General features: G+C 39.9%; 2 protein-coding genes and 1 non-coding gene across 3 annotated transcripts in view; 2 read left to right on the top strand and 1 right to left on the bottom strand.

The window, feature by feature from the left end:
* Positions 1 to 16786: 16786 nt before the first annotated feature.
* Positions 16787 to 41763, top strand: STON1 (stonin 1). The gene is made up of 4 exons (XM_015587645.2): positions 16787 to 16891; positions 28867 to 30828; positions 37635 to 37837; positions 40281 to 41763. The coding sequence occupies exons 2-4, from the start codon at positions 28914 to 28916 to the stop codon at positions 40353 to 40355; spliced, it is 2193 nt and encodes a 730-aa protein (XP_015443131.1). The 5' UTR covers positions 16787 to 16891; positions 28867 to 28913; the 3' UTR covers positions 40356 to 41763.
* A 17171-nt stretch (positions 41764 to 58934) lies between these two features.
* GTF2A1L (general transcription factor IIA subunit 1 like) overlaps positions 58935 to 66184 on the top strand; it is a 35157-nt gene continuing 27907 nt past the window's right edge. Inside the window, exons 1-3 of the mRNA XM_015587494.1 lie at positions 58935 to 58955; positions 61346 to 61447; positions 61666 to 61789. Coding sequence (XP_015442980.1) covers positions 58935 to 58955; positions 61346 to 61447; positions 61666 to 61789 — 247 coding nt within the window. The remainder of the gene's footprint in view (positions 58956 to 61345; positions 61448 to 61665; positions 61790 to 66184) is intronic.
* Positions 65552 to 65670, bottom strand: LOC112478097. The gene has a single exon (XR_003045703.1). It is a non-coding gene; the product is annotated as a 5S ribosomal RNA (ribosomal RNA).

Genomic DNA, 66184 nt, shown 5'->3' with positions numbered 1-66184 from the left:
CGCGTTGTGCCCCGTCTGCCCCACGCCGCCCTCGCTGCCCCGAAGCTGCTCTGGGCCCGCGGGGTGTCCCCGACGGGGTTCCTCTCCGCACCTCAGCTCTGGGGCTCCTGCGACCTGGGTCCTGGGTCTTGTCCTAAAGAGTAGGAAAACTCGAAGAGCAAGAAAAAGAATCTAGACTCAGTTCCGGGGCGGGGGGTGGGGGCACGTACAAACCCAAACGCGGTCCGGCCTCCCTAACCTGGGTTACAAGCTTCCCACCTTCAGCCTTTCTCAGGGGCTCTGGACCTTCCCACCTCCCCAACTCCCACCTTCCTTCTTCGTGGTTCCTGTTATTCGTGCTGCTGCCTCCCCACCCCCCTTTCTGTGGAAGTCTCGTGTCCCCCAGGCTCCGGCTACAGCTGGTGTCAACGGGTGTCCGCTGTAGCCCCAGAAGGCGATGCACCAGTGCAAGGGGCCTCGGCCACAGCGACCTCCACACTTGCCCAAACATTTCCTGCAGGAATGACGGTCCCTGGGATTTGGTGTTGGGTTCCTGGACCCACAAACTGTACCTCGTGGGTCCAAGAGGAAATTAAATACTGTATATTCCTTCTTAGGATTTTACTATTTCCGTTGGTTGGGGATCTTTTTTGAAACCTGTCCAGCCTCTGCTTTCTTCCAATAATGATACTTCGTGTAATTAGCCTTTTCAATTCTGGGAGGGAAAAAAGAACCCAAGAAAAAATAATAAAGAAAAAGAAGATAAAAAGAATGCTTGCTAAAAATACTGTGCAGAACCTGATCTTTGGAAAGTAAAGACTTCATTCCACTCATAACCATTTTTGTGGGAGCTGCGAGCTGGGGAAAGCTTGTTCTCAGACTACCCCAACACAGACCATTATGGCCTCCCCCAGGCTAGAAGTTTTAATTTTCCTAACAGAAACCGCAGTGTTTGTTGGCATTCCTCAGCCTGGCATACTCCCTCTGCATTTTTCTCCCCTCCTGCTAGCTCTCCATCTCTCTCCCAACTCCCCCACTCCCACTTCCTCATAAACAGGAGTTGGTGAAAACAAGGCAATGGAAGAGGCTTTATAAGGGAGCAGGATCAAAAAGAAAAGACTGCCTCACTTAACTTTACTCCTGAGGCTGTCGCTTCAACTTGACTCTGATTGGGTGGAAGAATGTTTAGTTCATTTGTGTGGTTTTATGTCTGTTCTCATTATGGTGGAATCAATGTTTCCATGACTGGCCTAGTTCTCTGGGTGCTTAGAGCTTGTTGAATCTCAGATGGGTCTGGACAGATCAAGTCTGGAATCTGCAGGGTTTATAATAATAATAATAATAATAACAACATTATTATTATTATTGTTATTATTATTATTATTATTATTATTATGGATTTATCTGTGTTGGTATTGCAAGCCTCTGCCCACCCACACAGAAATGGAGCTATAGGCAGTAGCCTGAGCTGGGGTTTGCTTCCGCATGACCTAGGAAGAAAAAGCTTTTCTAAGGAGTGAGCTGTGTGAGCGGGATCATAGGGGGCTGTTGAAATTTTATTGTTTTTAGGGAGAACACACTTCTCAAGAACTTCAGCTATTCCGATTTCTGTACCAAAAAAAAAAAAAAAAAACCGTGGTTGTAACATGTATTAGATCAGGTTCTGAACAACCATCAAAACAGGTCAACTTATTGAACTATTTGGAAATAAAGATTTTTTAAAAAAATGAATTTCATTGAAAATAAAGTTATTTTAAAAGAATGTAATTCATTTTTCTCTGCTGATTCAGTTTGACAGTTCCCCATGTGTATAAATTAGTAAAGTTTTACTGTGGTCTCAAAATGTCACTGATAAGGAAGTGCTGGGACTTCCATTCAAAAAGAAATCACTTAAGTTTTGAACTTGTTTGGCCCTGTTGCTTAGAAAACAATACACTCAGATAAAAATCTTCAGTTTCTTCCTCTTCCCGAGAATTTTTAATAGTGTATTTAATTCCCCAGAAGTCAGCCTTACGCTTTTTGGAGAGAAATCACCTTCTGCCTTGTTTAGCTTGTGCACCACCTTATAGAATCTTGTTAAACTGGGGAGTTTGCCATCAGTCACAAGGATTTGCTCTGCAGCCCCAGATAGGCAGCTGTGTATGTTGGGGATATAATAAGGGCTAGCAGTGTTTCTCTTACCTAAGGAACAGGTGTTCTGGATGGTGAGACTAAAGGTTGCATCCCCAGTGAGCCAATGAAAAGCAGCCAATTTTCTGGATGTGTCAAGATGAGTTGTAAATACATGAAGTGTGGGGCCTGCAGAGAGGAAGGAGGGCAGGGGTCATTAAGAAGTAAACCCAAAGGAAAAGGATGTGGCCTTTTAAAATCATGTTATACAAGAATACTGAATTACAAAGAACATGCTTAGGGTATGATGTTAAATGTTAATAAAGCAAGTTATGAAATAGAAAACACTGCAATCTCACTCTTTGAAAGTACATCCAAAAATATTGGAATTATATGCATCCAAATGGATGGTGGCATTATAGGTGCTTTTGATTTTATTTGTGCTTGCCTGTATGTCTCAACTTTTTTACAATAGTAATAGCTAAGATTTATTGAGTATAAAGCGTATACATATGGTATTTCATTTTAAAAGTCGGGTAGATACTATTATTCTCATAATAGAGGAATCAGAGGGGTAACTTGCCAAGGTTGCATAGCCACTATGTGCTAAAATCAAATCTTGAGTTTGGGTCAGAGGCCACAGTCTATGCATCTCAATTCCACTGTCTACCATCTCCCTGCACATGCATTGTTATTATTTTAATTATAAGAAAAATAGAAAAGGAAGGGAAAGTATGTTGTGCTTTAGTAAGAATCGATATTTTGATTAATTGTAAAATGTCTCTGCCTCCCATCTCTCCTGTCTCCCTCTGTCATTTCTCTTTGGAAGTCCTTGGAATTTCTCCAGACTTAGCCAGAGGCATCTCACCTTCCCTTGGGAGCCAGCTGTACCCACAAAAAATATCCAGAATTCTTCTGAGGCTTCCCAGCCAGGTTGGAATTCCAGGAACCCACGGGATTCTGGAGCAGTCCTGGAAGAAGGCAAGATTTTAAAGTAGATTAGGCAAATTTTATCTTCTTGTTCTGCCAACATGGGCTTACCTTGTTCTTGGCATTGTCAGGGGAATGCGATGGGTGCAAGGAGCCAGGGAAAGCTCCCAGGCTCCCATTTACTTATGTGTTACATGGAATGTCAGAGTAGGAAGGTCAAGGATTTACCATGGAACAGGAAGGAGAAAGAGGAAAGCTTATTGCTTCTCAATGCTTATTACTGTGAAAACACAATAATAAACTTTTTTAGAAGCCTGACTCTGTGGGTGATCCCATGCATTGGCAATGGTAAGATGAACTGCTTTAGTGGAAGCAGAAATATTCAACGTGATTCTAGGGGGGCTCTGGGGAAAAAATGTGCACATCTTGTACCACCATGTACTCACGCAGGCAACCAGGCCTCCAGAGGTCACCTTATCCATTGTCTCCTGGAAATGTGTGTAAAGATCTCAGAAGGATGGGCTTTTCTAAAACATCCAGTTATTCAGGTAACGTGCTTTAAGAAGGAGACTTTAGCTCACCTATTCTTCAAGGAAGAAACTGCTAAAAGGCTGATGCTTCTAAATCACCTTGTTGAAAAAAAATTTAAGAGTGAAGGACTTCTTTCTCGAATTATCATATTTGGACCAATGTCCAGATTCTGTAGCCACTTACCCATGTGAGAATTATCTTTCTGGTTTCAGTGCCAAGAAAAGTTCTGGTGAGCAACTTGTTTATTTGGTCTTGTGGATGCTGTGAATCCTTTGGTTGATGTTTCCCATTTCTTATTTGGCCAAAAGGAAGCACAGAGCCAACTAAGTGGCCCACTTCTAGCATAAGTATTGGAGTTTGTGGCCTCTGTTTTTCAATTACTAATATTATTATACACCTTATATTTCCTACCTACACTTTTGCTTGAGTCTCAATTTTCTCACCTACTTTACGTTGTTTTATTTTATTCATTCAGTGCATTTTGGAGGCTACTATTTCTGACACGCCACTCCTTCCTTCTGAGTTCATTTTTCTTCATGTCAACAAAAAGGTCTTTGGTAAACTTTAAAGTGTTTGTATTCCTGAAAATGCCTTTAATTTGCTCTTACAAGTGAGAGTTTGGCCGATTGTAGAATTCTGGAGTCATGGTTATTTCCCTTCAGTACTTGGAAGATGCTATACCATTACATTCCTGCATCTGTTGCTACCTAAGAGTGCCAGGTAACTTTGGGCAAATTATCTAATGTCTCTCAGTCTCCTCATCTCTACAAGAGATAGTAGTATCCACTTCAAGGCTATTTGTGAGGAGATAATGTATGCAAAATGTTAGAATAGTGCCTGCCATTTAAGGAAACACAATAATTGTTAACTATTATATTTTTTCAGAATTTTTTGGCTTTCTTGGATTTTATTAGTCATCTAAATGTTAGTCTGGTTGCACACACACACACACAATCCTGTTGGGGTTTTTATTAAAATTGTGTTCAATTTATATTCCAAGAGAACTGACACCTTTACAATATTGGGTCTTCTTTTATTCAAGTGAATGATTTGCTGTATTTTTTTTTCCTGTAGGTTTGGTTGATATTTTAATTATTTTTTCTTATTACATTTTCATATTGATTATTTGCTGACCCATAGAGATATTCCTGATTTTGAATTTTGTTCTTGTATCTAGCATCCCAGTTGAATTCTCTTATTAGAGCTAAGAATCTGTATATAGATATTCTTGAATTTTCTAGATAGACAATTATAAAACAATAATTTGTCTTTTCTATTCCTTCTAGCTCATATCTTTTTCTTGTATCATTGCATGGGGTAAATTGTCCAGTATAGTGTTTAATAGTAACAGTGATAGCAGGCATCCTTGTCTTCTTACTGTTTTTAATGAGTACTCTGAAAGTTTCTCCATTAAGCATGAAGTTTGCTTAAGGTTTTGGTGTATATTCTTTATTAAATTAAGGACTTTCTCTGTATTAAGATTTTTTAACAAATTAAAAATTTTATCATGACCGAGTGTTGATTTTATGTAATGCCTTACTGTTTTTATGTGAATTATATGAGATGAGCATACGTTTTTCTTGCTTAATATAATGTGATAAATAATATGAGTATATTTAATTTTGTTGAGACATACTTGTGTACATATATACAGATAGACACACACACAGATATGTTCTTTTATTCTATGGGATATAATTTGCTAGTACTTTATTTAGGATTTTTGCAAATGCTCATAAGTGAAACAACTGGTCTATAATTTTCTCTTTAAAAAATATTGTTCTTATATTGTTTGATGTCAAGTTTATATTAGCCCCATAAAAGAAGTTGAGTAGCTTTTCCTCTTTCATGTATATTTTTCTTAAACAGTATCTGTTCCTTAAAAGTTTGGTACAATTTATTGTAAAATCATCTGAACCGTTTATAAAGAGTACGTGTGTCGGGTTTTTGACAATTCAATTTCATTAATGTTTATGGATGAATTTGGGTTTCTGTTCCTTTTTGATTCCGTTTTGATGATTGTTTAGCTGCTCCATTTCATGTGTTCTCAGATTTTTTAGCATATAGTTATTCATAATTTTCTTTTATGGTTTTTAATAATATTGTCTGTATATGTTTCCTTTTTATTCTTAATATTATTTATTTGTGCCATCTCTCATTTTCTTAATATAGAGGTCTACTTAGCTTTTTAGTATAAACGACTTCTTTCTTATGTATACTTTTTGGCTTTTATCTTTTTTCTCTTATTTACTTTATTCTTTTCATTTCTAGCTACTTGAATTGACTCCTAGCTTATTTATTTTTTTGCTTTTCAATAAATGCACTTTAAGGCTATAAAGTTACCTCTAAGTAACTGCTTTAGCTACATCATACAAGTTTTGATGTGTTCTTTCATTACCACTTAGCTCTAAACATTTTGTGCTTCTGTTATTTCCTTTTCAACCCATGGATTTATTTAATTTACATCTTCAACTTTTTAAAAAACTTTTTTTTTATTTTGTTTAAATTATTCTTGATTTCTAATTTAGTTGTATTTTGAAAAGGGCATGCATGGTCTGTATAACAATTCTTTGTTAGGACTGCCTTTGTGTCCTATTACATAAATAATTTTCCAAATATTGCTTTAAAAGAAAAATATATTTACTGCATGATGGATGCAGAATTCTTTTTTTTAATTTTATTTTTCAATTAGAGTTGACAGTCAATATTATTTTATTATTTTCAGGTATACGGCATAGCAGTTAGACAATTATATAATTTATGAAGCAATCCCCAATTAGTTGAGTACCCACCTGGCACTATACATTGTTATTACAATATTATTGACTATATTCCCCATTCTGTACCTTTAATGGCTATAGAATTCTATATCAATCTAATGGGTCAAACTAATTAACTTTTTAAAATTTCTCCTCTCATTCCTGATTTTTTGGCCTGCGTTCTGAGTTCCCTTCAGTTTCTCAGAAAGGAATATTAAAATCTCCCACTGCGATTGTAGATGTGTCAGTTTCTCCTTGTAATCCATCAGTGTTAGTGCAAGTTTATGATTCTTATTTCTTTTGGGTGGATTTATTACATATGCATGTACTATCCTCTTTTATGTCTATTAAAGCTTTTGGCCTAAATTCTATTTTGTGTGATATTAATATTGCTATACATGCTTCATCTTGGTTACTATTTTCCTTGGATGTCTTTGTATATCCTTCTTTCTTCTCTGTATAATTTTACTTTAAATGTGAATCTTAGAAACAGTGCATAGCTTCATTTTCTTTATTATTATAACATGAAAATCTGTCCCTTTAAATAATCAAGTTTAAACTTTTACGTTCTTTGCAATTATGTATATTTGGCCTCTTTCTGCCATCTTAAGTTCTTATATTTCCTATTTACCATTTTTGTTGCTTCTTTTATTCCTTTTTTCATAGTTTTGTTGCTTCTTTTATTCCTTTTTTCATAGTTTTAGATTGATCAAGTTTTATATATTTCTGTTTTTCTGCCAACTGTTTTGAAAGACATAAATTCTGTTGTATTTTTTAAATAGTTAATTTCTTGGCAAACAGTTTCTGTATGACCTGAAAGTATATTTTTAAACCTTGTTCTTGCGTTGTTTAAGGTCGTTTTCTGTTCTTTGCTCGAGCAGATGATAAGCTTTCTTGTGGTTTCCTCAGATTGGCCAGTGATGTTTCTCTCGACCTGTTTCAGGAATGAAGCGGCCCTTTATGACCTCCACTTTTATGTAAGTGCTTCACTAACAGCTTCTGGCATAAGGTGGCCATTACCTGGACTCCCCTCATTGCATGAATGTCATTAAAATCTCAGCCCCCAGCCCTTCAGGCTTCTACCTGGTCTGGATTGTTCCAAGAGCCCTTTGGCTTCAGTTCCTACTCATCAATCTAACTTTGATTTCCCTCTTTACTTCTGGTATCTGGACATTTCTATGTTATCTATGCTTTATATAATATTTTTATTGTTATATTTTCAGTGTTTTCAAGTGTTTGGATTAGAAGGGGGAGTAATTTCTTGTGGCAACTCAATCCACCATATTGACTGAAGTTTTTAACTATTAATTTTAAAGTTTATTTTATTTCATTATATGTAAAATAGAATACAAGTGAGCAAATGCATATGCATTAGCCCCTGGCTGTGAAATGCGCTGCTGCTGAGTAAATGCCACAGAGAAGAGGCCCTGAAAGTTCTGTATGCTAACACCACTGTCACAGAGGACTCTGCACTCATGGAGTGGTGTCTTGTTCACTATGGGGCCACATGTTCTCGGTTCAGAAGAGATCTGAATTTCCCAAACACTGCTCCAGTCCCCAAATGCTGTCCTTTAGATTCTCAGTGACAAACCAGTATCCTAACTTACACCCATGTGGAAAAGAAAAGCCTCTGTAGACAGGTTCCTGTTCCCTTTGTTCAGGGAGATGATGTTCTCTTTTCCCTGGCATGTGTGTTTACTTGAGTCTCTAACAGTGCAGAAGGGTTTACATTGAACAATTGATTCTTCCCTTGTGACCGACAGCATCTCTGGAAATGTTGATTGATATCAGCAAAGCCTGTTAACAATTTATAAAGAAATCTACACATAGATCTTTCCCATATCCTTCCATAAACCTTATTCTTTTAAGGAAACCAAGCCTGCAATCATCCTTGGCCTTCTCCACTGGCCCTCATATCAGCCCTTTGTGGTAATGGAAAAACAGTGGACTTTGGAGTCAGGCAGATCTGGATTTGAATCCAGGCTTTACCACTAACTAGTACTGTGGTTGCTATAACAAAGTACCACAGACTGGGTAGATTTCTCACAGTTCCAAAGACTGGAAGTCTAAGATGAGGGTGCTGGCATGGTTCTGGTGAGGACCCTCTTATGGATTGCAATGACCATCTTCTCTGTGTGTGCTTATATGGTGGTGGTCGGCGGGGGAGCGGGTGGCGAGGTAGCTCTCTGTGGCCTTTTCTTATAAGGGCACTAATCCCATTCATGAAAGCTCCACCCTCATGACCTAATCACCTTGGGGGTTAGGATTTCAACATGAATTTTTGGGGACACAGACATTCAGACCATAGTAATGGCCTTGGGCAAGTTACTTCACATCTCTGAGGCTGTTTCCTTTCCTATAATGGTAATAATAAAACCTACCCTTAAAAATTGTTCTGAAGATTAAATGAGATAACAGGAAATGATATAGGCCAAGTGCTTGGCATATGTAATGCTCACAAATGTTAGTCACCTGTCATCCCCTGCCGTGTTTCTTTCAAACTAAGATTGTACTTCAGAAGGTCTAATCAGAGACCTCTAGGAAGAGGCCATGGGTACACCTTCTAACATCTTATGTTTTCTTGGTAGTTGATTTAAATTTCTCTTGGATGGATTTCTTTAAAGCTTTTATGTGCTTTATACCTATAGCACTTCTCAGTAGCCCTTCCAGCCTACTGATAAACCATTCTATAGCATTACTCTGTAGTTATTTGAGAACCATTCTCCTCATAACCAGAAACATCTTTTTGCTTTATTTGTTGGTACTCATTACTTTAAGAAGATGAAAACCCTTTATTTCACTATTGAAACTAATATTTTAAATGCAAAGACTCCAGAGAGCAAATATAAGGAGTAAACAACAGATAGAACTATTTCTGGGGACTAGGTTACACCAGAAGGGATCACGAAGGCCCTGTGTGATTGGGGGGTAGGTGGGGGTAGGGAACTGACAAAGAGGCAGCCACAGTGGGCCGAAGAACTGAAGGTATTTCTTAAGGATTTCCCAAGACCTAAAATCTGCCTATTTTACAACAATCATTTATCTGGGCTCTGTAGATTCTGTACTTGGCCCAGAGCTTTTTGCAAGTGACTTATCTGCTATGACTGTTCTTAAGTGGAAGAAAAGAGCATCATGAAAATAAATCATAATTGGAATTATGGATGTGCCTCCATATAAATATCTCTGGCTCGGAGAACAAAAATAACTTTTCCATTGCAGAGCTAAGCCAAGAGTTTTGTGGAAGCAGCACTGAGAATCTAATTTAAAACAGCCACAGCCCAAAAATTCAGAGACAGGGCTGACACATTGGCCTCTGTTCATTCCTTTGAACATTTTTTTTCCTAGCTCACGGTAACTCATATTCAAGGCCAATTTGGAAGGCCTAGAAGATGGTAATTGATGCAACAAACATTGCTCTTGTTGGCCTCAGTTTAGCATTAATACAAACATAGAGAAATGTTTTAATCTTATGTCTTTACAACCAAAAACCTCCCCTAATGCAGCTCCAGGCCTGTCGCTCGTTTGTGGCTTGAAGCAGAACCTCATACATTTCGTGAAAATTGCTGGTTCTTTTGCTAGCTGTGGATTCAGTGGAAGGTGCTAGTTGGGGTCATTCTAAGTAGCACATAGCAGTTGGGTGCTCCTGGTTTTCAGGAAAGTTATCTTGGTAAAAAAATCAGGCTTTCCTGGGAACTGGGTGATAGTGTCAGAATCCTTCAGTTCTAAGAAGGCTCAAACTTGCCTACATGAACATTTTTCCTCCTCAAGGAAGGAAATTGTGATTGTAGGCTTCTGACCTTATGCTCTATCATTCTTCTTTCGACTGACTATAAACTCCCAGTGAGAATGGCTCTGTAGCACACGTGATGGGGTTTACCCATCTTTAAACAGCCCCTGCTTGTCAGGATCTGCCTCATCCCCACCCACACATTCCCTTCTCCCACCAGATGTTCCGACTTAACTGCTCACACATGCCCTTCTACACGCACACACAGGCTTTGGCCAGTCGTGGGTGGGAACCCTGCTGCAAACACCACCGCCTTTGGCCTTTCCCGGATTCTCACAAGGGCACTGCTTGAGCTATCCCAGCTGCACTCTGTCTCCGGAGGTGGAGATGGCGGCGTGATGGCGATGGAGATGCACAGGATCTCACCACCTGAGAAAGGTGTTGGCTCTTTTATTGTTTGCCTAGTCTGTCTGTGCTCACCCTCTTGTGGGGTACTGGTTCCTTTAACTCGTCCCCTCCTGGAACTTTTGTTTGTCTTGTTTCTGACTCATTGCCTTGCTTGGGCTTATTCGTGCTTCTGGGACCCTATTCTTACTTTGTTTCGGGCTTGTCTACCCCCATCCCCTTTCGGTATATGTGGCTCATGCACATAGCCACCACTTACTGAGTGTCTGCTGTGTTTGAGGCTCCTACACATCACCATTGGTTATGATGCTCTGGCTGATACCACTTTTCTAGTGCCATCAAGTCACTGTGGAGAATGACGAATAGTTCTGCAAAGCTTTGGGGAAATTGCCCCATGTTAGGAGAGATGCACATGAAAAACAATCTCTTCTCTTTTTATATTTCAGACTTTAAAACAAAGTGTGTGGGGCAGGAACCATCAGGTTCAGCCTTGGTTTCTTTCCTGTGTTCCTGGCATAGCTTCCTTCTGGTTTCCCTGCCTGTGGCCTCACCACCTTCCAGTTCACCCTCCACTGTCAGAGCTTTCTTTCTAAAGTTCTTATCTGATCCTGTTTATTCTCTCTCTGAATTCTTTTACAGAATCCTATTGCCTTTACAATAAAATCAAATTCTTAGCATGATACAGAAGGGCTTCTGTACGTACTGTACTCACCTGTCTGCCTCTTTTGCTGTGTCGCCCATGTTAACTCCTGGCTCTTGCCACACCCATCTTCCTGCAGAATCAGGCTCTCTCCTGTCTCTCTGTCTTTGCACACACACCTCTCTCTATTCTGTTCTGCCCGATCGATTCCTATCAGCCTTCAAGATTCAATTCAGTTCAGAAGCCTATGCTTCCTGAAGTCTTTTCAGACCACCAGAACCAGCAGCTTTATTTCTCCTACCGCAGTAGTGGACACCGCCACTGCCACTGCCACCTGTCTTAATTATCTGGCTTAATTAAGTACCATAAAATCCTGCATTTGGCTTTATCACATTAACATAACATTTGAGAACTGTCCGTGCTGGACAGAAAATGCCCCGGGGTGATGAACTCTGCCTGTTTTCCACTTGCACCAGCGTGTAGCATAGTGTTAAAGGTACTAAGTTACCATTGTTGAGTGACTGTGTGCATGCTGAAAGAAATGATTCACGGGTTGTGTGTTCACACACACACACCAAGATGTAGATCCTTATAGGAAGCTTACTTTAAATCTTAGCGTATTTACAAAGCACATAGTAGGTGCTTAGTGAATGTCTATTGAGTCAAAGAAAGAATAAAATGCACATACATACAAACTCTAAAAAATTTACTCCAAAATGTCCTAAGAAGAGAGCTACAATGTGGCCTCGCTTCCACTTAACTACAGTAGAATGTGGGCTGGAAAAATCAAAGATAGTGTTCATGTTCATTTTCTTGGCTCTGTTTCCTGAGTGAATCATTTTATTTCTTTGGACCTCGGTTTCCTCATCTGTCAAATGAGATGTTAGAAATATATTTAATGTCTATCGAACATTTTAGATTCAGTCTTTAGTAGAAGGCCCGAAGTCAAACGACCAGCTGATTTCCAGCTGTCGTTAGTGGCATGAATTTGAGATTCATTTTTTGCCTTCATCATGGAGCATATTTATGACAAGCCCTCCAGCACTGGGCAGAACAGCAAAGCTGAGACCAAGAGATGGACCAGAGTTTGCTCAAACTGCGGCAGAAGGCCAAAACCTAGTTGGAAAGCAAAAGCAGGCTGGGTGGCATGGGCAAGGTGAGCCCATGCTGTGAGCCAGGTAGTCAGTGTCCCACGGCAGTCTGAGGTCAAAGCTGGAAGGGAGCTGGACAGTGTGCTTTCAGGGGTATGCTGAGAAGTGACCTCTCAGGAGAGTCTTTGGGAAGACCCAGTGCACGTCATCAAGACCAGCTTCTGTTGTCTGAAGGATGGGTAGGTGAAGAGGTGTTTAAACTTAGTCTGCATCCCCCTGTAATACAGATGGAAGCCAGGAGGAAGTTAATTTGTGGTTAATAGGAGGGAGAAGAGTTTAATTCTGTCCAAATGATAATGAGATGAAGTTGCTTATAAAGTACTGAGGTCTCCACTCCTGGAAGTGTTTATGCACAGCTGATAATTCCTCACCAGAGATTGATCAGGGCTCACTTGTGCAGGTTGCACTAAATGTTTAAAGTTTTTTTCTGCTTCTAGGAGAGCCTTTGCTTCTCATGTCCTCCCCAAATCCTATTTAGGTTAATGCTTTCAGATTTCATAGCCCTTCCTTTTGTGATGTGATCTCAGCACACCCTACTGTCCTGGGGATCAGCCTTTTGGAACTTTTTAGTCTTTAAATGCCCCCCTTAAAGCGAAGAACCCTGGATTAGACCTCATGGGCCAGGATGTGGCGTGACCAGGGCCTCTCTAGGGATGTTAAACACTTTTTATAGGTAGTGGATCTATTAATTACTCATTTATCATCTCAATATGAATTGCTCTATAAAAGCAAAGAACAGTGTGTCTCGGCTTCCTCTGGTATGTGCTCATGCCGCCTCAGGTGATGGATAGACTTCATTTTCTTGGCTAGAGTTGAATTTCAGATCTCTTTGTGGTAAATCTAATCTAGACAGTGACTCTGAGGCTTGGGGAACACTTTCTGTACTTGGGGGACAGTTTCATGGCATTCCGTCCTTGTCTTCTCAAGAGCCTCACGTTTCACCCCAAATGCTTTCTCGCTCTTTTTTTTCCCGCTTTTATTTTTCTTGTTCATCTCTTCTCAACTCTCCATGCCCACTGAATAATACAACACTTCTACTTGTTTTTTCTCTTCAGTGTTTTTCTCTTCAAATTCTTTGCCTTCCTGGTATCCGGGTGAATAGGAATGTGGGCGGCTTGTCAGCTCATTGTGCATATGAAGAAAAATGGCCAGAAAGGTTAAGTGATGCACTTAATATACTGGCAGAGCAAAGGACTCCGGAACCCAGTTTTCTGACTCTCCCCACCACCCCCTGTCCCTTGTCCTGGAGATCACACCACGTTTACTTGTAGCACTGGAGTCACAAAGAACAGTAAGCTTTTCTCTGTATGTGTGGCCATTGTACCAAAATAATTCACCAAGGGCCAATCCCAGGCCTCTAGAGAGTCATAGTCTCAGCCCACACTGAAGTAAACTAACAAGAGTGACGAGAGCAAAAGAATTTATAAAGTGCTTCCTATTTTTCGAAGAAACTTTTGAATCTATCTCTTTATACGGTGCTCCCCAGAGCCCTTTGAGGTGGAACAGCCCATGTGAGCCTAATTTTGCAGGCGAAGGTCACAGGTGGGGTCCAGATCTGAGTTGGTGGGGAGGAGGCCCTATGCAAAAAAGCTAGCACTTGGTCTACAATCTTCCTTGTGGGTCATGCTTCAGGAAAACCAGGAAAAAGGAATGAGTTATTTCCATCTGATGTCAAAGGCAAGACCCAGGATTCTAGATTTAGCAGTTTGCTCAAGAAATAGTCTCTTGCCATGTTTGAAGGTGGGAGCTGGGCCCGGGGCTGGGGCAGGGACAGTGGGGGCCGGCTCCCGAGGTTGGGAGAGTATAAGGCCAGATGGGAGAGAAGTGTACAGGCTTGGTGAGTTGGTTGTTAAGACATGGGCATGCTGAGCTTGGCCTCCTAGAGAGAGAAGTGGCCTTCTAAGTTCTGGTAGGTACACAAGCTAGGGATTCAGAAATGTGGAGGGGGACCTGCTATCCCCAAATGTGAGTCTTATTATAATCTTGGGTTATTCGGCCATTTATTCAGCAAATATCAACAAACGCCTACTGACCATAAATAAATCTCTAACTTATTTATAGTTTTTGTTATGAAGACCTCATATGTGTGTGTATATATCTCTATATCATCTCACATATATTTATTCTTACTAATGTACATAACCAGTGGAAATACAGGGTATTTTCCTCCATTTATGGATTAAGAAACTGAGGCCTACAGAGGGTAATGGGTTTGCTCAAAGTGCCATAGTTACTTCGAAGCTGAGCCAAGTACAAAATCCATGTTTTCTGAGTTCTTTTTACTGGTGCTTCTAACTGCTTTCCACATGACAAGCGGTTCCTGCTTTGAAGAGAAATAGAGGAAAACACCTTTCGAGTTGTTACTCAAGGTTTCACTTTATCTTTAGAGACTGGAAAACCTAAATACAGAGTTGAAACACAACTTGAGCCCTTTTTGCTAAGCGCCCAAGTGGGCATTTGTATGGTTGGCAGTCACTCTTTAAGTCAGCCAGGAGCAAGCCCTCTTCTTAGATTTGGAATTAATGTCTGTGCTCTTGTGCATCCTGACCTGTGCCGGGCACCCTAGTTATGTGATGGGCTGGGTTTCCTTGGTAAAGGGGTTATGGATGAGAGAGCTGGGGTCATAATGCAGCCAACTTGGGGCCTCCGGCAATGAAGGAAGGTTGCTGTCCCAAAGCTCCCAGGGTTCAAATATGTGACTCAGCTCACAGCTCAAGTCCCCTTTATTATGCCCCATGGCCTATATTAATTATGGCCAATGGCTGAGCCCCTGTAAGTCCTGCCCCTGTCCCTGTAATGGGCACCTGAGACTCTGCCACCCTGAGCCCTGAACGTTGGGCCCAACAAGCTGAGCAAGGCTGATCCTGGAGAGGCCTCATCCTGTTGGCTCAGCCTGATGCTCGGCATATCCTTCTTAATCAGGCCTCCTCATTTCCAGATGAAGCCCCTGCTGAGCTGCCTAGGTCAGGGTAGGTGCTTGATGGAGATCCTGGGCTCGGCTGTGATTTTTCCCTGCCAGAATGCCCTGCTGCTGCCGCCTCCCCCTTTCTAGGCAGAAGCAGCTGCTCCCTTATGCTTTTCTTGGCACAGTTCTTGCCCTACAGGGTGCCTATAAGAAGCTCTGGGATGAGTCAGAACCTGGCTTCAGCGTCAGGTATATTTTTCACCTATTCATCAAACATTTTTTGGGCCTGTTGGCTTGTGCCAGGGCAGGGCACCCAGGCATGAACAAGATCCTGCCAGTCCCTGCTGTGGGGCTGCTCCCTGCCTAGAATGGAGGCCCCAGGAGACACCTATCATGCTGTGACAGTGCTGTTGGAACTCCAACCTAGATTCCTGGCCAGTCACCTACTGTGGGAGTTCGTGCCCTGGTGCTCTGCATTTCTGCCACTCACCGGGTCCCGGTGTCTGCTCTGGGAGCCTTGCTCTGCATTGCCACTGCCCCAATTATCTATTGCTATGGAACAACCACTCCAAACATAGAGGTTTTCACTGATGGGCGAACAGGTAAACAGAATGTGATGTATACGCGCAGTGGAATATTTTTCAGTCTTAAAACGGAAGGATATTCTGGCACATGCTTCAACATGGGTGATCCTTGGTGACAGTATGCTAAGGGAAGTAGGCCAATCATATAAAGGACAAATATTGAATGATTCCACTTACATGAAGTACTTAGAGTAGTCAGATTCATAGAAACAGAGTAGAGTGGTGATTTCGGGGGGCTGAGGGAAGGGGGCGTTAGGGGAGTTAGGGTTTAATGGATACCGAGTTGCAGTGTGGGAAGATGAAAGAATTCTGGAGATGGATGGTGGGGAGGGTTGCACAGCAATGTGAATGTACTTAATGCCGCAAAACCGTACACTTAAAAATGGTTAAAAGGGTAAATTTTATCTTTATATTTTACCCCACAAAAAATGCGGAGGCTTAAAACCACAATTTAATATTATCTTTATTGATTTTGTGGGTTGACTGGTCAGCTGGGTGGTTCTTGATTAGGGTCTCTCATCTAATTTTAATCACATGGTGACTGGAGCTGGAATCACTGAAAGCTCAAGTGGCCCACGTCTGAGGTGGTGCCTAAGTGTGGCTCCTCCACGTGGCTTCTCTGTCCAGAAGAGAAGTTGGACAGAGAAGCTATAGCCTGGTTTTTTATGTTGTGGCTCAGAGTTCTGACAAGCAGGAAATGACAACTTCTAGGTCAGTTCAGGCCTATACCTAAAACTGTCACAGTGTTACTTCTGCCACTACATATTGATCAGAGCAGTGACAGGCCCTCCCAGATTCAAGGTGAGGGGAAATCAAGCCCCGCTTCAGTGAGGGACGAGGAGTACAAGGTGACATTTCAGAAGAGCTTGAGATGAGGGTTATTGTGCAGCCATCTTTTAAAGCCGCCTCACCTGAAGCATCGTCGCAGGCATCCTCACAAGTTTAGGTAGGAAAAGGTCTTCAGGGAGGCACATGACTCTTTGCAAGGAGAATTCGTCTTCATAGATTGTTAGTTTGAAGGGACCTTGGAAACCACTTACCAGCAGTGACTTGTTTTAACTTACAGAGCCAGAGAGAAGCAGAACTGGAACAAAATCTCAAACGCTGGCTTCCTGGCTCCCAGGCTGGGCAAACAGCTGTGGGACCTCACCCAGAGGGACCTTTGTGTGCTGTGAGTAGTAATCCGAAGGTCTGGTGGAGGAGTGGGTGTGTGAGAGAGCAGAGCCTTGGGCGGTGTCCCGTGGGAGACTTGCCGGCATCTTAGCGGCCACGTGAGCCCCTTGTGGTGCTGGGCTGGATATGTCAGGAGCTCGTCGTGGGTCTCTCTGGGCAGGGCTATGCAGAGGCACCTGGGGTCTTCCGTGAGGAGGCTGGGAATTTTACTCATTTAAATGGGGACTCAGAGTCAGGATGGTGGAGGTCATAGGGCTCAGTTGCCTCAGGTTGAGACTTAGAGATCCGTAAGTTTAAATATAAGCTAATGCCCATTGCTGAGAATGTCAGTTGGCACATCTATTCATTTGCATCCACTTAAAGAATGTTTGTAATCAGACTTTGCTCTAAGTGTAAAATTCTTCACTAAAGCCTTTATTGGCCTCTGAAATGCAATAAAATTCACAAATATTTTGCACACACTCCCTGTAGATTAAGAGACACAAATGTTATTTTTTGGTGTGATAATCAACATTTCAAATTAAGAGCCCAAGTAAATGTTGGTCTTCTAAATTTGGTTTGTAAATAGGACCTCAGTAAATGATTTTTAAAATCTTTCTCTATTTTTGGAATTGCTCAAGTTGTTATGTATTTATACTTATATACATTCATGGAATTCCCGGGAGTGGCCAGGAACAAAGCAAACATGTGTTTTTCTCTGTAAGGCAGTGGTTCCTACCTCTGTATTCACAATGGTGTGGACATTTCCAGATGAGCTTGGTGGTCAGCAACAGCCTAGGACTGGCCACAGATAAACCAAAATGCATTTGATTTGGGGTACACACACAGCCCTGATCACTTCTGAGGTTGTCTCTGTGGCTTGCAGCCCAGTTTGGGCAGCCAAGGAAGAGACCTGCCATAGTGATGATCCACGTGTGCAGAACTGGACTTTGTGTCTGCTTAGAGTGGCTGGAATGGAAGCCAGGTGGGAAAAATCCCCTTATGCTGGTGTTAACTGGCACATGACCCAGTGCAGAGAAACGTGAGCAAACGGTGTGATCACTGATGCCAGATCCGCTGCCTCCGTCTCCGCCCAAGCAGAAGCCCCCTCCCCATGTCCCTCTCTGCCCATGAGCCAGGATTGTCCTCTCCAAACCTCCCAGTGCACTTCAGCACAGGAGACGAGCACAATTTGTCATTTGTTGTTTACTCTGGTCTTTTCTACCAGGTTTTAAGGACCTTCAGAGCAGGAATCTATGGTAACAACAGCCTCTATGATCTCCCCCCGTATTTGCTGTTTTACAGATGTTACTTTATTTAGTATGCACAAGAGCCCTGTCTCGGTTTGCTCAGGCCTCCATGACAAAATACCACAGGCTGGGCAACTCACGCAACAGAAATGTGTTTCTCACAGGTTTGGAAGCTAGAAGTCCAAGATCAAGGCATTGGCAGGTTTGGTTTCTTCTGAGGCCTCTTTCCTTGGCTTGCAGATGGTTGCCCTCACATAGCATTTTCTGTGTGTTCACCTGCCTGGTGTCGGTGTGTCCTAACCTCTTATAGAGACACCAGTCACACCGTCTCAGGGCCGCATTTTAACTTAAATATCTCTTCTGAGGCCCTACTGAGGTGCTGGGGGTTACGACTGAATTGGGGGGAATACATTTTAGCCCACAACAAACCCTAAAAGTTGACTACTAGTATACTGTTTCATACCAAAGAAACTGAGGTTCATAGAATTAAAGTAACTTTGCCCCATGTCTCAGCTAGTCAGTGGCAGGGCTGGGATTTACACACAGGTCTAACTTCTGAACTCTCTTTCTCCACCACATGACCAGTGAATCAAGTCTTACTCATCCCTGTGGTCTGCATGGTACCTTCACCTAGGTCCCAGCACTTAGAAGATACTGTAACTATTTGCTGAAGGAATGAGCAGGGGGTGTGTGACACAGGAATGGGTACGAGAATATTTGGAAGACCTTCCCCAAAGCCCAGCATCCAACCACGAAGATCCTAGGAGACTCTCCGGCAGATGATGGTCCTTAACTTCTCGTACGGGCCATTCCAGTCTCCTTGCAGCACCATGAGTGTGCAGGAAGCAATCACATTTTAAAGCCTTAAATATTCTTTCTGGGCCATTTAACCATCGCATCCTTTCAAAACTCTAAAAGCAATTACATGGTAATTAAGATAAATTACTTGACCAATTTTCATAACAAAGTGGCCAATTTTGGTTCCACCCCCCCACCCCCACCCCAAATATTTAAGGTCAGAGAGAGATCCTCTTTATAGTTCTTTAAACTTCCAGGACTTGCTGCTTATTCTTCAGGAGGGCCTGTGGGCCTGCAGGGAAGAGAGGATGGAGGATTTGCATGTTTGAAATGTGTGATCTGAGCCAAGCCCCTGTACCCACCTCATTTTCATGATTTCCTGTGAAAATTTAGAATCAAAATCCAGGAGCTGCCATCTAACAACCACAGGGCCCTGTACCCCAGCCTAGCCCTGGGGGCCCCTGAGAAGATAATGACCTTCCTCATTTCCGTGAGCGCCTTGCTCTTCCCACTGGAGAACCCACGGGAATATAAATCCCAGAAGGCAGCCCTGAAAGCAGGTCTTGTTGGCAGGCCCTTGCCTGCACGAAGGCTCCCTCGTCTGCCTCCTTTTCCCAGCCACGGGTGGGCTGGATTTTTCAGAGAATAAGAAGGCTTGCAGCCCTTTCATGCTCCTGAGACAAAGTAGATACGGTATGAAGGGCAGGCTGTTACTAGGGCTGCCAGAAATCAGTCCACCCAGGAAACAGCAGAGCCCCAGAGAGAGCAGAAACCTAGGGACCAGGGGCTGGGGGTGGGGTGGCCAAGACATGGACAGCTGAGCCCAGCCTCTGTCCACAAGCTCCAGCATCCATGCTTCCTTTGCTTCCAGACTGGCAGCCTGCCCTCACCCCCACCTGCTGCCGAAGTTGCCCCCAACACTGTCACTGTTGACGAAATTACCAAACCCAGAGGTCATCTGTCTGTCTTGTCCCCACCCTCCACAGCTCTGAGAATGACCCCCAGCTCTACATCTGTAGCCCCTGGTTTTCTCTACATACCGTCTTGTATTCCTAGCCCCTTGCTAGAGGTATCTCAGACCTGACCGACCTGTGGTCGACCTGCTCCTCTTCCTGCCTCTGTCTCTGCTTTTCTAAGTGCCAGACTTTCCCTTTTCCCATATTTTCTAGATCACATTTGGTGGCCAAGTCCTGTCAAGTCTTCTTTTAAAATATTCCTTTATCTGTGCTCTCTCCTGTTCTGATTCCCATCCCGGTAGTCTGTGACGTAGCGGAAAGAGCATGAGATTTGGGCCTGAGACAGGGTTCAGAACTGATAGTTAGTACCTTTTTCTGGTTGTGCCATCTCAGGCAAGTTGCTGAACGTAAGTCTCCAATTTATTGTCTACAAAGTAGACACACACAGAAGGGTGGACACTGCTCACCACACTCAGCTCACTGACCTCAGTGTAGAGCAGGATTTTTCAACCGTGGCACTTGTGCTATTTAGGGCTGAATAATTCTTTGTTGTGGGAGCTGTCTTGTGCATTGTAGGATGTTTAGTAGCATTCCTGGCCTCCACCTACTAAATGCTAATAGTATTCCCTAAAGACAACTAAAAATGTCTTCAGACATTGCCAGAGGTCCCCCGGGGAGTGAGTCATTCCCATTGTGATATAGAGCGATGCCGAATCTGGATTGTGGATGACAAGTGTGGTCCCAGGTTTTCAGGTTTTCACCTTACATGTCAGTCACATGTAGAAAGGGACTATGTCACTTTTGAGCTGTCTTTTTCTCTGATTACATTTGACATCTCCAGGTGCTGTGCTGACTTGCTTGATTAAGTAATGTCTTTCATTTCACACCTTGGTTCAGCACACATCAGGCTTGCACCTTGATTTTCTCTTGCTGAAGAACAAGAGAACTGTTCAGGATTGGACAGGCACCCCAGGACTCTTGGCAGCATCCCCTGCAGGTCTGGCCCAACCTGCTTCTTGAGCCCTCCAAATTGTAGAATGATCAATGCAGATTCAAGAACCCTTCCCTTTAAGCGCTATGCTACCATTTTTCGAGTGCCTACAATATAGCATCTTACTTATTAATTTAGTATTAATGTATTTGGTCTTTAGGAAGTAGGTCTTATTTATTTTCACTTTATACATGAGGAAATTGAGTCCAAAAGATGTTAAGCAACATGGCTCAGGGCCAATAAGTGCAGGAACTGAGATGAGAGGCCAGGTGACTTTGGCATGAAAGTCTGCACAGTAGACATCTGTAATGTTCTATCTCTGTGGGTTGATTGCTGTGAAAAAGAGGATGAACACCCATGAGGGAGGGCTTCCTCTTAATCATGGCTCCAAAGCTCCCCATCCTGCCACCTCCAGCTCCTAAGGATGGACACCAGACCTTGAGGCCAGGCAGATGGCCAGTTGAGACCATGAGTCCCAGCTGTGTCCAGTACAAATAGGGCCCCGATTAAGGTAGTTTGCTTTCTTCATAACCTGGGCAAGACTTGGCTGTGGAGTGTACAGGGTGCTCACTTTTCTTTAAAAGAGCAACCCAAGGGTTCGGCACCACTCATTCAAGTCGCACACAAGAGGCTGACCCTGGTCCCATAGTCCTACAGAGTTCCCTCCTTGACCCTCTGTAGCGGGGAACTGAGGAGGGTCCCAGAGGCCTGTGAAGGGTCAATGACCTGGTGCTGGACGTGGGGAGGTTGGGGAGAGACCAGGCAGAACGAGCACTGGGCATCCTGCAGCATTCCAGAGCCCCATCCCGTGAGCGGGTCTGAGCCGCCTGATGGTCTCCCTGCTCTGGCCAGGAGGGGCTGGGACCAGGGGTGGGAGGCTTTAGTGCTGATAGTCAGAGGGGCAGTGAAGGGAGCTGCCAGATGCCACCCTCAGTGCCCAGAGGATGCCTTGGGGAGCAAAGCCTTTGCATGCCGAAGTCAAAGGCAAGAGCTCGTGGCCTGTCTGGAAGCCCTGGTCCTCTGTCAGGGAAAGCGAAGGGGGCACGTCCTCCTGTGATGATGCTGGTATCCTGGGGGAGGGAATCTGTGGCTGCTGCTCGTCCTGAGAGTGAAGCCGAGACTCTACTAAACCAAAGAAACTGGTCCTCATGGTCAGAACAGAGAAGCTGGCAACAGGACAAAAAGGCCAAGCTATCCAGAGTTCAAAGTGGACTGTATGTTGCCTAGCCCCAAGAACTTTATCTTAGAATAGCATGTTCCAGAATGTTCTGAAGCACACACTCCACCTGGGTCTTTTCCATGAAGAAAGCTGCATGTGTTTGACCATGGGCCTTTTTCCCCACACTGTTTGTTAACTTCTCTCCACTTTGGGGGATGCTGTCTTTAAGCAGGAGCCTTGAGCAGGGCTCAGCCACAAGGATAGGACTGTGATAGGAACAGATCACATCTAGAAGGCAGGGTAGTGGCATGCGTGATCATGAGCCAGGCCAAAGGGAGACAGTTTTAGAAAAGGATGTATAGCAAGTTGACCTGATGAAAAGTAAACTCCAGAATCTGGGCTCTAATTTCTTTCTGACTAGGGAAAGGAAAGCTAGAATGGGAGAGGGGAAACGGGAGAGAGAGAAAGAGAAAAGAACACTGTATAGACTATGTATTATGGGGCAATTTACAAATGAGGCAAATATCACCATTTTACAGATGAAAAAATTGAGGCTCAGAGACCTCCATTTAGCAAATTTCCATAGCATCTATGACAGTGACGTGACATGGTATTGGATACTCCATAAAAATGTCCTGGTGAGAAGAATAAAATTTGGAAATCAGAATGCCCGCCTAGCCTTAAATCTTTTCTTTCTTCATGTAGAGATCATCTGGGACTAGCCTGTCTGAGTTGGTATCTGTTCATATTACACTCTAAATTTAGGAAATGAGCAGATTATCAAGGTTAAAATAATAGCTGGGACCCAAATTCATCCTGGAAAAGTAGAGGTTAAATGCCACAGGGGAAGAGTGGGTTTGGGGAGCTAAGTTGGAACCAGCACAGACAATAATGGAAGGCTTGGATAGGTTTTGCTGTGCTTTAATGTTTTACAAATGGTATTTCCTGTCACATAGCTGAACTAAATACCACACATGTTTGTGATTAAATATGGTGGGCTGCAGAGCATGTGTGCAAATAATACATGCAGTACATGCAGTGGGCACTTCTGTAACCCACGGCGAGTGTGTGCTCTACAAGTGTTTTCACTTTACTTAGGGTTTCGTGTTGTCTTATGATTCCTTTCTGTTCCAAACTTTTAGTTTCCCCTTAAAGGGAAACATTCTACATGAATAATATTTTCAACACTTTTATAGCAAACCTTTAAAAAAAATTCTTCCTGGATACATTTTGCACACTGGCCTGCCCTTGACTTTGCCTTTGTTTCCAAAGTGTACGACCCAGAAGAGCAAGGAAGGTACTTAGATTTCAGTCGTCTAACTATATAGAACAAGAAGGAGGCTTTGCAAATGCAACTCCCATCTAGTTTCAATGTGGCAGTTGAAGAGTCCAGCCCTGGGGTGAGTTGGAGAATTCCTTACTTGGGTGACAGCCAATGAAACCACATAGATACTGACATGAAGACATTCTTTCTCTAGATTATGCAGCATTGTTACAGAGCATAAAGTCAAAGGCATAAAAGACTAAATTCAGCCCTGTGCAAAGGCGAGGGTGTCCCTGAGGGTCCAGATGTGTTTATGAGGCTTGAGTAGGAGTCAGCTCGACAACAACGATAGCTCGGGAGGGGCTGATACCCGGAGGCTACTGCTTAGTGTCTGTGATGCTTCCCTGAGTTCTCTCTGCTAAATGTCCCTTCAGCATCAGTCCTTCCCCAGTGTCTGGCAGGTACAGAGAAGCCAGACCCTGCAGATCATCCTAGAGGGAGTTGATCTCCACAGAAAACACTCTGAGGTAGGGACAGTCTTCAGTTGCAGATAACTTGGAATGCTGATTCAACAACCAAGTGCATCCTATTGGATTTTGACAATCTGCAGGTAAAAGTAGAAGTTCATATTTATATTTTATTTGAATAGTTTCTGGAGAAAAGCAAAGGAAAACCAAAGAACAGCAGGAGTAGACCTTTAAGAATAGAGGCAGGTAGGGGATGGCATGGGAGGAGGGATGATGCAGGGAGTTATACAACGTTTGGGGAATTAGACAGTCTACCAAGATAGCCACTAGAAGAGCAGGTGGCACCTATATGCGTTTATTGGGCAGCAAGTCTGAAAGATTGTTCATCCCTGAGGGTGGGCTGGCCAGTTGATGCAGTTGAGAAGGGCCAGAAGTAGGGCAGGCCGAGTGATGAAAGCCATTCTCAGAATTGACCCAAATTGATACTGAGCTGCTGTTGTTCTTGAGCATTCATGGGGAACACTGTCTCAGAGCTTGCCTTTCCCACAGCCTGTGGTGTCCAGCGGCAGATACATGTGGTGAGCTTTGTGGAGAAATAGGCTTCTCTCAGGTGAGAACCAAATCCTTCTAGTCTAGAGTGTTTCTGGCTGCAGGAAGGGGTGGCTCCTACTCTGGAGCTCTCTCCTTAGTAAAGGGCTGAGTGGTGGAAAGTACTTAAAAGTGGCAGTTAAGATATGGACATCAGCCAGTCATCGGATCTCTTGGGACCCTCTGGGGTGGTGGGTGGCATTGAGCGTGGACTTTGGGATCAGGCAGATCTGGTCACAGTTCAGGTATGCCTCTTACTGGCTGGGTGACTTTAGACAGTAGCTTAACCTCTCTGAGCCTATTTTCCTCTTCTACAAAATGTGTTATTATTTGATGGAGTTGTGAGGATTAAATGAGATCATGCACATATAGCCCTTAGCTTGCCATGAGCACATAGTAAATACTTGATAAATGTTGGTGTGGTTAGTTGAACAGAATACTTCCAGTTTATGCCTAACCCTAAAATTCAGTGGTTCTTTGAACTGGGGAAGGTAATAGCCTAGAGATTTATTTTATGGAAAACTGAATAGACCATTTAAAATTATTCAGTTGAAAATTTACTTTTGTCAGACATTTGGAGCAATGTGGAAGATGCCCTATTGAATGAGACATGATCCCTCCCTGAGAAAGCCTCACTCTGACTCTCAAAGAATATATGATTTTTTCCTACAATAACTTGAAAGTTTTGTTCCCAAATTCTTTTTGGTGAGACCACTTTTCCATGCCAGTGCTTCTTATGCATAAGGCTTACAGCAAGTAATTTGCAATATTTTTAGTATTTAAGACGTGACTATTTGTGAAAGATTTTCTTTTTAAAACAATTTAGAATAAATTTATTGTAATCTCTGTAATACTCTTTAAGGATTCCAGTATTTCTTGAGTGGAAGAAAGGGATGGAATGCAGGAATTGTGTGTAAGTGAAGCCTTTCTCTGTTGACTAGGGCCTGGGGCCTTCTTTTGCCGATTTGACATTTTGCATGGTGGGGATAATTAATTGTTTTAAGGCTTACCTAAATATTTTGGGGGGTTGTTAAACTCTGTGAACCTCCAAGAGAATATGCTAGGCTGTCAAATGCTATCTGTCACATGTGTTGAGGCGAGAGGTTGGAAACCATGGTCTGCCTAGATCCTTGTTATTCCCAGTGTGAGCTGGCATGTGCATTTACTTTCAATTTGATCTTGAGTTCAATGTATTCTGAAACAGCTTTGAAAATAGGCAGCCGAAAAGAATGTCTAAGTCTTAAGGGGAAGCAAACACTCCCCTGGAAACCTTCAAACTCAGAGATTGATTTCTTGCCCTGTCTCTGAATTTTGTCTGGAATTATTTTCTAGGAGTTGGCAGGATAATCCAGATTGACCGAAAACAGACCTCTGAAAGGACTGGGGCATGTAGGGTGTGATGGAATTCACATTTAAGGAAAAAGCCAGGGAATTGAGCCAGAGGAATTTTTGCTTCAGAGGAAGGCAGCTGGACTCCTGGGTTTCCAGCTCTGTACTAATTGGATCCTGGACTTTCGAGAAGGCGTTCAAATGCTGTGGTCCATTCTGGATTGTCATAAAATCTAAGTGAGATGTTGCCTATGAAAAGACTGTAAATGGGAGGACTCGGCCCTCTGGGAGGGAGGCCTATCCCATTTGAGTGCAGAAAAAAAAATACTGAGGTTAAATAGGTGTTGGTGCTTGAATACTCTCATGTGTCTTAAAGTAGATGGGGATGAAGTTGCAGATGACTAAAAGAAGACGCATTCTAGACCTCTCGACTCTGAGCTTTCTCATCCCTCTCTGAGACCCAGGTGGCCTCGGACAGATCAGGGCTCTGGACAGGATGTGGCCCCTTACCCTACTGGGGGGTGGGGATGGGTTAGGAGGGAAGGAAAGAGATGAAAAATGCTGGATGGAATTGCTTCTAGTTGTTGACTTTGGGAAAAACTGACTAGTTGCTGCTTTGAGACTAGAATAGAAAGATGAGATCAGATAGAGGTAAGAGAGAAATGGAAACGAGTATAAAAAGGATTGATAAGGAAGAGCAGCAAGAGGGATAGAGAAGAGAAAGAGGAGCATAGCGGGGAAACAAACCTGCCCGTGACCACAGGGTCTGGAGTCTTAGCCTCTCACTGCAGAGCGGCATCTAAGTTTTACTGTTTAAACAGGGACAGAGGTTTGGGTTCCCGTTGGGCACAATACAGGATTCTGTTTGGTCGAATTACACTTACATTGCGTTTGTTGAGCGCCTCATATGGAAGAGGCCCGTGTAGGAGGAAGAATGTGTTTTGCATAGATTTTTGCATTAAAGTTAGATTTTTTGCAAGGTGTGCTTTCTAAAGTTCAGCGGTCACTTAAAATGTAATGGGATTCATTTCTTTATCTGGTTTATGGATATCACTTTTCTCCACAGTAAGCAAAAACTGAAGAAACCAATGTGTGACTGTTTCATATTTTGAAGCTACCAGTGGAAAACAGATGAGGCAAAATGTTTGGTTTAGATCAGGAGTCAGTCTGAAGCTGAATTATTTCTTCTCTTGGTTTTCTTTTTCTTTCTTTTTAATAAACTCAACAAAAGTAAATATTTACATAATCTCTCACCCTATATGAAGAGTTATTTTGGCTGGATTCCTTCTGAAGAGGGTGAAGTGAAATGGGTCAAGAAGTATTGCTGCAGATTTCCAGACTCTAAGGCTTCTGGCGGTCCCTTGAAACACTGCTCTTCCTGCCCTGAAAACAAAGTGCTTTATGGCAGCTGCAGCCCCAGGACAGTGACAGTGAAATGCCCCCTAGAAAGAGCCAGCTGGCCTGCGCTGCTGCTCCCTTGTGGGTTTTGTGCCCTCAAGAATGTGCTGATTTAGCAAATGACAACACTGAGCTGCCCTGTCCCCAGTGGAGCCCCAGGCCCTCTCGCCCTCTCTGTGTTGGCTCTTTTCCAAGCCTGAATGATTGATTGGTTGAGCCTTCATTATCCACAAGAAGGGAGAAAATATGCCTTTCTCGTGGCCTTTATTCCAGCAGGGTTTGAGTTTTCCCATCAGTAGATCTCATGGAGTTTTACTTTCAGTTTGGAGTTTTGGTCAAAAAACCCCAGCGGTAGCACAATTTCTGCTTTTGAAAAAAATTTCAGCTGGATGTCAACCACCATAGAATTGCTGTAGAGTCAGAAAAAACTCAGAGACGATTCCAGGCTAATCACTGAATGTCTGGAGTGAGTGCCAGAGCAGTGCCTAGAAGTTGGGTACCCAACCCCGGGTCCGTGCTGTGGCCCTTATAGCTCATTGCCTCTGTTGTCATTAGAATAATTTCAATAATTTAGGTTATATTAGATTGACATGAAATGACCTGTGTTCAAATTCTGGTTCTTTCCAGGCCTAGGTATATACCCGAGAGAAACAATCACACAGAATCTTATACACAAATGCTTATAGCAGTATTATTTGTAAAAAAATAAAAATAAAAATAAAAATAAACAAACCGAATGTCCCTCAGCTAATGAATAAGTGAACAAAATATGGGATATCCTCACAATGATATATTATTCAGCCATAAAAAGGAATGAAATACTGATGCATACTACAACATGGATGAGCTTTGAAAACATATGCTGACTGAAGGAAGCCAGACAGAAGAGGCTATATATTGTAGATTCTATTTATATGAAATGTCCAGACGAGGCAAATTCATAGAAAAATGAAGTAAATTAGTGGTTGCCAGGGGATAGGAAGAATGGGGAATGACTACTAGTAGGTGCAGGGTTTATTTCTGGCGTAATTAGAATGTTCTGGAATTGGATGGTGGTTATAGTTGTACAACTGTGTGAATGTACTAAGTATCACTGAATTGTTTTAAAAAGAATGTGTGAATTTTATGTGTGTGAATAAAGCTGTTATTAAAAAAAAAAATTCTAGTTCTGCCTCTTACCAGTCGGGTGACTTTAGGCAATGATGCTAAACCTAAGTCATCTCTGCTATGAAACGGGACTAATGATATGCACCTCCTAGGGTGGTTTTGATAAATGAGATCATGAATTTGAAAATGCTTCTGAACTGTAAACCTCATGCATGTTTTGGGGCTGTCAGTGGATGACAAGTTCATTATAAATTGGGTTTTTATCTTCTGTTGTGTTTTCTATAGCACTAACAAGGTCTAGCTACATAGTAATTATTCAAATAAAGTCTTTTTGAATTGATTTAAAAGTTTTGAAGGTTTTTCTTTTAGTGGTGATAAAAATAATTCTTAAAACCCTCTTAACAAAATTTTAAGTGTACAGTATTGTAAACTATATGCACATCGTCATACAACAGATTTCTAGAACTTTTCCATCTTGCATGATCAAAACTCTATACCTGTTGCACAGCAACACCCCGTTTTCTGCTCCCCGAGCCCCTGGTAACCACCATTCGACATTCCGCGTCTATGACTTTGACTCAGTTAACCTAGAAATCTGGGTGCTTTTTTCCTCAGAACTAAAGACCTCTAGTAACTTGAATTTTCCCCCTCATTTCATATTCTTATTTTCTCTTTCTCCTTTAACAGAGACAACATATCTGATTCATTGACAAGATCACAATCTGATTTCAAAGATGTGTTCTACAAACCCAGGCAACTGGGTCACATTTGATGACGACACTGCTTTCCAGTCTTCTCAAAAGTCAAAGAATTTCCCTCTCGAGAATCAAGGCATCTGTAGACCCAACGGACTTAAGCTGAACCTTTCCGGTCCTAAGGAATTTCCCAGTGGATCTTCCTCCACTGGCAGTACCCCTCTCTCCTCTCCCATTGTAGACTTTTACTTCAGTCCAGGACCTCCAAGTAACTCTCCTCTCTCTACACCGACCAAAGACTTCCCAGGTTTTCCTGGCATCTCTAAAGCAGGGACTCACGTGCTTTATCCTATTCCAGAATTATCTTCAAACAGTCCCCTCATAACACCAGGTGCAGATTCTTCCGTGTTGCCTGCTAAACCAACCTGTTTACCCCCTGCTTCCTTACCCGATGACCGCTCGTGTACACATCCAGCTCCCAAAGTCAATCTTGCAGATGAAATTACCCCTCCTCAGGCTAGAAGCGATGCTCTCCAGTTTCAGTATTTTCGGGAGGATTGTGCCTTTTCAAGTCCATTTTGGAAAGATGAAGGCAGTGCTTCCCAGTTCACCTTTGACCCTCCAGGAAGCAGAAAAACGTTGCTGCCGAGAGACAAAGAGATGCCCATTGATCAAAAAAGCTTAAATCAGTGTTCACTCAACTACATCTGTGAGAAGCTTGAGCATCTCCAATCAGCTGAGAATGAAGAATCATTTAGAAATTTGTCTATGCCACGTCTGTATGCCGGAGACACTGCCTCTTCCTTTGTTCCCCACACGCTCTTCAGGAGCCGGCCCAAAACAGGATGGTCTTTCATGCTGAGAATTCCTGAGAAGAAGAACATGATGTCTTCTCGTCAGTGGGGACCAATTTTCTTAAAAGTCTTACCTGGAGGAATTTTACAAATGTATTATGAGAAGGGGTTAGAAAAACCATTTAGAGAGTTACAGCTCGATCCACATTGCAGGCTTTCTGAACCCAAACTCGAGAATTTCAGTGTGGCAGGAAAAATCCATACTGTGAAGATTGAACATGTGTCTTACACAGAAAAAAGAAAATACCATTCTAAGACAGAAGTAGTCCACGAGCCAGACATAGAACAGATGCTGAAGTTGGGGTCCACAGAGCACCATGACTTCCTCGACTTTCTGACTACTGTAGAGGAAGAGCTGATGAAGCTGCCAGCTGTTTCAAAACCAAAGCGGAGCTACGAGGAACAGGAAATTTCCCTGGACATTGTGGACAACTTTTGGGGTAAAATCACTAAAGAAGAAGGAAAATTGGTTGAAAGTGCTGTGATAACTCAAATCTGTTGCCTCTGCTTTGTGAATGGCAACGCGGAATGCTTTTTAACATTGAATGATCTTGAGCTGCAGAAGCGAAATGAACAGTATTTTGAAAAAGACCCAGAAAAGAAGGGGATCGATATTCTTGACTACTGTTTTCATAAGTGTGTGAAAGCACAAGAATTTGAGCAATCAAGAATCATTAAGTTTGTACCTCTGGATGCCTGCCGTTTTGAGCTGATGCGTTTCAAGACTTTGTACAATGGGGAAGATCTTCCCTTTTCTCTGAAGTCTGTCGTGGTTGTCCAGGGAGCATATGTGGAGCTCCAGGCCTTTGTAAACATGACCCCATCGGCACAGAGACCACCCCACACCAGTTCCTTGAGGTCTTGCGACAACATAATGATACACTTTCCTGTCCCATCACAGTGGATCAAGGCCCTCTGGACCATGAACCTCCAGAGGCAGAAGTCCCTGAAAGCCAAAATGAACCGCCGGGCATGTCTGGGGAATTTACATGAACCTGAATGTGAGCCTGTCATACAGGTCACTGTGGGGTCAGCAAAATATGAGAGTGCCTACCGGGCCGTGGTATGGAAGATAGACCGGCTTCCTGATAAACATTCAAGTAAATATTCAGCACCCCAGGTTGATTTTCGTGTGACATAGCTTCAGAGTTTCCACCCTCCTCCTTGGGTGGAGACCAGGCTGAGACGGATGGTGACTTCCGTCCGCTGAAGCCATGCTTATATATCGCGGGTGGGCGAGGGACTGTTTCGTCCCACAGCTAATTTATTTCATCCTCTTATACCTGTCTCCACCAGATAAATTTAGCTTACATTTTTTTTTCTAAGTATCGTAAATACCATCCTTGGCCAGGATTTTGTTGTAGATGGTGGCACTGAAGGAAAATGTGTAGTTGACTTCTACACATCAGTTGTCAACCTCAAATATTAAAAATATTGCTCACATAGCTTAGATTCCCTAATTAACCTTTAAAGATCTGCCGCCTATTGGTCTACCTGGGCATTTTAGCGTTCTCAACTAGTACTACTTCCTCCTTAGATTTTTGCTCCCTGCTTTTTGAATTAAGACTGCTTTTCGTTTTTACCCAAATTGATTTCTTTGCTGAGTTGACCAATTTGTCCATGTCAACTAGTCATTTCAGAATTAGGTAGATACAACCTAAGCATTAAAAATTCAGTTAATTTTTTAAGTGTTTGCAAAGAAAACAATTAACCTAGATGTTCAGAGCTTTGAAAAGAGTCCTAGTACCACATTTATTTTAGAGAAGTAAGTTGATAGTGGGAGTAATATAATGGAGCAAAAATTTTTTGAAATTAAGACTGCTCCCTGATTTAGTTTTATTATTTCTAGCAGAACACTGGACTGTCGAGCTAGATTGGGGGCAGATTTAGGGGGTTTGAGTTGATGGATTAATTGATTCAACCAGATCTTTACTGAGCACTTATTGTACACCAAGTGCCCCATCAGGAGCTGGGGCTAAAGATAAGATCGGAGCTCTACTTCCTAAAAGCTCACAGCTAGTCTGGTCCTTCAGGAAAACTTAATTTCATCATAGACTGTCCAGGCTGTGGACTTCAGAGGAAGCATTTTTAATTCAGGATGGCCCTGTACCAGTGTTTCTCAAACCTGGCTGTATGTTAGAATAGCCTGAGAGCTTTTAAATATTCCTGATGTTTTAGGCTCCACTTTAACCAATTAAATCAGAATCTCTGGGGGAGGGGCCCAGGCACCCATATGTTTTGAAGGCCCCCGAGGTGAACCTAATGTGTGGCCTGGCTTGAGAGCCATGCTCTCTGGGACCCTCAGTCCTGGGGCAGGAGGAGCGAGCTCCAAACTACAGTGAACATGGGGAGCAGCGGCATGGACCGCACCCTGGAGGGTACAGCACCACCTTGCCTCTGACTTGCAGTTTGCTGGCTTAACATCTGTGAACTGATTGTAGCTTGGGCTATGGACAGGGTCCAGCAGGCAAGAGAGACAGCCAGGTGTCTGAGGAGCCCCGGGCCCCTGTTCAGAAGGTAAGCCCCCCACCCTAACAGTAGACCTCCATGATACCCCCCACTGTTCTCCATCAATGCCAAATTCAGCTCTGCAAAATTCTCATGAATCACATTAGTTACGGTTTTAGTCCCAAGGACTAGTGAGGGCAGCTCAAGCTCAGGGCAGGGTGAGGTGGGGGTGGGATAGCTTGGTCACAGTGCATGGCCTCTGATGGCACCTCCTGGTCAACTCTAGTGTGGTGGGAATGTCTGTCATGACATAATCCACAGAGGTAATGTTTCCTGCTTTTTATAACTCTGCTGGAGAAGCAAGTTAAAACCATTTGCAGATTATCTTTATCCCAGAAAAACAAGTTTTGAGGTTTTGAGCACAAGCTTCCAAATGATCTATTCTAAAAATCATTTGTGCTACTTTTAGGAGAGAGGAGTTATGAAAATCGGAATATCATTGCCTTTTATTTTGCTAAACTAAAAGGGAGAAGAGAGGAAGGCAGTCTGGACCTGGGTCCCTAGATCTCCCCTGAGGTCTGGCTGGTGACCTGACCCCTGTCATTTTCCTTTGGTCCTAGAGATGGTCACTAAGATTGGAACAAAAGGCCAAACATGGCTTTTGCATAGATTCGCAGTACTAATTATGTTCCTGAGAGAGGAGCACAAAAGGGTTCAGCGTGCTGGCTTCTCAGAGAGGCAGGGATTCAGGCTCTTAAACAGCCCGTTCCAAGGCTGCTCTGCCTCAGAGCAGGCACTCTGGCAACTCTTCCATGGCTGCCACACTTATTTTTCAGATTTTGGAAGGGGAACATCCTATAAAGCTTGTGAAAATGATCCAGTTTATAACACTGTTGTGAGCTGATGTATAGTTAATTGATTCAGTCAACAGGAATTTATTGACAAGAGGGCTCATAGCTTAGATCCCCTAATTAACCTCATTCATTCCACAAACACCCAGTGCTGGGCCCTTGGGAGATACAAAGGCAAACGTGATCCCTGCTATCCAGAAATGTAACAGTCTTAGTAGGTGAGACAAATCCAGAAGCTGCTCTCCAAATGTGCTGTGGAAATGTGCTCTATTCCAGGCATGTACATGTAATAGGGATCTCAGAAAGGAGTGATAAACCACTGGGGGTACTCAGGAAGGCTTTGCGGAGGAGGGATTGGGTAAGTTTGGCATGGAAGAATCAGTAGGAGTCCATCAAGGATAGAAACAGCAGAGACACAGCTGTGTAGGCAGGAGATCAGAAGAATCAGTAGGAGTCCATCAAGGATAGAAACAGTGTAGACAGGAGATCGTGCCTAATTTTAGGACCAAGGGTATGGTGGGAGGGGAAACCAGCATAGGAAGGACTTGGGAACCATGCGTTGGGGTGTGGTTTGTCAACAGGGTTTCCAAAGTGTTTTCAGGCACTCTGTCTGTGACAGTCATACCTCGTTTGAGAAAGTCAGGCCTTCATTGGAGAGGAGAGATTCAGGAGTCGATTGTATGCGCACAGGTGGCTGGTAGGAAGGGAGACATTCTGAGCATATTTAGGCCCTGTCCCAACCATGACTGGGGCAAGGGAGGCCCAGGTATGAACATTTATACAAGGCTCTCAGGAAGCCAAGATTGAGAACTACTGACCTGGTACCTCCTGTGGAAGCTGTTGTGGTCCTCTAGGCAGAGATCATCCCTACCCGCTCTGTGTCCCTGTGTCTTCTAGAGCTCTGTTATTGCTCTCTCATCGTATTTACTAGCAGTTGAGCTCACTGAGAACAATTATAAGAGTGAGTATCCCCAGAGAGGCTGCCAGACTTGATCTTGGCCTTCAGGAATTCCTTTTGAGGACTTTAATAGCACCAGGCCCACACAGAACAATATTTTACAAACATTCCAGTCAATTATACAGTGATACTTTACTGAATAAATCCTTCGGGATCAAAGCTGCTTTGTTTAGATGAAATCTGTGTGCAAAGAAGAGGCCCCTGGAACAGGCAGTGGAGTGGGGCTGTGTCAAGTAGAGTCTGGGTGGCATGGAGTGGCTCTGAAGGGGGCTGGGATTGTGTGGTCCTGTCTTGGCTTCACGTTGTGGGAGTAGAGGAGGGTAACGCAGAGGGTGAGAGGGTACCTGGCAATTTGCTTTTAGAGGAGAAACAGTGAGGTTGGGGCAGAGAGGAAATCTTTGTCCCAAGTCGGTGCTTCTCAAACTTTTGTGTGCACAGGAATCACCTGGTTAAAATGTAGATTCTGGATCAGCATTTTTTACAGTGTTTCTCACTCATTCTCAGGTCAGTGCTGCAGGCCCACGGACCACATTTAGAGTAACAGGGTCTTAGAATGCATCTTTATTTTTCTATATGATTTTTAAATCAATTGAGTGTTTATAGAGACAGTATTTTTTTTAAAAGTCTTTAAAACATTACCCATTTCAAACTAGTTTCTTAAAAAAAATTTTTTTTAAATATGGAAAATGAAAGAGAATATATGAACTAGTTTACCAGGTACTAATTTAAACATTTTTAAAATTTATTTTTCCTGTGGATTTTTGGGATCAGGATAGACTTCTTTTTTACTTATATATGATTTCAGGGGAGGTAGGAAGGGCTGCTGGCCCCTTAAATGTCTCTTCTACTAGCATGTCAACATTTAATATTCCTTTAACAGTGGGCAAGTCTTTCATTTTACAGCAAAGGTTGGCCTTGGGCAGGTAGCTCAGGTGGTTCGTTCAGACTAAGGTGTGAATGACAGCAGAGGAATAGAGGAGCCTTTCCTGAGGACAGGCTTTGGTGGGGCCTAAAGGGGTGGGAGGAGTGGAGGAGAGGAAAAAGAGGTGGATGGAGAGGGAAAGGAAGAGAAAGAGGAGGAGGAATGAGAACACTAGTTAGCCGGAGGAGGTGCAGATGGTGGCACAGAAGTAGAAAGGGGAGTGGGAGAGGTGGAGGGTCAATTAATGAATATATATCTCTACCTTCCAATTTTACCAATTTTAAAATTTAATTTGGCTTTACTTTTTTTCCTTGCTCTCTGTCATCAGCACACTCGTTGCTCTCTCCTCCTCCACTTGTGTCATCCTCCTTCCATTTGTACCCTCTAACTCTCAACAATTCAGTTTCAGATGTGAAATATTTTGGTTCAAGAGGGCCCAGGTATGGACAAGACCTAAATAGATTTTGTCATTTGCATTCCCTGTGCTGAGAACTTGGTTCTGAGAATAACAATTACCAAAGCCTGAGAGTGCCCCCTGCTGGTCAGTACTGAGATTAAATAACAGTTTTTTTCTATCTTTTATTCATTTATTTGTAAATTCAGCAAATATCTTTTGAGCCCAAATGTACCAGACATTGTCCAAGGGACAGACATGATCCTTTCATCATGGAGATCAAAGTCTAAAGGGAAGGGGGTGTGTTATTAAGCATTGTAGAATATTGCGAGTTTTTAAAAGCTGGGAAGAATGTCAGAAAACTTAAACAATGCACTCCTTTATCTTTTATCATTTTTTTTTTTTTAGAAAAGCAGGTAGAAATGTTTTATTTCTGATACCTTTAGAGTACTAGATCTTGTAATTTTATAGGTCTTCAATTAGGTAATTTTGCAAAAGGTTCCAAAAAGCTTCTTCCTTTAAAATGTGAATATCAAATTACATCATTTCCAATATTATTTTCAGCTTTAAAAGTGTAGAATTCACAGTCCCTTCATTAGCAAAATTATGGTAATCAATAATATTGGATTTATAATCACATAGTGCTTTGCAAAGTGATCATGTATGTCCTGCACTTATATCTACACTACTATCGTGTACCATGCATGGCTTTAATGCTCTAGGTGTGCTGACTGCTTTGTTTTATCCTTACAACAATCCTATAAGGTTCATGTTATTATTATCATCTTCATTCCTATTTTCAGATGGGGAAACTGAGGCTCAGAGAGATCAAGTAACTTGCCTAGGATTGCACAACTGTTAAGTAAGCAGAGCTGGGATTAGACTCTGGGCAATCTGGTCCAGTGTTTGTGTTCTTAACCACTGTGCCATAGAGGACATAAGAGGACCTGAATTAAGTTTAAATGAGCTTACTGTGTCCTCACTGCAGGCAGAAGACTAGAAAGGGTAATGGATTGTGGAATCTCTCCTGGGTATGTGTGTGTGTGTGTGAATAAAGTTATCACTTGCCTGCAGTGATCTGGGTAGCTTAGAGCACCTCAGAGGCCACGATTGTCCTACCCTACATGTAAGTGTTAGGGATGGATAATGAGCCTCTGTTGGTTAATTGATTGATGACTTCTCAAGGCCTTTTACAGTCTTAGAATTCTATTAGTTTCTCTACAAGAAACAGGTTGTAAAGAATGAAAGGCAATTTATCTTTTAAGAATTAAGTGAAATCCTTTAAACTCTTGTTTCTGTGCCTAAAGCTATATTCTGATGGAAATGTTCTTTCTGAAACTATGTCAGTGCTACAGTAATTTAATTCTAGCTTTTGAAATTACTCTCACCTCATACATTTATTTAAGTAAAGATAGCTGCATTGGATATGTAGATGCTGTGGACAATGCAACAGAATCATGGAACATTTATAAAGTTAATACAGTGATTATAATAAAAATATTTTTTTTACTTCATTGTTACACACACACACACACACACACACACACACAGAGTACATGACCATACTTTAAAATCTTTGCATATATTTGACATTTCTTGGTCTGGCACAGAGCCTGGCCTGGCATAGAGTAGATGCTCAATAAATAGCAAATTGAATTAAATGAAAATAAATAGATTGAAACATTGAAAGCCAATATGCCCATCTCTGCACTGTGCATCTGTTCCACTCAAAGCTTTAAGGAAGATGAGTGAAAATTAATATACTAAAATATAATCTGTTCTGCTGAAAAAAGGAATTCTTGGCCTAGAATATTTTCTGAAAAGTAGTAAAATTTCATTAACTTTAAAAAATAAGAATTTTTTATAATGTGACTTAATTTAGGTTGAAGTTTACCTTTGCATTAACTGTCCAAAGAAGTAGTAAGAAAATAAATAAATTAAGAGTTAATATAAGAGCTTATTCAGTCTATTAAGAAAGTTTTTTTACAGATCCTATGCACATTGTAGCTAAATAATGATACTTAATATATATCACTTATCTCTTAATTAAAGAAACAATATACTAATAGAAAACATTTTTAGGAGTTAATATATTCATGTATATAGTAATAAAGTTGTACTTATTTTAAAGCTAGTACTTAAAAAATGCAGATAGATTTCCCCCTAGTTATTGCAGAATTGGGAATTTAGATGGTATTTTGTTCAAATGGGATTCACACTGCCATAGTGCTGATGGAATTCATTGTTAAAGAGAGGGATCGGTGCCTCTTAGATTCAAGAGAAATGTTTAAGGGCCATTGAAAGACTTTGACAATTTGATTTTTTTCTTCAAGGTCCTGATCATCCCCATTGTTTGTCATACAAACTAGAACTTGGATCAGATCAAGAAATTCCCTCTGATTGGTATCCATTTGCTACTGTTCAGTTTGGGATGCTTGACACCTGTGCCTCAAGGACAGAGGTCAGGTCTTTGGGGGTGGAGAGTGATGTCCAGCCACAGAAACACGTTCATCAGCGAGCTTGCTACAACATTCAGGTACCTCCTAAAGCCGACTGGCTCAAGGTGGGGCTTCTAGAGCTGGGACCTGATCTTACTTTGAATATTTGCTTTGCCCTCTTAAGTGACCATGTATGTGTGTGAGTGTGTGTGTATTTGACCTAAAGAGCCTGACCATCCAAACCTGAAGGTCATCAGTGAGCCTAGTTCTTCCCCCTCAATCCTAGAGAACATTAGGCACCTGAGCACACAGTGCCATGTACTTAATTCAGATCTTAATGAAAAACATGGCATCAGAAATGAATTCACGTTTCAGAAGCATATTTATAATATAAATTATATTAGAATAGCATTGCCCAATTGTCTGTGGAACAAGGGTCCCATATAATGAGCCAAGGAAAAATAAGTTCAGGAATGTCATACACTAAATTAATGTTTAATGAAGGTTCTGAGAAGTCCTGCATTAAAGAAACTTGTTAACCCTATTTTGCCCAACTCATTGATTATAGCATCTTGCCTTTGGGGCATATATATGTGCATGTAAAACATCTATCCATATCTTCTGGGATAGTATTCTGTGAAGCACCCCTTGGGAAATGCTGAGTTACTCTGTTATAACAACTTGAATAAATGTTTGCCATGAGTGCTTCTGCATTCTTGGGCCAGATGAATTAAAGAGTGACGTGTACTTGCACCTGTCTCTAAACTGGCTTTTCTTCTCAGCTTCAAAGATAGTAAATACAGAGAGAACCTCTGCCGCACATTTCCTGTAATATCTTGAAATGGTGACATTAGTGGTTCTGTTTACAAATATAATATTTAATTAGAAAATATTTCAAAAATCACAAAAATTAAACAGCAAATAACAAGCAGTTGATTCAGTTTAGAATTTATATATTTTCCTTTTTTCTTGCACATGAGTTGCATTTTATACTTTTTAATACCATTTTAAAATCTTATGTTACTTGAATCTCAGTTATGATTAGTGCCATTCAGATTTTCCACTCATTTATTTATATTAAAAAATAGTATGATTATATAAAACATCATAAACACCAACTGGTGGTTCTATAATACAGTAATATGTTTATTTTGAACCATCTGTTTAGAAGTCTATATGTTTGGGTCCATTGATTATTTTTTCTATAGCTAAAGTTAATGATGGGTGGCTGCTGTCCCGTGTAGCACCTTGGGGACCAAAGCACTTATTCCCCCAGCAGCTGGGAATTGCCCTGGCTGAAGAAAACTGCCTTGGTCCAGTGACTAATGGATATAGGGATATAAAGACCCTTTTTCCTCAGCTCGGGATAACTCTGCAGGGCCATCCTAGCTTCAGCTCTCTCTAGGTGTCTGCTGAAGCTTTTATTGTGACTGGATTGCAGCCCAACTTCTCCTTCTTCCCATTCTGCTTCTTTCCCTTCCCTCCCCTCCCCAACAGGTGTTGACCCCAACAGCACTCCACAGTAAACTGCATATCAGTCTCCATCTCAGAGCTTGTTTCTTGGGAAACTCGACTTGTAGCACTAGGTGTATAAATATGTGTGACTGAAATGTGGGTCAAATGCACATGGAAACTTCATTCATACCTATTTTCCTTTTCTTGGGATGTGCCAATTTCACACAGGTTTAGAGGACACTCAAAATTATATAATAAAGTCTCTTTCACTTTGATAGCATTTACTAGTTGATCTGCACTTGGTGGCAATCGGTTTTGAAATATCATCTTCCATTTAATAAATATTTATTGAACAATTTTAATGTGACAGGTGCTGATCTAGATGCCAGGGACACAGGAGTGAGTAAGAGACAGGTCTCTGTCCTCATGAAGCTTACTTTCAAGTGGAGGAACAAGAAATAATTAGTGAATAAATAAATAATGTAATTTCAAATAGCGACAGGTTCTAAGAAGAGAATAAAATGGGGTAATGGGACAGAGAGTGAGGGAGGGCTTCCTTATCGAGAGTGTTCCAGGAAGGCCACTTAATGCTTACGTTGCGATGAAAAAGATGAGGCGTAGGCAGTTGGTTCAGCTCAGTTTACTAGTTTGTAAACTAGTTTGTTTTAGTTTATTAAAGAGATGATTTTGGGGGTGTTATAAATGTTAAGTGGGCTAAAGCCTGGATATATGATATGGGGGTATAATTGATCACATGTTTAGCCAGATCTCTAAATGTCTTATCAACATAGGTATTCTGTATACATTTCTAAAACCTATGTTTGACTTAGAAGAGAGGAGAGTTTCAGTTCTCTTCAAGATTTGACGCTAGAGGGAAGGAAGATCCCGTGGGTGGGGAGGGTTTGTTGCCCAAAAGGACAGCAGAGTGCCTCACTATGGAACTAACATGAGAGGGTAGACAGGCTGTGTCTGTGTCCAAGGATGAGGTGGCTCTAGCCCTTGCCTCATGTATGAGGTAGAACTGAACAGATGTTAGTGCTGTGTTGCCTTTGTTAATGCTGTCCATGTTTTGCTTTTGCATAACAGGTTGAAATAGAAAAGAAGTGGATTAAAATCGATGGAGAAGACCCGGAAAAAGCTGGTGCCTGTGTAACCCAGTAGGAGTAGCAAGAGTTAATGACGATGACCCACTTTTCAAATATGTAATTCACAGAAACCACACACGGTTCTGCTATTGTATAGTGGAAATGACTTCTGAAGAGAGGGCTTAAGACAGATCCATTGGTTCTGTTTAGAGAAGCTTAGACCTAAAACCAAATAATCTATATTTTATGCTTTTGATATGTTTGCACCCTATGGGTTTGATCTAAAATGTATCTATAATTTGCGTGATGTTTTGCTTCCTATTGAAATTGACCCAACCACCAGCTTGGCTAAAGTGTTTTTGATTTTTGGTTACTCAGTGGCTGATTGTTTTGCACTCTGGCTCACCCAGATGCCATATTTATTATCCTCTAGTCCCTGTCTCTTCTTGGTATGTTAGCACCCGTACCGGAAGGTGAAACAAAGGAAACATAGACCCGAATACTTAATTTTCCCTCTTGCTCATCTCTGAAGTGTGGCTAGGTGTAGAATGATGCTGAAACCACAGGCTAAAATGGAGTTGTGGAAGTATCTGTGATTTTGAATTATTTATCTTCCTGTCCTCTTACCACATTGGTGAGTTATCATCAGCTATGTCTGGTACCTGTCTTTCCCCCATGGTATTATCATTTAAAAAATATATTTGTATTCTGGTGTGTATTGCAAAGAAGTTATTTCTGTTGATATACATATTTTAGTACGAGTCACTAAGACATATTGCATTTTGCTTGGAGAATTTCCTTTTAAAATGGAATCCCAGTATTGGATGCTAGTTAAAATATTTATGTGCATTAAAGATGATTTTTAAAGTTCATGAATATTGTTTCCCAAAAGTACAGACTCTAAGATACTGTATTTTGATAAAGTATTATTTGTAATTAACACAAGACTCTTGAAGTCTAAGTCATATTACGATTATTTTATGCTAGTTCTGCTGTCATCCTATTTATGCTAATACTTTAAATTTAGAGTATTTTTCTTTAAAAGATGAACAAAATTAAAGATACTAGATTGTTTTACCTGGATTTCTAAGAGGTAACATTTTTATTTTTCAAAGTCAGGTAAGTGTTTTCTAATGAAAAGTCTGGTGTTAGCAGTTATAATTCTGTTTATAACTTCCTTTCAATATTTACAGCAAAAGATTAAACTTTAAAAATGTGTAACCTATTTTTTGGATATTTTTTAGTCCTCATATGATATTAATACACCTTCAATTTATGTTGAATCTTAAATATGATTAGGAGGTATTTTTCTCTATTTACTAGATTTGTGTTGAGTCAAAACCGATATAATAATGTTCTTCCAAACAACATTTATTTGTCGGCCGAGAGTTTATGTCTTATGTTTTATTTAATATTGTATTACGTTCATTGTAATCTGTTCCAAAAACATTAAAACAAACATTTATGATGGTTTGTATAAATCAGCAGATTTTATTGCTTTTCATTATTTTGCTGTAACGGCAAAGAACGCAAAAGTTGACTGTTAAAATGAATTGGTATTGTTCATTTTAACTCCACTTGATGCATTGCTCATAATATCATATGCTTGAGACTCACTGTTGATGTATAGGAGGGCAAATCTCTGTGTGTGTCATTTAAAAAAAATTCCACCATCTTTCCCCATTATTTGGCATGGCACATTCTGAAGTGACTTCAGTCCGCTCATCATAAATATGGAGGCGGACTGGAGCTGATGCTGCTGCACAATTCCAGGGAAGTCAGCTGGGTTAATTACTGCCATTACTTTCAAATCTGTTTTATGGAATCCTGCCCATAAAGAATACAGAGTCGGATTCAGATGAACTTAATGAATATTTACACCTCAAAATAATTTCAGCAAAGGGTTCAATTAATCTCTCCTCATGCTTCACAGGTTACCCCGCATCTGTGGCTACCTCACTGCTGGTCATTTATTTACCAGCCACCCAGCCTTCAGGAGCATCTCAAGATTCAGCGCTGGAATTAGTAACAAAACACTGACTAAGCCTAAATTGAGTTTCTGCAGCAATGTAAAGGTTGATAGCATTAACAGCGGGGTGCTACGGCATAATTGTTAATTTGCACATCTATTAGGATCCTTAAATATTCATTACTTAGTGTTAAATTAACATTCAGTGTAGGGAGGAGAGGTTTTTTTAAATACAATTCTTCTGACCTCAGAAATGGCAGAAGGTCAAATGTGACCATAAGTCCTGTAAGTGAAAAATCAGGTAGGGTCCCCTTAGAATTACAAATTAAGTGGAATCTCCTTTGCTAGAAAGTAAATGATGATCTTCAAGATAATAACTATGATAACAAAAACCCCTGCTTTTAAGGTCGAAAAGAGAGGAGGAAGTGAGTAAAAGAGGAACTATGCCTTTCTAGCATCTTAATATAGGTAATTTAGATCAACCCTTCCTGAGTTTGACAGTTTGGAGGTCAGCTGTTTGATTGACACAGAGCAGGCTTCTAAGGACTTGACCAGTTTCTGACTAGTTTTCCTGTTCTTATTGTTCAGGTCTGGTTGCCTTGCCAGTCAAAGGATCATATCAACTGTGTAAATGAATTCATAGCTTGATGGTTACCCGATCAATTGTACAGATCAGAATTTAGGGACTTTTTTTTTTCCTATGAGAATATAAATAGTTTATCCACTTAAAAAGGTATGAAAACAGATACTTTCCAGCATATACATAAATGCTGGAATTTTTATACCTGATTTATATATTAGACAGTTCTAGGATTTAGTTCTCTTTATTCTGGAACTGGGCTTATGATGCAACCCCTTTCTTATAAATTCAGTTAGAAGGCCTTCTTTAATAATGATTAAATATTATACCTTAAAATATGATTCTATGTCATATCAATACAAATATAAAACAGATTGAGCCTTAATAATCGTGTAACAAACTATTTGGTAGATTGCATATTGGGTTTTTAAAATTAAAGATGTATTTCTAATGATTCTTGCTGTATGATGGACTTATATCTTCTTTTGAAAAGTCTGGGGCTATTTTTTTTTAAGGTGCGAAATCAATTTCAGTAACCTTAAACAATTGACTCTGTCAGGCGAATGTGTACTGCTTTACTATTAAGGAGTCAGTAAACATGGCATCTTGGCACATCCTGGAAAAATAACACTACCAAACTATAATTTCTGATGTTAAAGGATGGCTTTCAAAAGAGGATATAAGAAATAATGTGAGTATCTGCCCAAGGTTTTACTTAATTCATTAACTAACAATGGAATTGTTAAGAGTTACAACTGGTTCCAAGGAGAATTCAAGGAGCAGAGAGACATACAGGAGATAAGGAATTCTGAAATGAATTTACAAATAGATGCAAAATGGATCTATCTACAGGGCGATAATAATCAATTGCTCCTACCACCACACAATTAATTTGCATTTGAATAGACTAGGATTATGTACATTATCCATTTTCTAAAATTTACAGAGTTGAAAAATAACTAAAAGACCGAAAGGTATTGATAACCTGGATAAATAAATGAGCTCGAGAGGACATCTACTTTTTAAAGTCATTCAATTTTTTCTGACAACAGGACAGGAGAATTCTAAGGAATTTTCAGACTTTGCCAACTAGTATTATACATATGATTATACATACGCATTTAAAACAATTCTTAAAAAGTTTAGAAAATTATTTTTATACAGTTGTGCAGAATATATTTTAGATAAAGTGTGTTTTGAGAGGCCATAAAAGCTATGAAGATAAATCAGCTCTAATATTAACCTAACAACCTCCTCACCTACCCTTTTTAAAAGAAAGCTGCTGTGATAGGAGAGGGAGAATAATTTTTTCTGTACCTTTCTAAATTGTTCTGGCTGGTATAATCAAATTAACATGAGACAAATTAACAGAAGGAAATAACCAAGTTTATTACATATGTACATTTGGGGGTTCCTTAAGAGTAGGGAAACCAAGGACAGGTAAGGATAAAGAAGGGGTGAGGTTGTGGTTTGGCACTTCAATGAGGAGGAAGGCAATTCACATGGAGATGAAAAGCACATGTTTGGTAAACAAATGTTTGCTGGGCCATCTTTAACAATGGACACAGGACTTTGATCTAATGTGCCTTGCTAGATCCCTGTCTGTCACACTTCATATCAGACTATAGTTATCTATGATGATAGCTCTCTTCCTGGAACAGATCCCCTATCTAAATTCTTTTAGGCAGTTAGGGAGAAGGTCAAAGTTTCTTCCTGAGCCTTTCGCTTTTTAAAAATAACTGACTTAAAGTAATTAGTATGCCCCCCCCACCAAAAAAAAAAAAAACGTTTTGGAGTGGTAGACTCTGCTCCCCTCACTGCCATGTGTTGAAATCAATTTTTATCTAGCTATTAAATTTCACAACATCAGGAAATAAAACTTCATAGAGGTGTAGATCATTAAGCACTGTTTTAGCCACTACTGGAATTGATGGGGCTTGGTTCTAGTTATTCAGGAACAACAAAAGGATTAAGTGGCATAAACTGATTATATCTGTAATAAAATCCCTCACATTCTCACCCATCAATTCTTCCTGTTTTGTTTCAGCACAACCTAGACTGCCCTGTCCTCTTTGTGTAGACGCACAGTGGTTCCACTAGATTTTACTGTCTCTCTTAGTTCCTTCCGATTCTCTGCAGCTACTCTACTCCAACGCCCATCTGTGTCCTTACCCAGGGTCCTAAAGCTCAGGAGTGAGTGTATTTGATTGGACCGTATGAAATGGCCAGTATTTAACCGTTCTTGATGGCAAGTTCATGGGGCTCAACCTAATTACCTGCATATTTCCTTAGAATATGTGAAACAAAAAGTTTTTCTTGTTATAAATGTATTTAAAAGTTCCTACTTAGATCTGGCATCTAAATACGAATTTAAATTAATTTTTAAAGCAAGACAGATTTGCTGGTCAAACAAATAGTTGAGTTTCAAAAAAATAATTTAGATAAAAGATGTAGGTAATATGGCTTTAAAATCATGTTCCATCTGTAAGGAAAGGGAAAACGGACTATTTGCCTTATTTTTTAAATTAGTGTGATAACATTGGTTAATAACATATAAATTTCAGGTGTACAACTTCATATGCGACATCTGGATACTCTATTGTGTGCTCACCATCTGAAGTCTGTGTTTTAAAAGATTAACATTTGTTTTTATGAGACTTCCTTGGGGAAGAAATGCAAATCGCCATTAGATCTCCGGGATTGAAAAATTTCGCTCATATCCCCCTCCTGTGTCTGCTCCAGAACAGCCTTCCAAACCTCAAGTGGAAGGATAGCTTATTTAAATAATATGAACGTGTGCGTTAGCATTTTCCTGAAAAGCCCATTTTGTACCCAGAATTGCTGTGAATTCCATGTAATGCACTTTGTGGTATTCTCTGGGAACAGAAGAGGGCGCTCACACGCAAGTTGCTACACGGCGTTAGAAACAGCTTTTGAATTTGGTGGTGCTCTTTTGTATTATGATTAATATAACATCACGGGGGCATTTTGTAAAGCATTTCAAAGTATTGTGAGTCCAGTGGCGTATAATTAAAATTGATGCAGTGAACAAACATTTTAAAGTATTCTTAATGCCTTGTCTAAAAATGCTGTTGAATACAATTTTATACATCTCAAAGATTTAAATACCATGCTTATCTCTAAACAGTTTTAAGTACTAGAAGCAGAAAAATAGAGGCTTTCGTCTCAACAGATTTCGAACAAATTTTTCTAATGAGAGTTAATAAACTCTAAATCTGCCTACTTTAAAAGATTTATAAAATACAATGAATCCATCTTGTTTGACTTGTGAGTATTCAGTTACATGTATCAAAGTCAATGTGATCTCTAAAAAGCTCCAGCCCAGGATTGTACTTTCAATTTCTTAGATAACAACAAGCAAATGCATGCTTTCAGGAGAGTATTCCATGCCACCTTGACCCAGGGATGGGCCTTCACCTTGTCTAGTCCTCAGAAACCAGTAGTGGGCATTGTCTTTTCAAGAAAGGCTCTATCTTTTCCTCAGAAATCTTTCTGGGTGGCTGTTGTCATTCTTTTATAAAGACTGTTAGAACAATATATTTCCAAAAATCTTATAGCATGAGTAAGTTTATGGATGTGGCTAAACACATGAGGTGTCTTCCACACTCCAAAGTACAGAATGCTTGCTGAAGACATTGGCTGACTTAAGTGGTACTTCGAATCACTTCAAAATGCCATGTGACCATTGTCCAATGAATTTTCTTGTTGATTATAATGTTTATTACATGCCTACTATGTGCCAGCGTTTTTCTAGGTGCCAAGGATAAGCAGTTGCAAAACAGTAGATTCCTGTTCTTGTAGAGAATATGTAATAGTGGAGGAAGCCAGACAATAAACAGACATCGACTTGTGATCATTGCAATGCAGGGAGAAAAAAGCAACAGAGTGGCAGAAGAATGCTGTTTTAGATAGGTCAGTCTGGGAAATCCTTTCTAGTGAGATGACATTGTAGCAGAGACCTGGAAGGCGTGAGGAGACAAGTCACCAAGATCTTCCAGAGAAGAGTGTGTCCAGCAGAGAGAACGGCTAGTGCCACGGTGCTGAAGTCGGGGTGCACTTAGCCGAGCAGAGAAACACCGAGGAGGGCAGGTAGCTACTTGGTGGCAGGAGCAGTGAGAACAGGAGGGTGGTTGGGGGAGACATCAGAGAGCTTGTGAGTAGGTGAGGGAAGCAGATCACCTAGGGCTCTGTAGGCTATGTAGGCCTTTAGATTTTACTCTGAGTCAGATGGGAACCACTAGAAGGGTTTGTCAGAGGAGTGGCATGAAGTGAATTACATGTTAAGATGATCCTGTGGACATAGAAGGGGGTCAGTGACAAGCAGAGAGAGAGCAGATAGGAAGTTATTGCAAGAACCAAGGTGAGAGGTGATGGTAGCTAGTAGTGGTGATGGGAGATAAAAAATGCTTGGATTCAGAACCTGTTTGAAATACAGTAGTAATAGAGTATGCTATGGTTTGGATTGGATTCCAGTGTGAGGGAAAGAAGGGAACCAAAAATGACTTAGAAATTTTGGGCCTGAACAAAAGGAACTGTCTATTATGGAGAAAGGGAAGACTGTTGTAGAAAGCAGGTTTGGATGTGTTAATTTTAAGATGCCTACTACATACATATCCAAGTGGAGACAGCAAGTAGCAATTGGAGATATAATTGGAAAGAGGGCTGGGGTAGAGATAACAGTGTTTAGAGATGTAAGTACTTGAAGCTGTAAGACTGGATGAGATCACCTGGGAGTGAATATAGAGAGTAGAAGTGAGAACTGAGGCTTTGAACTCTGACGTTTAGAGGTCAGGAAAAGGAGGATTCAACAAAGGAGACAAGATGAGTAGCTAGCTAGGGTTAAGTGTAATCGGCTGCCTCAAATGTTGCTGATAGGATAAGAGGAGAACTAAGAATTGACCCTTGAGTTTAGTAACATGGAAATCTTTGAAGACCTTGACAGGCAACTCAAGTGGGTGTGAAGACAGTGAGTTGATGGCTTTTTTGAGGAATTTTGTCGTAAATGCAAACACTGGGGCAGTAGCTGGCGAAGATGAGATCTTCTTAACAGTCTTCTCCCACTTACGACCAGAGTTTTAGTCTTGGCCTTTTCTAGTGTCTCTCCTACATTTTAAAAAATCTTATGGATGTTGACTCTTGCTAAAAATTTCCTTCCTGTTGACATTATCAGTGCTTATAGAAAATGGGTCCTTGTGATCTTTCAGTCCCATGTCATTTGAATTTTGCATTGCTTCTATCACAGGTGTTTGGATGTGCCTTTCTTCAGAATTTTCATTACTATATGTGTGGTATTGAAGGCATTGCATATTTAAAAATAAATTCAGCCATTGCTTCAATCACCTCTTGTTTTGCTTTTCAATTTTTTCGTGGTTGAGCTCCATCGGTCAATGTCATTTCACGTTGGTATGGAAACCTCACTTTAGATTTTGTTATGCAATTCAGAGTAATTATGAACTAGTTGCTGGTTTCACAAACTTGCTAACACCTGCAAATTCCTGCAAGTTCCTGCAGGATGAAAAAAAAACCGCAGAACTATTTATTAAATCTTTTTATGTTTACCTAACAATTCGTACTTTGGTTCTTTGTTACAGTTTGATGTAATAACATTCTAGGTAAATAGTCGTCCAGTAACTAGTAAGTGAATTTTAATAAAATAAAAATATCTGCAAAAAATATACTTTAAGCATCTGGTAATGTTTTATTTTCTTGCTTTCTTCTTTAGTTTTAAAATAATGGTTAAAAAGAATAAACTTTAATTTTAAAGATATTATTACTCAAATACAATAACTTTCATTTGTAAAGTAACCAAACAAAACTAAGCAAGCAAAAATATTACATCTTGCTATTTACACTCTATTTTACTTTTTTAAATTTAAAGACAAATAGCAACTCCAAATAGCATGACAGAACTCAAGTTCTATTTCTTCATCTTTACAATTGTTTATTTTGAATCTATGGTTTAAGCTCAGAAATATGTAGCACTAAAGGGACTGGAGACAATTGTACCTGAAGCAAGTTTGATTCTGGGCCATTATGAATTCCCAAAATGAATATGTATATCTGAATCCCCGTATGTCCTGGGTTCAGCTGTATAACCAGTAGTTTTCCAAATTAACATCTATGTAGAAGACAGTGTTTATTAAATGCTAAGAAATTAAAATATGCTGATTTGAAGCTTACATATGCATTATTAAAACTCAATAATAATTGCAGCAATTGTTTAGAACACTGCTAATAAAAATCTGGGGTGTGGGGGGGCACATTTTATCTCACATTTCTTAGAGCTGCCAGCACGTGGTGATTATGGAAAGCAGACTGACTTTTAGTTCATTTCATTATTGTATAGACATTCTCTATAAACAATGCCTGACATTATTACCTACACTCGGGAATGACTGGCCCTTCCCCCATCCTTGCATGCCACTGAATGGTGGCTATCTGCATGTTGGCGGAGATCCAGTAGTGAAAGGAAAACTGATGATGCAGAAGACTGGGAGAGAGAAAATTGCTAGGGCTAAATCTCTCAGTAGATGAAAGGATGAGATCAGAGGTGCTAGCAGTGAGGCTGATTTAGATAAGGGCATGAAAAGTTCACCCATTGCAATAGGAGGGAAGGCAGAGTTTATAGGTACCGACGAAGGCAGATCTATATATCTAACGTATTACTTCTTAGTTTCTTTTTCAGAAATGGAATTGAACTCCGAGACTTTTCATGCTCCCACAGAGGGTGGATGTCTGTGGACTCCCTTTAAGGACTCTTTATGACTGACTTTAATTTTATTTTCTTAAATATTTGGCCTTGTCTTTCAATTTATGGGCTCTTTACTAATGCTTGCATATCAACTATACCGACCCAAATGAAGACACACCTGTGTTTTTGGAACTGAGGTTATTAATTCAGAGAATAAATGTTCCGATTTGGGAAACCTGATTGTGAACACTAGAATTTTAGTCCCTTTTTCTGCTTCTCATCTCTGTGAGAGATGCTGCAGATCTGTGAGCGGCTGTGTGGAGGTTGAGAGATGGCATCCAGTTGCAGTGCTTGCCCTTTTCTGTAGGGTTTTATTTTGATATTTTCACACTGCTCAGAGAGAATTTCACCAAAAGGTCCTCAAGTGCCATAAAAAGGACAAGGAAAGAGCGTCTTTGAACAGTGGCATTGTTAAATGCCAAGAGCCTGCCTCTCCAGTGGATAATTTTGAGGCGTTCTGAAACACTTTTCAAAGGCTTTGCTAAGTACTCATTGTGGAAAAGGACAGATTCTATATTAAACTCACACTGGGACCAGAAGTGGCTTTGGGTAAAACTGTGAACAGGATGATGTTTGTCGTCCTCTTTTTATTGCCTTTTCTTCCATTGGTGGATGCTCCATCCCTTTCCCCCTAAACCTCCTCAACTCTGTTGGGATCTTCCCCCTCTTTTCCTGTTTGCCTTATTTGATTGAGTGCCAAGAAAGGATATATGTCAGCAACTTAGATCTTCTTGTTCTTCCCTGTGGACTTTGCTTCTGCTGCAGGCTTTTCAAGGAGGGCTGCTTATTCTTCTTTACCCTACAGACTTCTAACCACTTCTCTCCTTCCAGCCTGGTTTTCCTCTAATCCACGCTCCGTGCTGTAGTCAGTAATCTGGCACGTACCTGCCAGCCAGGCTTAGCTCTGCCACACTTGCCTGCTTCTCTCTCCTCTGGCCAAACTGAACTGCTTGTGTTTTCTCAAACCCACCATGTTCTCTCTCGTTTCTAGCCCTCTCCCTAGAACACTCTTCCTGACCCCTTTCCTCTGTCCCCTACTCATTCCACAGATTTCAGTTTAGGGCTCCCGCTACAGGAAGCCTTCCCTGACTCCCCCTATTCAGGGTTCGGTGCTCCTCATAAATAAATTTTAGTACTAATCCCGTTATACGTTATATTGTAATTGCTTTTGAATTTTTCTTTCCCTCCTCCTCAGCTGGGATTTTGACTGAGGTGGCTTTGCCCACAGCGATTTCCCATATTCAAGGAAGAGGCCCCAATACAGAGGTGGTGACAGGTGACGGTAGTATCAATGTCAATGCTATGGTGCTGATTCCTTAGCTAGAGCTTATGACCTGTATGTTGAATAAAAAATATTGAATGAATGAGTAAATGATAGGGTGAATTTAGATTCAAGTACTACTTCTCCTAATTAGCCCCTAATTTTTCTACCACAAATAGGCTAGAAATTCCATTTAGAGCAGTTTAACAATAAATTCAAGTCAATATTATTTAATGAATGCTTTTCATATTGGAGATACTATGCTAGGAACTCAGGAGACATGTAAGGATGAATTATACACAGCCTCGGTCCTTAAAAAATTTTAAATCTATCATACTTATAATTACAAATATACTTTTTCTTAATAAACACATACATATCTTTGAGGAGTCGAAAAGATTAAAACATTTGTTTTAAATTTGATTTAATTATGTTTGTGGAAGCTGCTGGAAGTGAAGAGCGAGCACCTTTAGCCTTTAGCACCTACCGTATAGCAGGGATTGTATTTTGTCATTTAACACCCAACATTTGATTAAGTCGGTGTTATTTCTGGTTGTGAAATGAGAGTATCTGTTTTGGTAAAAGTATTTTGACCCAATAGGTAGCTGTAGAAGGTATTTTTCTGCATTTGAAACAATACCAGGTGCTTCATTTCCTTGACCTGTCCAAAAGGATGAAATGTAACCCCAAATTAAAATGGACATTGAGTTATTGTCTAATGAGTAAAGAGTTTCAGTTCTGCAAGATGAAAAGACTTATGGAGACAGATGGTGGCGATGGTTGCAAAACAATGTGACTGTACCTAATGCCACTGAACTACACACTTAAAAATGGTTAAGATGACAAATTTCATGTTATGCGTATTTTACTACAATTAAAAAAATTAGGTTTACCTTAAAGAAGAGAGCCTCCTCTGACATCTTTTAACAGCTTTGTTGAGGACTAATTTATATGCCATAAAACTTACTTACGTACACAATGGTTTTAGTATATTTACACGATTTGTACAACTATCACCACAATCAATTTCAGAACATTTTCATCTTCCCCCAAAGATCCCACAAGCCCATTTTCAGTCACTCCTTATTCTCATCTAATCTAATTTCTGTCTCTAGAGATTTACCTTTTCTGGACATTTTTCTATAAATAGAATTATACAACATAGGCCCTTTGTCTCTGGCTTCTTTCACTTAGTATAATATTTTTGAGGTTCATCTATGTTCATCCAGGTTCATGCGTGAACCAGAACTTTATTCCTTTTTATTGTCACATAGTATTGCGTTCCATTGTATGGCTATTCCACATTTTATTCACCCATTTATCAGTTGATGGATATTGGGGTTTCTCCCCCTTTTTCACTATTATTAACAGTGCTACTATGAACATCCATGTACAAGTATTTGTGTGGACATATGTTTTCATTTCTCCTGGGTTATGAGTAGCATTGCTGAGTCATATATGATACATGTATATATGAATTTTCAAGAAACTGCCAAACTGTTTTGCAAAGTACCTGCATCATTTTCCACTTTCTTCGCATCTTTGACAACACTGGTTTGTGCCTGTCTTTTTGTTTTCTGTTAGTTCCCTCTGTTCTTTATTTCTCTTTCCTTTTTCCTGCCCTCCTGTTGGTTAATTGTACATGTTTTTAGAACCATTTCGATTTATCTGTAGTATTTTTTAGTGCATTTCTTTGTGTAGCTTTTTTCTGTGGTTGCTCTAGGTGTTACATTATACATACATAACATCACGTTCAACATCTTTACCAGTTCCACTGAATTGAAGAAACCTTACCTTCCTTTATCCTCCTGCACTGATAATAGAATTTAAGAACCACATGAGGCAATGTTTCAATTTTTGCTTCAACTGTAAAACACACTAGAAAACTAAGAGAAGAAAAATCTGTTATATTTACCCATGTTTTTACTTTTTATTCTTCTTCCTTTCTTCCTGATACTCCTTTTTTTTTTTTTTTAATCATTTCCTTTCTATTTCAAGAACTTCTTTCAGCCACTCTTTTAGGGTAGTTTTGCTAGTGATAAATTATCTTAGTTTTCTTTCGTCTGAGAATGTTTGGATCTTCTCTTTTCTGCCCCTCCCTTTTTTTCTGAAGGATATTTTCACCGAGTATGGGATTCTGAGTTGAGCATTCTTTTCTTTCAAGCCACTTCCTTCTGGCCTCCGTGGTTCCTGATGAGAAATCTACTTATATTTGAATTGTCCGTTTTTCATTCTGTTGTTCAAATTGTTCAATTTTCTGTTGTTCAGTCTTCAAGTTTAGTGATTCTTTCCTTCATCGTCTGCCTTTTGCTGTTGAGCCCTGTCTTAGCTTCCGAGGGCTACCATGACAAACTACCATAAACTGGGTAAGTTCAAATAACAGGAATTTATTGTCTCAAGTTTGAAGTTTGGCTAGAAGTTTGAAATCAAGGTGTTGACAGAGCCATACTCCCTGTGGAACCTGTAGGGGAGAATTTCTTCCTTGCCTCTAGCTTCTGGTGTTTGCGGGCAATCTTTGGTGTCCTTTGGCTTATAAATGCATCACTCTAATCCCTGTCTCTGTTGTCACATTGCTGTTTTTCTGTGTGTCTTTGTCCTTTTCTCATATGGATTGGAGGCCCACCCTATTCCAATAGGACCTCATCTTAACTAATTACATCTGCAATGATCCTAATTCCAAATGAGGTCACATTCTGAGGTACTGGGTGTTAGGACTTCAGCATACCTTTTTGGGGGGAGATAATTCAACGCATAACAAGTCCGTCCATTGAATATTTACTTTTGGTTATTGTATTTTTTCAGTTATAAAATTTCCATTTGGTTCTTTATATCTTTTATTTCTTAGCGGAGACTGTATTGTTTCGTTCCTTTAAAATGTTCATTAAATTGTTTGCTTAATTGTTAGTCGAAGCAGTTTTATGAAGGCTGCTTTAAAATCTTTGTCAGATAATTCCAACATCTTAGTCATCTTTGTGTTGGTGTCTATTGATTTTTTTCTCATTCAAGTTGAGATTTTCCTGGTTCTTGGTATGACAAATGATTTTCAATTGCATCCTGGACATTTTGGTTATTATGAGAGACTCTGGATATTATTTAAATCTTCTGTTTTAACAGGTGTCTTCTGACACCAGGCCAGTGGGCGATAGTGAGTGGACCATCTTGCTATTGCCAAGGGCCAGATTCCCCTGCTCAGCCTCTGTAGATGCCCTAGGGGAGGGAGGAGATCCTCATTACTGTTGGGTAGGGTGAGAGCTCAGGCCCCTCACCAGTGACACTGACATCATCTTGGCTGAGACCAGGAAGAGTACCTTGTTACTTATCATATGGCCTCCACTGACACTGCAAGGGGGTGGTCTCACTATACCTGGCAAAAATGAAAATCTTGGCCTTCTCTAACACCACCCCAGCAGGTGGTGTGGATGCCTGATTATAGCTGGGTGGAGTACAAGTCCAGGCATTGCATCCCAGTGACATCATGGGGATGACTATACCCCACTGCAGCTGGAGAAGAGTAGAAGTCTAAACTCCCTACCCTGCCTTTGCTGACAGAGGTAGTGGTGGTGGGGCAGTTCTTTCTGTGGTGTTTGACTGGAGTAGAGCAATTATTGTCTAAAGTTTTCTGCCTTTGCTTCCCCTTTCCTAGTCCTGTGGCTAGAGAGAAAGGCTTTTGTTCTTTTTCTTGTCTGTGACCATTGATGTTTCTAGGTTGTCAGCTTCAGTATACAGTATACAGTATACAGTACCCAGTCCAGTATATGCGAAGCAAAAAGAAAACCAAGGAATTAACTGCTATAGCATTCTTTGGGTTGCGAGGTCCCTAATTTGTCTGTGCTCATCTCTCCACCTTTCAAAGTCATCTTATATTTGTTTTATATATAATATCTAGGGTTTTTAGCTATACTTAGTGGAAGAAATAGGGGGAAGTGTCTACTCCATATTATTCCTGCCTCTTCTGATATTTGAGGCACCTAAGATAACCTAAGATATAGAATATTCAAGATGCTGCCATTTACCTCATAAAATGAGAAAATTAGGAAAAAAGTACGGTTACTGTAAGAACAAAGCTGGTTGGTTCTCTCAAGGTCCTAGTCTTAAGTTCAATTTATTGGTCTCTACCTCTATCTTCTTTCTCTAAGTAGAAATTCAGGTTGGAAAATTAACTGGAGACAATGGACATTATCCTTGCTAATATTCCATGTTCATGTATGATTATACACATTGCGATTAAAGAAATGAAAAAAGGAATAATATGTTAGCTAGGAAATTATTGAATCTTTATCAAGACTCTGATGAAAATGTTGAAAAAGTAGCCATGGGGAAAATTGTGTTTGAAGTCATCCTCCATAGTTTCTGTGAGTTAATTATAATCACTAATTTTTATATGTACACAATGTATGCATCTCTCTAATATTAAAATATTTTGAAATAGGCAGTAATGTGATCATTAATAATGTTCCACTTTGTGATACAGTCACCAGTTGGCCATAGCGTTGTATCACAAGGTCATTTTAACTGAAATCCTGTTAGGGTTGGGGGAAGGGAGTCATCATGGTGGAACAATATCTGATGTTCAAATAACGTAAGTTGATTTTAGAGTTGTATTAGAAAATGGAAAATGTTACAAAAGTGCAGACTATAAGTAAACAGAACTATCAACATTGTAACCATTTCAAAGTTACAAGGTGAGGCAGAGATTATCTGGATTTTCATTTCCTGGAAGATGTGAAGGATGAAACAAGCAGAGAAACAATACTGCTGAGTTTAGTGTATTGGTTGCTAAATGTTCAGAAACTAATTATGAATATTTTCTGCCGTAAGCCATATGCTCATAGACTAACTTGTATTTTTTATTACTGATAAATATGTTATTTAGAGTCTATACAGTTACTGAAGTGCCCTGTGTTTGATTGTAAAATTTAACATGTAAAAGATAATGGGCTGTCTCTAAAATACATTTTTTTAAAAAAGACATTCTTATTCAAAGAAAGGACTTCATGTATATATGGCCTTTTCTCACAATAAGCAAAGTGAAATTGTTTCTTTACTTTTGGAGTAGTATCACTGAAACCTCCAGGCAAAAGTAATGAGAACATACAGAATGCAAAGAAATTAATCTGATTATTAAGATTTGCTTAAATGTTACAAAACTGGTATTGATTATAAATGATATATTAAATATATATTGTAGCCTCTAAACAAAGCAGGAGGAAATGAAAATCTGATACTCTGCACTGTGATGGGAAGAGCTTTATGCTTTTCCTTAGGTGTAATTTCAAAGAACTGTTTACTCAAAGACCTAAGCTCAGCATTCCTCTTCTATTTACTAACAAAAAATAGTCACTGTAAAACTGCTTCATGGAAGCTTTGGGATCTTAAATTTTCAGTCTTAGCATCAAAGTGTTTTGTGCATGCAACACACTTTCTGAGTTTGAAAAATTAACAAAAGAAATGTGACCATTACATGCCTATAACAATCAGCTTGTTTGATGATAATCTGGAGTCAATGCTATTAAATAATAGTCTATAGTCCATACAGATTCCTTTACATACTTTTCAAAAGCTCTTGTGATTGTGGAGGTATTCAAGAAAATTTAAATGTTGAGATCACAGTGAGGGAACATCAAGCCTTCACTAGTCACAGTCCAATCACAGAATGGACCCTGCGTTAGTTATCTCATGGTATATATCAAATTACCCCCAAACTTATCCACTTAAAATGACAAATATTTACTGTCTCATACAGTGTCTGAGGATTGAAAATTTGGAATATCCCTTGAGGGTGGTTCTGCTTCAAGTTCTCTCAAAAAGAGGCAGTCAACCTATCAGTCAGGGCTGAAATAATCTGATAACTCAAATGAGGAAGGATCAATTTCCAAGGTTACTAATATGATTGCCTACAGGCTTCTGATCCTTGCTAACCATGGTCTGGAGTCTCAGTTCCTTGCCACATGGGCCTCTCCATAGTCTACCTGAGCGCCTAAGTGTCCTCATAACATGACAGCTGTCTTTTCCCAAAGCATGTGATCAGAAGGAATTCCAGAGAAAGAAGCCGCAGTCATTCACAATCTATTTACATAAGTGATACACCATCACTTCTGCTTTATATCGGTCACCGAGAAAAACCATGGTACAATGTAGGAGAGCACAACACAAGTTTGTAAGTGCCAAGAGATGAGGATCGTTGGGGGGCCATCCAAGCAGCTGTCTATCACAGGTCCAGAGCAGGTTTGCAACTTGAATTCACCTAGAATGTGGGAGAAAGTATATCTCTTCTAAAAACCATTCATTGTCTATTATTGAGAAGACATTACATCTGAGTCTACTAGTTACCATCTAGATAGACCACAAGAGACAAATGGAAAGTTGCTGACATTGCTGTGCCAAAGTAACATAACCTCTTTGTAACCTGAATCTACTAAGTATACTAAGCAATATCAGTTCAACTCTTAGTCATACTTTTTTGGGTACCAAAGTCTAAATTTCAAAAGTATGTATGGTCTATATTATAGCCCTAGAAGGATAAAATATATAATGAAGTAATATAGAACAGTATGTAATCACAAAAAGGTGATTACCAATCCTATGCCTTTAGGAATAAAGTTTTAAATCTTGTTTAAGAAAAAAGCTGGAAAACAAGAGTCCTTTCAGCTTTCTTATTTCCCAGCTTGAATAATTTAATTGGATTTTATAATATCAGTAGGAATCAATGACTGCTTTTAGCTTTTCTATTTTGGGTGAAAGATTAGTCACTTTGAATACTTCTAGTAGTAAATTGCCAGGTAGAGATACAATCATTAAAAATTTCTATGCAAAATTCTTGACTTTTTGTAAAAGAAATTTCAGATAGTTTTCAATTTAGGAAAGTCTTCTAAAGGGCTTCATATAAATCAGCTGCTTGAAATCCACAAATCATAAGGTACCTGACTGAGGCAAATACAGATAACTAGCTCTATTGAACATATATGCACAAATGAATAAATAAACAGCCAATTTTAAACCTAATAAGATTTTTAATCATTAAATAATTTAGCCATCTGGGTAGGCCAGGACCTATCTGCAGGCTAGAAAGGCTGGGTAGTGGCAATAGAAGACTACTTCCCTTTTTTGACCCTGAAGTTTATCTGTGCTTACATCTATCTTCAGCCCTAGGCAAGATATGCCCATAGATGCTCTACCCTTCAGGGGAGGAAGGGAATTATTGTAGGTCAAGAGATGGTGATTTCTGTCTGAGGAAGAAAAAAGCCTGGGTGGTACTAGGGTGCTGACTTTATGTGGTTCTCCACTTTGGCTTCAGGATACCATCGGATTATCTGGGGTGCAACTCAGGTGCCAAACCTTTATTAAGTTCTATAGGTGATTTCAATGTGCATCCAAAGCTGAGAATCTTTGTTTTGGGATAGCCTCATTCAATTTCCCATCGGAATCACCCGGAGAGTATGTTAAAGTTACAGAAGGCTGGGCCCTGTCCCCAGAGTTTGATTCAGTAGGTCTGGAGTTGTACCCAATAATTTGCATTTTAACAGGTTCCCAGTTGATGCTGATGTTGCTGTTCCACATTTGGCTCTCATTTTATTTTTACTGGAGTTCAGCTGTGAGTGGGGTGGACTGGGAGGAATGAAAATCGGCAGGAGAGAACAGATTATCACCAGTCTCCCTTCTTTCCTGGCCCAACTCCCTCCAAAGCTGAAAGTGACGTGGCATCTATCACGGCATCACCCCTCCCCTAGTTTCTTAGTCTTTATTTCATAGATTTCATAGATTATTTCATAGATTGAGAAAATAAAGGTTCTTCAGGGGTCATGTGAATAGTCCCTAACCATGTGAGCTCGTTAGACCGGATTTAACCATCCCGTTTTAGCCTCTTTGCTGAAGCTAACAACCTCTTCCCGTTCTGGCATCGCTGTCTCCACTTAACTTTGTTCAAATCATTAACCTTTCTCTCCCCTGCCCCGCCCCCTCCCGCGTCTTTACGTTGTTGCGCAAGCAACGTGCACTGACGTTCAAAGCGCGCGGAGAGTGGCCCTCAGCGGCGTACTGCGTGGTGCGCAGGCGCAAGGAGCTGCGGGCACCGTCATGGCCTATGTCAACTCCGTGGTAAGGAAGACCAGCCTGGCCTCTCGGCTTGGGCTCAGTGTATAGGGAGCTCTGGTCCGGGGTTCAGGACAGCCGAGTTCTGCACACCCTTTTTCTTCTTGGCCCTTCACAGACTTTGAGAAACCCTCTCCCTCAGGGGCTCTGGCTGTTTTATGGGTTTGAGGAAGCTAATGAGGGTCAGTAGCTCAGGTGGAGGTTGGGCCCGGCTCCCACGGGAAGAACAAGTCTCCCTCCTCTTCTCACTCCTCACCCAAACAGGTTGTCTAGAATACGTTTAGAAGGTGGTTAGGTATGGAACTCACCTTAATCCTCCGCGTTTCCTATGTGCTTAGAAAATTACCGAATTCAGTCGTACTCTAGTTGTAATTCTGAATTTTAGTATGGTTATTGTTGATTCTAAGATGTATTATTCACATGAGATAACAGGTGATGTGATATTTCATGTTACCCCACCACATAGTTTTAGAGTTTTACCTTACCCACTCCCACCTCCGCCACCGCCGTTTTCCCATCCTTTAGCATCTTAATGCTTAAGTGTACAGTTGGAATAAAACACACAAATAATACTCTTCTATCCATAAGGGATTCCTAAGCCTCATAATGAGAAAGATAAGCAAAATGGCACTCGTGAGACCCTCCTATCAATCTTAAAAACCTGAATTAAAGAAAAATCAAGGATACACTTTCAGTTCCATCTCAAAAGGGTTCACATTGGTGAAAGGCAATGTGCTTGTCCAGATCTGTATTATTTTGTGGGTTCCAAGTATATATATATATCTATAGATATATACACACACACACGCACACACACACACACATACACACAGCATAAAAGGGTCCATTTTTAGAGATATTATTTTAACGTGTATTCATTTTCTGATGTTAACGTGTTTAAATATATGTCAAATACTTATGCCTGAATATAAGCTTACCATTTTATATGATGGTGAACTCCAAGGAGAGTGTACATGTGTGTGTATGTGTTTCCTCTTAAATAGTGAAAAGGTTAAAGTGGTTTTCTGGACTACACATAGTTTTTATAAAGATAACAGGGAAAGAATATAAAGTCTAACTGTATGTAGTCCTAGAAGAGAAAGTATGTTTAATGCCTACTTTGCTTTTGAAAAACTGTTCTAATGGGTTATTTTTGATGACTGCTGTTGTACTCTGAGGCCAGATCTTAAAGATGTTTTTCGCCCTAGGAGTTTTTCTCTTTAGCTGCTGGGACTAACACAGAAGCATCAATTTAGCATGCCTTTATCAGGGTAAACTGTTTTAGAAGAAGCAACTAATCTGAGGCACTTAATCTTAATAGATATGTTTGGGAAGAATGTATTATTTAAATGTAACTAATTGGCCTATTCATAGACTTACCCTGGATCTTTAGAAAGATTAGTTTAAAACCTAGCTATTCTTGGCATGAGCAGGAGTATTTAGAGTATTTACTGGTTAGTATGAAAAAGCATTCCTAGAATTGCACAATTTTCATTTTGGTCTGATTAAGCAATTTGAAATTGGAGCAACTCAACTAAATTCCTGTTTTGCCATTTTTTTATCAGTGGAACTTCCACTAGGTCAGTGTTAGTACACTTAGCATTGCCATTTTTAGACTGGGTGGTGGGGTGGAGTGGAATGCAATTTACATGGATTTGTAGGACTGAGTTTATTTCACAGGGCTATTTTTTATTGATATGGACCAATGTTTAATCTGGGTAGAAATCTGCATAATATTATTGTGATGGCATGTTTTTATGAGGAAACATTTTAGGATGTTGCTTAGTCTCTGCAATATACAGATTGTGGAAGAGTAAGATTCATTAATGTCCTCAGTTGCTGTTAGGAAATCCATTTTGATGCAGTTGTATTTTTACTTGACAATGGCTCAGAATATATTTTTGGACTATGTGTATTTCAGAGGAAGGACAGGCTTTGGTTACTCTGTTGTAAGTGCTTGCCCCAATCTTATGGCTTGGAATGTATTTACATTTATGGAAATAATATAGTGAACTCTAAAAAGGTCATTTGGCCTCTTTGAGAAAAAGGTAAATTGAAAACAGGTTCATTTCTACCTGCCTTAAATTAATTTTCCTTTTTAAAAAGATTGAGGAAGTTAAATACTGACACAAAAGACAAATAACAACAGTAACCATATATCTTGATGAGATTATTATCTTATATTTTATTATAGTCCTGTAATTCAGCCTTGTAGATAGGTAAAAATTTAGGGTCAGGACTATACATACTAGAAGTAGGATGCACTTAGTAAAAATCCTTTTGGTGGATTTTTTTTTTTTCTTTTAATAAGATTGGAAAGTGTATACTGCATGTCTTTTAAAGCTAAATACATTCAAACTTGAGAATTTAAAACGTTAACAATTACTTTTATGTAGCCTAAACTCTACAGATCTGTAATTGAAGATGTAATTGAAGGAGTGCGAGATCTATTTGCTGAAGAAGGTATAGAGGAACAAGTTTTAAAAGACTTGAAGCAGGTTTGTAGACAATACAAGTTTCTCTCTTGTTTTTTTTTTTTTCAGCTTAGAAAATTGATATATTATAGTCCTAACCCCTTAATTATACTTTAGTACTTATCCATTCATTGTGCTATCAGCTGACAGTTTAATATTTAGAAAGTAAAAACAAAAAAGGAAATATTATTATGTTTTACTTTAGCTTTTTTAAAAAAGTAAACTCTTTTTTTTGTCTGCAGCTTTGGGAAACAAAGGTTTTGCAGTCTAAAGCAACAGAAGACTTCTTCAGAAATAGTGTCCATTCACCTCTGTTCACCCTTCAGTTGCCACACAGCTTGCACCAAACATTGCAATCCTCAACAGGTTGGATACAGTTAGTAAATTTGTACCATCTGGATAATCAGAACAAATTCTTATTTGGTGGTAGTTTTGAATTAGGGTAATGTTTTTAAGGTGAGAGTACTCTGACCTCAAAATCATTAAATGAAAACAGTCACACCATGTAATTATTGACAAAAAAATTAGGTTATTCAAACTAGTTTTTTCAAATATTGAAATCCACAAAGGTGACAAAGCCTTTCTTCAGAGGAACAAGTTATATGGGCTATTGGGAGTATACATTGGTTATTTCAGAGGACTTGATTGGCTCAAGGCAAGGAATAATCCAGCTGCCTTTGCTAAAGAAGCAGAGGGAAAGACAGGTGCTTGCATATTTGTGCACTCTCTCTTTCTCTTGCTTTCTCTCTTTACTTCATATCTGTTATTATATTGTAAGCAAAAAGGAGAGTTAACAAGAATGTGGAGATTATTCAGGTTACCTCACTGTTTTGCATATATACAGTGATGGCCAGAAATGACCATATGTGCTCTATCTTTATTCTTGGACTAATTGAATCTAGACCTCTGCTTTTAAGGGAAATATTTGTCCGTATTATGTGTATCAATTTAAACTGGAAAAGACTAGCTAATGAAAGATAAACCTATCTTTCTAGACTTTATTCTTTTCTCCTCTGATTCTTATAATCTTTATGCTACTCTAATGTGTGTGTATATGTATACGACTACACCCAGACGTACAGGCAGACACACAAATAGGTTTTATTGAGTTAAGCTGAAATTCAGTAGATTAATGTTTATAAGAGGTAGGGGTAGATTTTGGATTAGATTGTCGGTACTAACTAGATTGTTCATTGCATACTTGGGAAAATTCATATGAAAATCACGTGGGCCAAGGTGAAGAGAAAAATAGTAAGGTGGCTAGCACCTCATCTGTTAACAAAATGAGAGAATTTAAGCGTGGCAGCAGTTATAACATATAAATAAATTAACAATGAATATTGAATTACCAACTTTTATCTAATGCTATGCTTATAAAGTATAACTCTTCTCTATAAGAATTAACCATGGAAGTTTTAATTACTATGTTGACACATTGAAACATTTTCTGTCAGTTGTTGGGTTTTTGGCTATGTTTTCGTTTTTTAACTTTTTAATTAGGGCATCTCTTTTATTTATTTAAGTAACATTCTTTTGAATGTTTTTCTTTATTAAAGAACTTGAAAATTTTTTACTTAGCGTGGCTTGGAGAGTGGCAGGTGGGGAGGCGTAAGGAGTAAAATTCTTGACCATCTTATTAAAAGCACAGTTAATGTTTCTCAGGTTCGTCATTCAAAATTGCAATACTTGATTTTGCCGCAAGATGGTGATATTCTCAGTGATTTAAATCACAAAATAGTCTTGCAACTAATAGATCTAGTTGGCTTTCATTCAGCACTTTATTATTCTCTGTTTTAGAAGTTAGAATAATAGAAATAATTACATTTAAATGAGAGTTTTTTTTCCCATTCTATTCTACATCATTTTTAATGAAATGATTTAAGAGGAAGTATATATATCCTTTAAAAATGCATTATGGCCTTGTTCTTATCCCTCTTTCTAGGTATTCTGCAATAAGATTCTTAAAGCATATAGTCTCGTAAAATTGATGTACTTCTTAATTATGTTATCTCCTTGTATACTTTTAAAAGCTTGATTAAAATAAACTAACTTCTGCAACCTTTTTATCTCTCGATAAGTTCAGATCTTGTTATCTTAATCTTAAATCTACAATGGAATAAGTCATTTATCTTTCTTCCACTTTTAAAACTTGTTTTGCCCTATTATATATATATTTTTGACTGTCTTATCCATTTGTTTAATAATTTCTTGTATCTATAGTTGTCAACTTGTTTTTTGGTCTCAGGACCCCTTTACATTCTTAAAAATTGAGGATCTCAAAGACCTTTTATGTGGGTTGTAAGTATGTTTACTATATCAGAAATTAAAGTTGATAAATTTAAAAGATGGTTTATTAATTTAAAAAATGATGTTAACAAAATAACATTTGTTAAAAGTAACTATTTTTCAGAACAAAAACTATTCAGTAAGAACAGTGACATTCATACTTTTTTTGCAAATCTCGATGGTGTCTGGCTTAATAAAAAGACAGCCGTATTCTCATGTCTATTTCTAAATTCAATCTGTTGTGAAATGTAGTTTTGGCTAAGGTATATGAGGAAATTCTAGCCTCCTACAGATGGGTAATTGGAAAAGGAGGAGTATTTTAAGTGTTTTTAGATAATTTAATATTACACTAAAACTCAACAAGTGGTAGTTTCTGAGAGGTAGCGCAAGGTGGAATCTGAAACCATACCAATGAACTTTTTGTAATGTTCAAGTTCACTGGTGTATCTTGCACTTTGAAAGACTTTAACCCATGTGTAATTTTGTAACATGGTTATTTAGAAAATATTGGTTTACTGAGTTATGCAGTTGACACATTGTTATACAAGATAAAAAGTCATATCTCTTCATAAAAGTATTGAAAAGTTATCAAGCTCACTTTGGTAGATATAAAGTTTCCAAATTTCTAATTTTTGCTTGAAAACTTGAATTTTATCATTACCAAACAAATACTGTTGGTTTGTTTTCCTTAAAGTGATGGGCACACTTAGTTCATTAAAAAAAAAAAAGTCTGCTAAATACCTAAGTCTGAATAACTTAGTTTATCCATAGTTTTTGTCAGTTATTCTTTCAAATAATAGTGTTTCTTGAAAAAAAAAGACTAGATCAACTACCAACTTAAATAATAGGACCAATGCTTTTCCTTATACTTCTTTGTAATTCTGTCTGCCTCAGGAATGCTTTATGTTTGTTCCTATTTCATCACACAGAATATTAAAAGAAAGTATACTTGAATATTGAAATTTAATAAAAATAATTCTTTATGGATTCATTAAGGAACTTTTTAAGCGAAACAGTTTTGTTGTTGCTGTTTGTCTTTTTTTCCTTCTTGCTGTAAGCAAGCGGCAATGGAGAATAAATACAATGACCACTATTAAGGTTTGTACTGCCTTAATGCATGCCAAGGTGCCTTCAGTTTTACTCATGACTGCTTTGTGCCATCAGTGTATCAACAAAAAAGGAAAAAAATAGTGAGAAATGAAAAAGGCATCTTGGTATTATAAAAATAGTTTAACCTTGTGAATACCCTGAAAGGGCCTCAAGGACTCCCCAGGGGTTTGCACACTACACTTTGAGAACTAGTGGTCTATTCTTAGGATGATTATATATAATTATAATCTACCTTTTTAAGACTTAAGTTTTTCAGAACTTCAGGTTCACAACAAAATTGAGAGAAGGTACAGAGATTTCCTATATACCCCTTGCCCCTATTCATGCATGGTTTCTCCCAGTATCAACATCTCCCACTAGAGTGGTACATTTGTTACAATGGATGAACCTGCATTGACCACCAGATTCTATACTTTATATTATCACTCTTGGTGTTGTACATTCTGTGGGTTTGGGTAACTTTGTAATGCTGGGTATCCATCATTTTGGTATCCTACAGAGTATTTTCATTGCCCTCCAAATCTTCTGTATGCCTCTTAATTTATCCATCTCCTCTACACCAACTTCTGGCAATCACTAATCTTTCCATAGTTTTGCCTTTTCAGGATAAATTATAGTTGGAATCATATAGTATGGAGCCTTTTCATTTTTTTTAGGAGAGGCAACCCTTGGTTGACCTCACAGATTGCAAGGACCTTGTCAGTTTACAATCCCTTATTTTTTTATTTTTTATGCCTACAGCACCTAATCTTCCTAGGTGGTCTCCCATCCAAGTACTAACCAGGCCCGACCCTGCTTAGCTTCCGAGATCAGATGAGATCGGGCTTGTTCAGGGTGGCATGGCTGTAGACAGTATATAGCTTTTTCGGATTGTCTCCTTTTAGTAATATAACTAAGATTCCTTCATGTCTTCATGGCTTGATAACTCATTTCTTTTCAGCAATGAATAATATTCCATTGTCTGGATGTACCACAGTTTATTTATCCATTCACATACTGAAGGACATCTTGGTTGCTGCTAAATTTTGACAATTATGAATAAAGCTGCTATAAACATTTGCGTACAGGTTTTTATGTGGAAATAAGTTTTCAGCTCCTTTGGGTAAATCCCAAGAAACATGATTGCTGCATTTTTATGGTAAGAGTATGTTTACTTTCATTAAAAAAAAAAACACCACCTTTCTTCTAACGTGGCTGTACCATTTTGCAGTCCCATCAGTAATGAACGAGACTTGCTGTTGCTCCACAGTCTCACCAGTATTTTGGTATTGTCAGCGTTCTGAATTTTGACCATTCTGATAGGTGCATCGTGGTATCCTATTGTTTTAATTTGCATTTCCCTAATAATGTATGATGTGGAGCATC

Source organism: Pteropus alecto, unplaced genomic scaffold (assembly GCF_000325575.1).
Source record: "Pteropus alecto unplaced genomic scaffold, ASM32557v1 scaffold131, whole genome shotgun sequence".
In the NCBI taxonomy this organism is placed as follows: Eukaryota; Metazoa; Chordata; class Mammalia; order Chiroptera; family Pteropodidae; genus Pteropus; species Pteropus alecto.
Note: the sequence above shows the minus strand (reverse complement) of the source record. Positions and strands in the feature narration are given on the sequence as shown.

Excerpts from the sequence above, each read along its gene's own strand:
- STON1 (XM_015587645.2), top strand. The coding sequence starts at position 28,914 with ATGTGTTCTACAAACCCAGGCAACTGGGTCACATTTGATGACGACACT. Across the intron at positions 30,829-37,634 it reads GCTTCCTGATAAACATTCAA|GTCCTGATCATCCCCATTGT; the intron begins GTAAATATTCAG and ends TTTTTCTTCAAG. Across the intron at positions 37,838-40,280 it reads GAGCTTGCTACAACATTCAG|GTTGAAATAGAAAAGAAGTG; the intron begins GTACCTCCTAAA and ends TTTGCATAACAG.